This window comes from Homo sapiens, chromosome 6 (genome assembly GCF_000001405.40).
Source record: "Homo sapiens chromosome 6, GRCh38.p14 Primary Assembly".
NCBI lineage: Eukaryota > Metazoa > Chordata > Mammalia > Primates > Hominidae > Homo > Homo sapiens.
The window spans coordinates 99,796,043-99,868,131 of record NC_000006.12 but is presented as its reverse complement, the minus strand read 5'-3'; the positions used below and the strand labels follow the sequence as shown (position 1 = coordinate 99,868,131).

The following is a 72,089-nucleotide window of genomic DNA, read 5'->3' as shown; positions in this document are numbered from 1 at the left end:
TTTTCCTTTTTAATATAGCATAATGATATTTCTTTATTAATAATATATATTTCATCATTCCTTTTTAAATCTAAGCTTCTAAAATAATTGTATTATGAAAATGTCCCAGTATACACAAAAGCAGCGAGAATGGTACAATAAAACCCTCACTTAGCCTTCTGTCATATTTTTAAATTGTCAGAATTTTGTCACATTTGCTTCTCTATCTCCTCTTTTTTCTTCCTTGAATAATTAAGACAAATCCCAAGTATCATATATGCCTTCAATCTTTAGTATGAATCTCTCTTAAAAATAGACACTTCTTTTATAAACACAATATCATTATTACAGCTAACAATTCAATAACAATTATGTGTTATTATCTAATGCCTAGTCAATAATCATATTTCCCTGGATGTCTCCAAATATTTTGTATCATCGATTTGTTCAAATCAATATCAAAACAAATTGATTCAATTAAATGTAATTTAAAATTCATGAATTCAATTTAAAATCTAATTCCATTTTAAATCCATGAATTCATATGCATCTAATGGAAAAAGAGAAAGCCTACCAACAGAAACAATAAAGGGAGGGAAAGAAGGAAACAACATTTTTACCATATATTAAAGTAACTAGCCCACAAACACCTTAATCTGAAATTTGGCAACTAAAAGAAAACAGTTAAAAATATATTCTGCCTTTGATGAATAAACCATACTTCATTGTAAAAATAGCCCTATTTCATGAGAGGCGTTGTTTTTATACAGAAGAATTCCACCTAAGTGAAAGGAATGATAAGGTTAAAACATCTCCATTTTGCAACTCCTACTAAACCCAAAAAGGTGACGATCTTCAATGAATGGAACTCTTTTAGATAAAAGCTGATGAGGAACTTGACAGAAGAGGGCTCATCCTGTCATCACGTGCTCCCACTTGAACATGTGATACAAAACCAACATCACTAAAGGTTTGTCTGTGTGATTCCTGTCTTGAGGTTATGTGCTATAGTCTATCTTAGCTCTTTCAGGAGATTTTCAATTTTATGCCTATACTTCTATTTCTTATTATATAACATTATAAAGTTTCTGTTGACTCCCTACTATAAATTATTCCTCTTAATGGGGTATTTCCTTCCCATGTCTATCTCCTGCTTTGGCTAATTGTCATTTTCATTCTTCCAGTGAATACCTTGATGACATTAAGTAAAATGCTAAACTTTTTTTTGTAGGTAGTATCTACTGAACTCATCTAAGACCAAGAAATTAGCATAGTCACTTTTCATCTTCCTCTCATTGGGTGTATGTTGTCTTTTTTAAAGTTTTTACTTTTGCTTATTAATTTTCACAATATTTAACTTTTGCAATTGTATCTCTCACCATTGTTTAGCCTACATTTAAATGAATTCAACATATGTGAGCAATCCTTTTAACATTCTTCATTTATTGGGTGTCCTATTCTTGAGAAAAACTCAACTGATTTTCACCTTCATAAGTTGCTTAATTTGTCTAAATGCCTGAAAATGCTTTATTTATCCTTGAAATTCAATACCTTAATAAGGATATGTCTCCTTATTGATTTTCCTCAATCCATTTTTCCAAGCATAGGTTTGCATTTCCAGATTAAATTATTCAATTGTTCAAATTATCTTCTATGTCATCTTTGAACATACTGTCTGTTAGATTTGTTGGGGTTTTTAATTCAATGTTTGTTTGGCCTTGTCTACCACTCATATCTATTATTTTCTCAATCAGTGTCTTAATCTCTTTGTCTTTTTCCCTCTACATTCACTGCAATTGTCTTAAACCTTTCTTCTGGGTCATTCATCCAATTTTTAGCTATGCCTGTTCAGTTTCTTGCTCTTTTACTTCATTTTATTTATTAATTCAGCAATGGTATTAAATTGTTAGTACTTGATCTGTTTCCTTAGCTCAGCAAATCTCTTTTTTTCTCACAACTGCTGTTTTAGTATCTCATCTTTAAATTATTGTTCAATAACATGTTTGTATTTAGTAAGCTCTTCCATAGAGTAAAACATCCTTAGGAACATTTGTTCCTGAGTGTTCACTTCTGGATAGACTTTTCATCTGTGTTTTGCATTTGATATTTCAATACTTACTTGGTGAGGGGGATAAAGGGGCTGTTCTGCAGTATATTTGCATAGAAGCCAGGCATGATATTTTATCATCTTGCTTTTGAATAGGGAAGACAGCTTGGATTTAGTGTAGGTAATTCCTTGTGATTCCTTTCCACTTTTCTGATATCTGTGTGTTTTGTCCTGTAACTATTGTAGAGTTGGAGATCCTAAAGCTGAGAACTTGGATAAGGGAAAAGAATCACGGCTGTTGGCAGCTCTATTGCCATGCTGGCCTTTACCCTCTCCTCTGTTGCCTGGCCTAACATCTGTGTCCACAATTCCACCATTCTGTTTTACTGTATCTTCAGATGTACTTGGACTTCAGATGTTTACCCAAATGCACTATGAGGCCTGAACCAGGGAGTCAGCCATTCCCACTTCATCTCTCCCCGTCCAGGAGCTGCTGTGACTCCCCAAAGCAGAAAGTGCATAATATAGAACATGAAATGTGTTTCCAAGGTAGAAACATTTTACTTGACTCTCAGGGAGTCTTTTCCCCATCTCCTACATCCTCAGAAACCGAGTTATAACTTATATTTATTTGGTCTCTATTTGGCTAAATTTTAAATTTTTTATAATAAAAAATTAACACATTCAAAGATAGAGAAACTAGTATAAATAACCCCATGTACCTATCACCTGACTTTAGTAATTACTAATAAACACACGGCTGTTCTTTCTTCATCTATGTCCCCGTCTACCCACTCACTCCCACCCTCACCCCCGCCCCATCCCTCACACCAAGAAATAAAGTTAATCTCGACCTCAGATCATTTCATTTTTCAATCCATTGTTTATGATCCTGACATTCTTCTCCTGTCCAGCCAGTATGGTCTCCAATATGGTGAACTCAAGTGGCTATTGTCTCTCTAGTGGGTCATGGAAATGATTGAAAGGAATTCTGCCTTTGTGGAACGTTTTGCTTCCTTTGTGGAAGAAGGGCTTCTACACACTCCCTTCTGCCTGTTTTCAAGCTAGGGGTGTTAGTGAGGCTCTAGAATTTTGTTCATTTTTTTTCCTTATAATGTTTGGAGAAAGATGAGTTGGAAACTTCATGGAAGATTGCTAATTCTCAGAAACTCTGATCTTACTCTTTCACAGCCACCAGCCAGTTCCTCCTTTTTCCTGCCATTTGGTAAGGTTGCCAGATAAAATACAGGACACTCGTGCAATATTTGGGAAATAATTTTACCCCCAAAGTTGTCATTTGTCTGAAATTCATATTTTACTGGGCATTCTGTATTTTTATTTGCTAAATCTGGAAACCTTAGTTATTGGGGTGATTTTTCTGGTTTCATTTTTGTGTGTTTGCTTGGTTGATGGGTTGATGTACTTATGTATTATTTCAGTGGCTGAGTTTGCTGAAAGGAAGATTTTTGTGGTCAAGTTTTACTCTGCCATCTTAAACTAGAAAGTCTAACATTTCCTTAAACATTAAAATTACTCATTCAATATTTATATATGTGGAATTTCATTCCTTGCTTAATATGTCAAATACGCTTAGAAGAAGCATTTGCATAACTTTTGGGTATTTTTCTCTTTGCTAGAAATTTAATCAACGTTTAGGTATATCAAGCAAATCTAAATAAATAATGTCTCAGCTTGTAGCCAATGCATCAGCAACATAGTAGACAATTTTTAAGAATTTTGTTTCTATTTTTATTATTTTTGGTCAAATACATTCTTAAAGTTCCTCACCACCTAAAGTTTCATTTAGTCTAGGAGTCCCTTCCCATAGAATTCTCCAATTTGAGCTCAGAAATTTCTTCCTGTTACAGAGTGAGATCTTGACTAATAAATAATTATGGAAAGAGTAGTGGCAACGCTTCTTTGGGGCTGTTTATCTCAGTGTACATGGACTGCTAATGGACAAAGAACTCCCTATATGGTGTTGTACACTCTTTATTGTGTGTTGTAGAAGTTGTTAGTAGTCTTAGGTGGGCATTTAAACTAAATTGGCCCAATTAGACTGACAAGAAGAATTTTTATTCAGTGGTGGTCAATGATTTCCTCTCTTTCCTGCTATGTGAACTGGAGAGCCTTACTACCAACAGGCACCTTACAATCTGAAGAAAAGTCATTCTAAGGACAAAACAAGAGGAGAAAGAGCAGAAAGAACTACCATGAGACACAGCCAGAGGCCAGGTCAGCCAGCATGTGGGGCTTGTCTCTGAACTTCATGTTATGTAGATGAACAATTTCCTGAGAGTTTAAGCTTCCTTTGCCTTATGGTTTCTGCTACCTTTAGGCAGAGCATTCTATCTGATATAATTCCTCTTACATTTCTCCTCAAAATGTGACTTTATGTAACTTCCACTTGCGCAGTGGGCCACCACCAAGAACTCCATTGGGACGGGTGTGGCCCGGGAAAGCCCATCTGCAGGCTGCTCACAATCCTAAAAAGCTGGCATATCACCCACTGCACACCTCACCACCTCTCACCTCTGGCAGGAGACTTAGCTACATCCACAAAGTCCTATAAGCTGCCTCAGCCTCATTGTTCTCTGTCTGGGCACAACTGTCCTGGCTGTCTGGAAGAATGACAACCCCAACGTGGAAAATTCCTCACCCTGGAAAATTCACCTGCAATTTCTGGACTAAAGAGGCCTGCTGAGAGTCAGTCTCCAGTTGATCAAGGAAGTCTCACGGCTAGAATGTCCCCATTTGTTATCAAATGTAGCCGTCGTTTATGTAAGTACATTTTAATTTCTTGCAACCTTACTATGGTTGCTACTACTATTACTACTGATAATAATAACCTCTGTAATACAAAGAGCCAAGGCTTATCTTTACAGATGATAAATAAGAGGTGAAGATGCAGAGTCACACAAGTGGTGTTGAGAGGGTCTGTCTCAATCATATCAAAACCAAAGGCAAATCGTTTCATAAATACTGGAAAACATGGGGAAGGTTGCCTTTCCATCCCTGCAGTGGTGATCTCTCTACCTGACTTGTCAAGCCTTAGATCCCATTTCTTGCCCCTGCAGACAACCTGGCAGAGTGCCTTCTTGTCTACATGAAGGGTAAAATTCCCAGGAAAATGCTTTCATTTATCCAAAGTGTTAGAGCTGTCCAAAGCCTTACTTTGATATTTATATTCTGCTTAATTCATTAGCTAACCTCCAGCCTTCTTATCATGCCCCTTCATTCACCGACAGGTAGACAATGCCTGACCTACTTTGAGAGTCACATTCATCAGCCTTTTATATCCTCACTGACTGCAGAACTCTCATCAGGTCACCCACTAAGAAGGTCTTGCTATTAATAATAATTCATTCACTCAGCAAAACTGTTGAACAATTACTCTGTGCCTGGCAGGGTACCAGATACTGGAGTTACAAAATTAAACAAGGCATAGAATCTGCCCAGATGGAACATACATTCTTGAGAAAGCAAAAGGATAAAGGATAATTTAAAAGGCAATTACAACACAAGGTCAAAAGCATCCAGCCTTGCCTAAGAGAAAGAATAACTCTGTTACTTTTAAAACAAAGACAACACTGCTTAAACTAACATAAGACCTCACATACTCAGGCCCCAATCCCTACCTCTCCAGCTTCATTCCATACTGCAGCCAGCCCTCTTCAATTTCTCCATTTCAGTCTTGAATGGGTCCTACATTAGTGTCACCATCCCTCACCCCACAAACCCTTTGTACATAGGCCTGAAACCCTCTCTGCCTAGCCAACCTCTGTGCTTCCTTCAGAACTCAACAAAGGGATGCTTCCTTAAAGAAGATTTTCCTGGCTTCTACTTCATAATTTTAGTTGAGTAAAATTTTTTTGAGTGATTAGTTTTCTGTATCCTCCACTAAACTGTAAGCTCCAGGGATTAAATTTGTTTTTGCCTTTTGTTTTGTTTATTCCCTGTATTTAACCCAGTTTCCTTGTAGACAAAGTAGACAACTGATAAATATATATTGAATAAGTAAGATAATGAATTAATGGCAGATAGCTGATATCAAGTTGAAATCTGAAGGACCATAGGATATAGAACAGCAAAAAGAGGGGATGGGCAATCCTTCATTGTTGCATTGACCTCTTCTTTCTTTGCTAACTTTCTCACTTTAGCTGAGCAGAATTTGAAGAGGTAGCTTTCTTCAACCCAAACTTATAGAAGCCATCTGGGAAAAAAATGTTGAAGTTATACTGTCAGACCTGACCAAGACATGCTAACCAATAGCTGCAAAGTTTGGGGGGAAGAGGAGATGAATCCTTGCTAATAGTTGTAGCATTTCCCCTTTGTGCTGGTAGAAAGTCAGAACATGTCAACTCTGATCATTCTGATCATGCTTGGTTTGCATTTTTTAAAGTAAAACACTATCAGCTGCTTCTTAAAGTTTTTATCTCCAGTCTCTTTGGGAACATAATTTTGTTCACAGACTGCATCAGTGATGAATTTTGTGTGGCACATCCTGGAATCGTGGTTTATGGACAAAGAAAGTATGTTACTAAAGGCTCAAAGAAAAACCTGCACAGAATATCTCACGCTTCAGTCAGCTCATCTTTCTCCCAGTTATAGAAAAGTGAATGTTCCCTCCCTGTAAAAAAGCATACTACAAGCACTAAGACATCTCACTTTTGACATATAAATTTTGATACAGAGCCACCTCTCCACAACCACATTTTCTCCCCAAGACCTGCAAAACTAACAATCCAACTGTCACAATTGTGAGAAAGGATGAATTGATGTTGTAGGCCACTAGGTTTCAAGGTGGTTTGTTATATACAGCAATAGATGACTGACAAAAATGTTTGTTTGCTTGCTTGCTTTTCAAATTTCATTACATTTGTTAGAACCTCCAGAGCAATGTGAATGGTGACAGCAAGCAATTGGCAGTGTCCATCAGATTCTGAAATGTGTAAATTCTTAGACCCAGAAACCTGGAATCTATTTTACAAAAATACTTGCACATACGTATAAAGAGATGAGCATGAATATTTCTTCTTCATGATTTATGTAAATAAATAACTGGAAACAACCTAAATGATTAGTATGAGGAGATTGGCTAAATTATATACATATATGTATATTATACTTTATACTTATTGATGAAATATTAGAAATATTATCATTGAAGTCAAGAGGGAAAATGTGCCTGCTATCACCATTTAATATTACTTTAAAGATTCTAGCCAATGTAGTAACATTAAATAAATAAATTATATTTATAAACAACAAAAGGATAAGGCAAAACTGTCATTATTGCAAATGATATAATATTAAGAAAATCCAATGCAATCAACTGAAAAACTATTAGAAATGATAACGCATTTCAAAAGAATGGAAATCATAATGAACAGTCTCTCAGACCACAGCGCAAGCAAATTAAAACTCAGGAATAAGAAACTTACTCAAAATCTCACAACTACATGGAAACTGAACAACCTGCTCGACTATTGGGTACATAAGTAAATTAAGGCAGAAATAAACAAGTTCTTTGAAACCAATGAGAACAAAGACACAATGTATCAGAATCTCTGGGACACAGCTAAAGCAGTGTGTAGAGGGAAATTTATAGCACTAAATGCCAGCAGGAGAAAGTGGGAAAGATCTAAAATCAACACCCTAACATCACAATTAAAAGAACTAGAGAAGCAAGAGTAAACAAATTCAAAAGCTAGCAGAAGACAAGAAACAACTAAGATCAGAGAAGGAAGGAAGGAGATAGAGACATGAAAAACCTGTCAAAAAATCAATGAATCCAGGAGCTGGTTTTTTGAAAAAGTTAACAAAATAGATCGAATGCTAGTCCTGAATGGTATTGCCTAGGTTTTCTTCTAGGGTTTTTATGGTTTTAGGTCTTATGTTTAAGTCTTTAATCCATCTTTGAGTTAATTTTTGTATAAGGTGTAAGGAAGGGGTCCAGTTTCAGTTTTCTGCATATGGCTAGCCAGTTTTCCCAACACCATTTATTAAATAGGGAATCCTTTCCCCATTGCTTGTTTTTGTCAGGTTTGTCATAGATCAGATGGTTGTAGATGTGTGGTGTTATTTCTGAGGCCTCTGTTCTGTTCCATTGGTCTATATCTCTGTTTTGGTACCAGTACCATGGTGTTTTGGTTACTGTAGCCTTGTAGCATAGTTTAAAGTCAGGCTGCATGATGCCTCCAGCTTTTGTCTTTTTGCTTAGGATTGTCTTGGCTATGTGGGCTCTTTTTTGGTTCCATATGAAATTTAAAGTAGTTTTTTCTAATTCTCTGAAGAAACTCAATAGTAGCTTGACGGGAATATCATTGAATCTGTAAATTACTTTGGAGAGTATGGCCATTTTCACAATATTGATTGTTCCTATCCATGAGCATGGAATGTTTTTCCATTTGTTTGTGTCCTCTCATTTACTTGAGCAGTGGTTTGTAGTTCTCCTTGAAGAGGTCCTTCACATCCCTTGTAAGTTGGACTCCTAGGTATTTTATTCTCTTTGTATCAATTGTAAATGAAAGTTTACCCACGATTTGGCTCTCTATTATTGCTGTATAGGAATGCTTCTGATTTTTGCACATGATTTTGTATCCTGAGACTTTGCTGAAGTTGCTTATCAGCTTAAGGAGATTTGGGGCTGAGATGATTGGTTTTACTAAATATATAATCATGTCATCTGCAAACAGAGACAATTTGACTTCCTCTCTTCCTATTTGAATATCCTTTATTTCTTTCTCTTGTCTGATTTATTTGGCCAGAACTTCCAATACTACATTGAATAAGAGTGTTGAGAGAGGGCCTCCTTGTCTTGTGCCAGTTTTCAAAGGGAATGCTTCCAGCTTTTCGCCTTTCAGTATGATATGGATGTGGATTTTGATATGGGCTGTGGATTTTGAGCTATATTCCATCAATACCTAGTTTATTGAGAGTTTTTAGCATGAAGGGGTGTTGAATTTTATCGAAGGCCTTTCTGAGTCTATTGAGATAATCATGTGGTTTTTGTCATTGGTTCTGTTTATGAGATGGATTACATGTATTGATTTGTGTACTTTGAACCAGCTTTGCATCCCAGGGATGAAGCTGACTTGATCGTGGTGTATAAGCTTTTTGATGTACTACTGGATTTGGTTTGCCAGTATTTTATTGAGGATTTTTGCATCGATGTTCATCAGGGATATTGACCTGAAATTTTCTTTTTTTGTTGTGTCTCTGCCAGGTTTTGGTATCAGGATGATGCTGACCTCATAAAATGAGTTATGGATGAGTCCCTCTTTTTCTATTGTTTGGAATAGTTTCAGAAGAAATGATACCAACTCCTCTTTGTACCTCTGGTAGAATTCGGCCGTGAATCCATCTGGTCCTGGGCTTTTTTTGGTTGGTAGGCTATTAATTACTGCCTCAATTTCAGAACTTGTTATTGGTCTATTCAGGGATTCGATTTCTTCCTAGTTTAGTCTTGGGAGGGTGTATGTGTCCAGGTATATGTCCATTTCTTCTAGATTTTCTAGTTCATTTGCTTAGAGGTGTTTGTAGTATTCTCTGATGGTAGTTTGCATTTCTGTGGGATCAGTGGTGATATTCCCTTTATCATTTTTTATTGTGTCTATTTTATTCTTCTCTCTTTTCTTATTTATTACTCAGGCTAGTGGTCTATCTATTTTGTTATTCTTGTGAAAAAAAAACAGCTCCTGGATTCATTGATTTTTTGAAGGGTTTTTCATGTTTCTATCTCCTTCTGGTCTGCTCTGATCTTAGTTATTTCTTGTCTTCTGCTAGCTTTTGAATTTGTTTGCCCCTGCTTCTCTAGTTCTTTTAATTGTGATATTAGAATGTTGATTTTAGATCTTTCCCACTTTCTCCTGTGGGCATTTAGTGCTGTAAATTTCCCTCTACACATTGCTTTAGCTGTGTCCCAGAGATTCTGGTACATTGTGTCTTTGTTCTCATTGGTTTCAAAGAACATCTTTATTTCTGCCTTAATTTTCTTATTTACCCAATAGTCATTCAGGAGCAGGTTGTTCAGTTTCCATGTAGTTATGCAGTTTTCAGTGAGTTTCTTAATCCTGAGTTCTAATTTGTTTGTACTGTGGTCTGAGAGACTGTTATGATTTCCATTCTTTTGCATTTGTTGAGGGGTGTTTTACGTCCAATTATGTGGTCAATTTTAGAATAAGTGGTATGTGGTGCTGAGAAGAATGTATATTCTGTTGATTTGGGGTGGAGAGTTCTGTAGATGTCTCTTAGGTCTGCTTGGTCCAGAACTGAGTTCAAGTCCTGAATATCCTTTTTAATTTTCTGTCTCGTTGATCTGTCTAATACTGACAATGTGGTGTTAAAGTCTCCCACTATTATTGTGTGGAGTCTAAGTCTCTTTGCAGGTCTCTAAGAACTTCCTTTGTGAATCTGGGTGCTCTTGTATTGGGTGCATACATATTTAGGATAATTAGCTCTGCTTGTTGCATTGATTCCTTTACTATTATGTAACATACTTCTTTGTCTTTTTTGATTTTTGTTGGTTTAAAGTCTGTTTTATCAGAGACTAGGATTGCAACCCCGCTTTTTTGTTTTTGTTTTGTTTGGTTTTTGGTTTATGTTGTTATTTGTTTGTTTGTTTCTTTGTTTTTTTTTTTTTTTTACTTTCTATTTTCTTAGTGAATACTTCTCCATCCCTTTATTTTGAGCCTATTTGTGTCTCTGCACATGAGATGGGTTTCCTGAATACAGCACACCGATGGGTCTTGACACTTTATCCAATTTGCCAGTCTGTGTCTTTTAATTAGGGCATTTAGCCCATTTACATTTAAGGTTAATATTGTTATGTGTGAATTTGATCCTGTCATCATGATGCTAGCTGGTTATTTTGCACATTAATTGATGCAGTTTCTTCATAGTGTCATCAGTCTTTATATTTTGGTGTGTTTTTGCAGCAGCTGGTACCAGTTTTTCCTTTCCCTGTTTAGTGCTTCCTTCAGGAGCTCTTGTAAGGCAGTCCTCGTACTGACAAAAATCCCTCAGCATTTGCTTGTCTGTAAAGGGTTTTATTTCTCCTTCACTTACGAAGCTTAGTTTGGCTGGATATGAAGTTCTGGGTTGAAAATTCTTTCCTTTAAGAATGTTGAATATTGGCCCCCTCTCTCTTCTGGCTTGTAGGGTTTCTACAGAGAGATCCACTGTTAGTCTGATGGGCTTCCCTTTGTGGGTAACCTGACCTTTCTCTATGGCTGCCCTTAACATTTTTTCTTCATTTCAACCTTGGTGAATCTGATGATTACGTGTCTTGGGGTTGCTCTTCTTGAGGAGTATCTTAGTGGTGTTCTCCGTATCTCCTGAATTTGAATGTTGGCCTGTCTTGCTAGATTGGGGAAGTTCTCCTGGATAATATCCTAAAGTGTGTTTTCCAACTTGGTTCCATTCTCCCCGTCACTTTCAGGTACACCAATCGATCATGGGTTTAGTTTTTTCACATTGTCCTGTATTTCTTGGAGGCTTTGTTTGTTCCTTTTCATTCTTTTTTCTCTGATCTTGTCTTCACAGTTTATTTCATTAAGTTGATCTTCAGTCTCTGATATCCTTTCTTCTGCTTGATCAATTTGGCTATTGATGCTTGTGTATGCCTCACGAAGTCTTGTGCTGTGTTTTTCAGCTCCATCAGGTCATTTATGTTCTTCTCTAAACTGGTTATTCTAGTTAGCAGTTCCTGTAACCTTTTATCAACGTTCTTAGCTTCCCTGCATTCGGTTAGAACATGCTCCTTTAGCTCAGAGGAATTTGTTATTACCCACCTTCTGAAGCCTACTTCTGTCAATTCGTCAAACTCATTCTCCAGTTTTGTTCCCTTGCTGGCGAGGAGTTGTGATCCTTTGGAGGAGAAGAGGCATTCTGGTTTTTGGAATTTTCAGCATTTTTGCACTGGTTATTCCTCATTTTAGTGGATTTATCTACCTTTGATCTTTGATGCTGATGACCTTTGGATGGGGTTTTTCTGTGGGTGTCTTTATTGTTGATGTTGATGTTATTGCTTTCTGTTGTTAGTTTTCCTTCTAACAGTCAGGCCCCTCTTTTGCAGATCTGCTGGAGTTTGTTGGTGGTCCACTCCAGACCCTGTTTGCCTGGGTGTCACCAGCAGATGCTGCAGAACAGCAAGGATCGCTGCCTGCTCCTTCCTCTGGAAGCTTCGTCCCAGAGGGGCTGACTGGAACTCTTCCTATTCAGCCATCTTCCTGAATGCCAACAGAGGTCTTTTATTACTTCCAGATGCCATAAGAAGAGTGCTACATGCCTCACAGGGCCAACGTGAAGTGGGGATCCATCTGGGACATGAGCACACTTTCAGTGGTAGCAGGAGGCAGCGGGGTGTGAGAGGGAGTAGACTGATGATTACCAGAGGCTGGGAGGGGTAATGGGGAGTCTCATTTAGAATTTCTAGTTAAACCCCCCTCGCAGAGCTTGGTGTCCCTCTGCAGAACCTCCACTAAGTGATTGTCCAACCTCTAAACTCCCTTTAGAGCAAAGAACATCTACTGCCTTCCAGAGCAGTTGAGTGAAGGTGTATCTTCACACAGCTCAATATTAGATCAACCTTTACATTAAGTTGAAACCCCTTTTGTTATAAGCTTCTTCCTGGAAGAATAAGTGTCATGGGTCTTCAATATGTGAGTCTATGATATTAACGAAGAGACCCAATATGTCCACTAAATGTTTTCGTGCCCCAAGCCATTATTTCAGCTTAACTTTTCATGACATGCTTGAGTCCCTTCATCCTGCTGGTTGCTTCTCTCACTATCCCTTTTAAAATGTGACAACCATAATGGAATACAATAAGCTAGAAATAGCCAAGCAGACATGACTAACACTTACAAATGTAACTCCACATTGCAACGACTTTTTTACGTATCCAGATTATACCGTTGGTTCATACTGGAAGGCTTACTAATCTTCCTTTTTTGTTTGTCACATATGCTGCTGTTTAAGCTATTCTATCCTTGTGTAGTTAGCTATCTAAGTCTAGGACTTCACAAATGTCATGTTAAATATCTTGTTATTTCGATCAAGTCATTCTCCAAACTTGTTGAAATCCCTTTAGAATGCTATCCTCCAATATTCCATCCATTCTCTCTATATATCATCTGCAAACTTAATCATCGTGAGACATGGTCAACAAAGTCCTTTTAAAATGCTGAATTAGACCAGGATGTGGTGGCTCACACTTGTAATCACAGCACTATGGGAGGCTGAGACAGGAGGATCACTTGAGGCCATCAGTTGAAGTCTAGCGTGAGCAACATAGCCAGACCCCATCTCTGCAAAAAAAAAAAAAAAAATTATCTGGGCTTGGTGGAATATGTGTCTGTAGTCGCAGCTACTTGGAAGGCTAAGGCTGAAGGATTGTTTGAGCCCAGGACTTAGAGGCTGCAGTGAGCACCACTGCACTCCAGCCTGGGTGACAGAGCAAAGCACTGCCTCTTAAAAAAAATGCTGAATTACCAAGAGATAATATGGGGGCAAATTAAAAATGGGAAGTTTCACTGCTATTTTTATCATTTCTTGAAAGTCTATTTTCTACCTCAAACAACATAAATGTGCCTTTTTCTCAGGTTCTTAGTGCTCCTACAAGTCCATATCATGAAATTTTTCAGTTAGTCAAGGCTGGGCACAGTGGCTCGTGTCTGTAATCCTAACACTTTGGAGACTAAGGTGGGAGGATCACTTGAGCTAGGTAGTGTGAGACCAGCCTGGGCAACATAGTGAGACCTCTTCTCAAGAAAGAAAGAAAGAGAAAGAGAGAGAGAGAAGGAAGGAAGGAAGGAAGGAAGAAAGGGAAGGAAGGGGAGAAAAAAAGAAAGAAAAAGAAAAGAGAGAGAAAGAAAGAAGAGAAAGAAAAGGAAAGAAAGCAAGAAAGAAAGCAAGAAAGAAAGAAAGAAAGAAAGAAAGAAAGAAAGAAAGAAAGAAAGAAAGAAAGAAAGAAATTTTCAATTAGTTATGTGAGCATCCTTTCATCTCTTGTACAGTCAGGATTTCTAACCTTCTCTCTCTCTCTCTTTCTCCATGTTTATATTCTCTTTATCTCCAATTTTTTTTTTATTTTACTGACTGGTTTTCATTTTTGAGCATATTTTCCTCCTAAGTTGTCTTTGTAATTTAGTCATTTATTCATTTATGAAATATACATTGAGCAATTGCTATAAGCTCAGCAATATGGTAAGCAATAAGACCTCAAAAATTAAAAGATGCATTCTTCAAAATTTATTGTCTAATGGGAAAGCAGAGACTTAAACAACTGAAGCACAATGAGCTTTGTTCAATAAAGAAGAATATGCAATGTTTCACGGAATTGAGGTATACAAGGGCGTGATTATGTTGATGACCCAGTAAATTTAACCAAGCAAGGAAGGCAATGAGGGCCAAGCTGGGAGTGGAGGAGTGTGGGGGTGAGGGGCGTGGGTAAGGGAGGTGAGACACTGAAAAAGTAATGGGTTCATTTGCAGAAATGTTCTGGAGCTGACTCACACCTACTCAGGAGAGCCATATCTCGACCCAACACTGTCTTCAAAGCCTTCAGGTCAATAGTTGAAATTGGCCATGGCAGGAGTATTTACATGACAGAAATCAGCAAATGTTCCAAATTTGGGTGCTTTTATTTTTATCAGGATGCGGGTTGTTAAACATTTACCAGCACACCATAGAATCAATGGATGGGAGGAGATGTTATAATTGTTTAAAAGAATTGTTGGAGTTGGAGTCCTAGAGGGAATGAGCTGGAAAGACAGAAAAAAGTGTAGTAAGAGAATGAGATGCCAATGCTGAGATTTTAGCAACCAGTCCAAGGGAAGTTCCTGCTCTTTCCTGTGTATGTCCTTCCCACAGTCACCTTCACTTTGTCACATTTCTCTGAGCCTGGTTTGCTCCTCCCCATCTGCTCCAGGCTCTTTATGTCCCAGTTTCCTCCTAAGGGTATTTATTCCAATCTGTCCAAGAAATCAACTCCAGTCTGAACTAATAATCATCATCATTTTTAATACATTGAAGTTATGTTTTGCATTTGGGCAGAAATTGTCTAGCCACTTCTGCATGCAAGTCTGAGAAAACTGATTTCTATATAGGACTTTCTTCAGAGCCCTTTATTTGGCAGCTAGTGGCATAAGTGATCTGAATAGTACAGAGGAAGATGAGAGAGAAGATGAGCAGTGTGGCTTCTAAGTGGTTATACCACCACCAGTGTCTTAGCCCATTTTTGTGGCTAAAAAAAACACCGAAGCCTGGAAAATTTATAAAGAAAATAGGTTTATTTTGCTCGTGGTTCTACAGACTGTATAAGGAGCGCAAACATCTGCTTCTAATGAGGGCCTCAGGAATCTTCCACTCACAGCAGAAGGCAAGTGGAGCCAGTGTGTGCAGATCACATGGTTAGAGAGACAGTGAGAGAGAAAGAGAGAGAGGGAGCGAGAGAGATAGAGAGAAGGGAGATGCCAGGCTCCTTAAAAGAACCAGCTCTGGGAGGCAGAGAGAGGAAGGATTCTCAGGAGAACTAATGGAGTAAGAATTCACTCATTACCGCGAGGATGGCATCAAGCCCCCATGATCCAAACACCTCCAAGTAAGCCCCACCTCCAACATTGGGGATCAAATTTCAACATGAAGTTTGAAGGGTCACATATCTAAACTACAGCAATCAGTAAGATCAGTCCAGAGAGTGTGTACACAGTCAAAAATCGGCATCTCATCTCTGTTCATAATGTAAGTAAACTCATTACCTTTGGAGCATATCATCGGTTAAATTACTGTAAGTTAAAAGACATGCTGTGCGTAGAAGAATAAAAATGTCCAATATAATGCCTTGCACTCATGGTATCTGATATCATACTAACTTTCAGATGCTCACTTGTGCCCCTGGGCATTCATAAATATTTTCTGTTTATGAATATGTCAAGTATTCCCTTCTGTTGCTTTGATCATGTACAGCTGTTGAGTTAGGGCTAGTTGCAGAAAATGGCACTACAGGGTGAAAAGGACTGCATTCAGACTTTATCAACCATCTGGAGTGGTGAGCTTCTTTGATGTCCTAATATCTCTCTGATTTGATTTCTACAAAGTAGGAAAGTCCCTGGTAAAAGTACATTGACATAGATGTATTGACAGGGGCTCATATCTACAGAAACTTTTGTGCTTGCTGAGAAAGTTCAGTCTTTGTGACAGCAGCCATACTTATAGAAGTATCAAGTGCACCTCCGTTAGTCTATTCAACAAGGATTTACAGAACTGCTTTGCTCACTTAATTTTAGATCGCAAGTGCTGTTAATAGAATCTTCTTCACTGCACTTCATTCTTTATTTCAAATCACCTAGGAAACTTCTTTAGGAAGGTCCTGGGTGCGCAATCTAGAGTCTTCCTCAAGAAAAATGATGCTATCTGTTCATCCAAGAGATTCTGATTTCACCTAACAGGAATGAAGTGCCTATGAAGTGCCTATAGGGTAGTACATTTGACTCAAGCGATGATACCCACTCCCCATTCTTGAGACTACCTCATCAGAGGAACGAAATAAGAATTAAAATGATACATCAGTGAATGGTTTCATTCCTTTTCCTTAATAATGAAAATCTATCCACAGAAATCACCTCTTCTATTAAGAATTGCAATTAATTTCATACATGTAGATGGTGCCATTAAAGTTAAAATGCAATGATAAAATAGCTTTCTATATGTAATTTTAGTAAAGATGTCAATAATATGCCTTAATTTATCCCTGGCCCTGATGTTTCATGATATAATCTTACTTGCAAGATATTTCCATATGTTTTGAGCACTGTACATTAACAGTATAGATTTTTACAGACATGATACATATGTAATTACCTAGAATGATGTATCATTTTGGATGTTTTCTACCTCATATAATATGAATCCCAACTGAATTGGCTTAAATAAAAAGGAAAATCAACTTTCAACGTCATGTAATATAAATTCCAACTCAACTGGCTTAAATAAAAAGGAAAATCAATTGTCTCACATAACAGGTCCTAGGTTGGATAGCTCCAGAACTGGTTGATGCAAGTGACGTCATAAAACACACAGGTTCTTCTCATCTTTCTGCTTGGCATGCTTTGCTTGTCAGCTGTGTCTCTGCTCTTCCCTCATGATCACAAGATAACTGCTACTGTTCTAGTCATCAAGTCCACACAGAACAATATCTAGCAGACAAAGATCTATTCCTTCCTATTACCTTTCATGTGTCATTGGCCAGAACTGGGCCAAATGCCCTACCCTAATACAGTCACTGATAAGGGGAATGAAACTATCAAGATGAGCTTAGACTGTTACATATTTATCCTTGGGTAATATGGGGGAGGCTGTCTTGGAACACAAAATCAGGACCTCTCAGCAAGTAATAGGTTGCACTAAATCAGTAAGGCTCTTCAGTGATGAAGTTGCCCAAGATTCTATCCTCTGTTGCTTCTATTTTCACTCTACTCAGATTGCACGATTCTATATATTTTCCTGCTAATAACCAGTGACTCTCAAATTTATATCTCTAGCCCACAATTGTAGTCCTAGCTTTAGACTCAAAATTCAAAGTGCCAACTACTGCAGACTCTGCAAACTCAACGTATAAATAGAACTAGTTATCTTTTCTCCTACATGTGGTCGCATCCAATATTTTTGACGCAACTAATAAATTAACTATGCAACCAGTCTGCCAAACTAGATAATTCAATATCATTCCTAATTTATCTCTCTTCCTATCCTTATACATTGATTTTATTTCCAAATTGCTGATTCCATTTCCTAAGTGTTCCTGAAATAATGCATCTTCTGCATAGCCTCCAACTTGTTCTGTATGATTCAAGTTTCTCCCTATTCATTTCTACCTTTGTTGTCACTAGAATGATATTCAAACCAAGGAAAAAAGTCAATGACCTCCTTATAGGTTCTGTGAAATCCCAACTGCCTATAGGGGAAAAGGGGGAATCATCTTAAGGCCCTTTACAATCTATCCCCATTGGTGTAAACTCCTCTTCCAATCCTCCCAAGAAACATCCTCAAACTCCTGGCGGCTGAACTTTTTACGATTCCCTGGATTTGTCAAGCCTTTTATGAGCCTTGCTTTTATATGATATAGTTTTTACAATCTTTAATTCTCTCCCCCAGTTTCACTTGGGAAATTCTTGATCCTTCTTTAATACCAAATATTACCTCCTCCAAACAACTGATTGAAAAGTACGTGAAAAAGTATTTAACTCCAAAAATAATTTAAAAATTTGCAATAAAACAATATTGGCTCAAAAACAGTATGCTAAGTGAAAGAAGCAGGCACATAAGACTATATATAATATGATTCCATTTATATGAAATTTTAGAAATGGCAAAAGTACAGTGACAGAAAAGAGACGAGTAGTTTCGTGGAACCAGACACAAAGGGCAGGCTGTCTTCAAAAGGACACAAAGAAACTTTTGGGAGTAACAGGAATGTTTTAAGTCTGTGTTGGTTGTTACATGACTGTATGCATTCTCAAATGTACATTTTCTAGTCTGCACAAATAAATTAGGTGAGCTTTTTATATGAAATCAGACTTTAATAAAGATATTAAAAATACTTATGCACCCAAACTCTAAAGAAACACTTTAAAAATAATATTGAGGCTGGGCCCAGTGGCTCATGCTTGTAATCCCAGCACTTTGGGAGGCCAAGGCTGGAGGATCACCTGAGATCAGGAGTTTGAGACCAGCCTGACCTACATAGAGAAACCCCATCTCTACTGAAAATACAAAATTAGCCGGGTGTGGTAGCACATGCCTGTAATCCCAGCTACTCAGGAGGCTGAGTCAGGAGAATTGCTTGAAACTGGGAGGCAGAGGTCATGGTGAGCCAAGATCGTGCCATTGCACTCCAGCCTGGGCAACAAGAGAGAAACTCTGTCTCAAAAATAAAAATAAAAAATTAATTAATTAATAATAATAATATGGAACTAAAGGTTTTGCCTATTAATTGGCAAAGCTTGAAATTTATACTACCCAGTGTTGGTAAGAATTTATTAAAATGTGTATTCTCCTACATAACTGAGTGGGAGTGATAATTGATAGAGCCCTTTTGAAAAACAATTTGAAAATGTGTACAAGATACTTAGTTTTTTTTCATAACCTTTTAACATGGTTTTTTTATGTCTGCAGATTATTCAAAGGAAATAATCTAAAGCATACATAAAAGGTATATGCATAAATATGTTCCTTGAAATATTTATATCAGACCTCAGAAACAACTCAAATGTGGAAACAAAAGAAAATTGGTTAAGCAAATTATTAGAACTTTGTGTTTTTAAAATCATTTCCTTATCGACTTCCCAAGTCTCCCAGGCAGTTTCCCCAGTTTCCATGGTCCCACATCCTTGCATCCATGTCCCTGTGATGGTCCTGCTTACCTTGCATTGACTTATTTTCATTAGTGATTGTCCCCCCAAAGACTTTAACCTTTCAGCAGCAGGAGTGCATCATATTCATCCTAAAAACCCACTACCTAGCACAGTATCTGACACATAGTGGATGCTCAACTCAAATAAATAAATAACTTACTAGAAAACACTTGCTTGAGGTCCCCTAAAGATCCTCCAAAGTGATCCACAGAGCATGTGACTCTTTTTATAAGGGTAATAGTGGCCATTGTTTCATGTTGTTGTATGATTTTGGAGGCTTTGCATTGATCACCTGGACAGACAGCAAATTTAATATGGTCTTTGGGCTCTTTATTTTTAGCAATAGATATTTAATCATTCTAATACCTGTATCTGGTGGCTGCAAGCAAAATTTGTCTGCAAATGGGATTTAAAGATCAGTGTCTGTACGGCAACTTCAGTTGCATTACCATTATCATCCTTGGGGTCTAACAGAATTTTAATTCCAATCCAGCCAAACTGCCCCATAGGTATCCAACTTCAGTGTGCCTCCAGCTGCTGTTTTGCAACTGAATATTTCTCTCTGAATGTTAAAAGGAGAAAGAGTGCTCCCCAAACTCTATTGAGTTCCATGTAAATGACTTACCTGGTGACCATAACTCACAGCTTAAATTATCTCAAGCCTCAAATTATCTCAAGCGTCACTGGACAAAAAAATAATTTATTTTGATTACAAGTTTGTGTATCGTGCTTCTCAATTCCAAAGGGTTTTTTGAGGTCTTGGGCTATGTCTATTCCTCTATATGTAGCCCCAAGTACCTAATAAAATGTTTTGAACTTTGAAAGAATTCAGTAAATGCTTGTTATTATCTGATTGGCTGGTAATTGTTAAATGTGAGTAACATCTAAGGTAATTATAGGCCACATTTGTATAGTACTTTACCTTACTTAGCACATCCACATAAATACGTGAAATACAAACAGAAAGAAATGAGAATATACACCAACATTTCAGAGAAAAGGAGATAACAATGCAATGTTATATACATTTGGGTTACTCCTTATTAAGATTTATATATCTTCGTGTGAGAAAAAAGAGAAAATAAAAATGATAAATTTCAAGAGTTCCAAAAAAGAGAAAAATGTAATTTCCTTCCCATCTATACAAAAGGAATGCTATATCAAATTACAAAAGATTGTGAAAATTACATCTATGTGTTTCCTCAACACAAAATAAAATGAAAAGCCGTACACAGTGATAAGACAAAATGAATTTCATGATTCTGCCCAAACCCAAATTCATCACCCCATGAATGAAACTCCTGAATCTCCCCCACCAACCTTCTCTGCTCAGCTTCCCTGCACCGGTGATGTCACCACCACCTGGGCACCCATGCCAGGAGCTGTGGAGGCCTATGAAATAGCAGCTATGTGCATTATTGCCATGTCAGACAAGTGAGAAATTTTAAGATACTGAAACATATACAAAGCATTAATCTGATTAAGGTAGCTGACAACATGTGAATTAAGAGATGGAGAATAGACCGGATTGAAAACAAATTAAAAAAAAAAAACAAAAACCTCTTTTATACTACCCTTGACATGCCTTCCTTGCCAATTAACCATTTGGTGAAACGTCTTTTGGCAAACCAATTTCTGAGTAATTAATTTCAATGAACTCACTTTCAGCTAATTAACCTAGAGATATACACCCACTCTGAGCACCTGAACCTGAATCCAACCAATTCAGATTCTTTACACACCTAAAAAAGTTTCATTAACTTGACACTTTATGAAGACAGCAAAGGGGTACTTTGAAAATGTCTAAGTACACACTATGGAAGAATGCAATACAGTAGTGTACTAAAGAGTTCCCTTTAGCACATTTACACATATAACAAACCACACAACAGGAATTTGTACAACTCTTAGCCAGATAGCTGAGGAAAGTGTTCCTGCTTCATTCTTGTCCCAAGTTTCATTTCCTTTACCATTACAATTCTGCATTTCCCACTGATACTCTTTTGTTCCTGTGGGCTATGATTTGCAATGCTATGAGCACTTCTTTATGTATAGATATCTCAGCAATTATTATGAATAAGAATTCATATAAGAATTCTTGTCTATAAGAATTCATATATAAACATTGTCTCTGCACCTGCATCTGTTCAAAGTCAATACTTTAAGTTCAAAGTGGTTCTGTAGTCCTATATTTTCTGCTGCAGGGATCTATAAAACATCTGCTGCACCTCCTGATACTTCAAGATGCTGCCTCTGGGTGTGCTGAGCTGGACTCAGTACTCCCATTTTGTGGGTTCTCTGGTCTCTATTTTGCTTCAGTGCAAAAGTCGTAGAATTCTGGGTTGTTGAAAGGAAAGCGTAGCTTCTTGGCTGGGTTCTCTCCAGACTCTACAAAATGTCTGTTTTACTCTAGTAAACATTGTGTCTGCCTAGAACACCCCCAGGTGTCATAGAGACCCTATGCATAGGCTGCTATGAAGCTGAGGCCTTTGCATGATAATATGAAGCTTTGTAGTCTTACTTCAAATGGAATTTAACTTTTCCCCCCTGGAGCTATAAAGCAGGTGGTATCAGGTAGTAAAAAGAGTGTGATTGCATTTGAAGAAGAAAGAAAAGAAAATGCATAATTAATTTGTCTTATATAAGCCTTACTCAAAAAGCAGGATAATTGCAAATGTTATCTTCAGTGGCAGCATCTGGAATGTTATAAGTCCTAACGGCATTGTATTGATAATGCACTTGGGATTATTTATCTGGAAAAGTATTGCATGAAAACCAGAGCCCATCTTAAAGTAAAGTCTCATCATAAGTCAGGTGCTTTGTTACAAGAACATTTCAAATAAGAATGCTTGAAAAAATGTTATAGATAATAGTAGATACTTCTCAAAGCTACCTAACCACAGCACCAGCACCTCAGGAAAAAAAAAAAAAATCCTAACAGCCAGCCACCTGGAAGATCTGTAACATTCCCACAGATATCGTTGGCTGAGATGATTCTTCATGCTCTCAATATTTGAATGTAAGGATTGTATCGCACATCCCCCATGCTGTGTATCATTCCTGGCTGCTGGACACACTGTGAAGCACCCCGCCTTTCAACAAGAACCCTGTTTACAAGGAGCCCTGTGGAAGCCCCTATGCATTCTACGGCACTGTTCTAGTGAGGACCACCTAGAAATCCCAATTTTTAATCCCAATTTTTTAGAAAGAAACAATAAGATTTTTCAAAGGTGAGTGCATAACACTGTGAAGCATGCAGACCTTCAATAGAAACTAACCTCAAACACCATGGAATATTAATCCATTTTTAATGAAGCTGAAAGCAATGATGCTGATACAGTTGTATAAGCTCCACATGTGCATATTAATCCTAAATACACTTTTGGCTTTGTTTGGGAAGCAATTTCCACTTTCAAACTTTGGGAAATGTATCTGGACCCAAGGAGATATTTGCATTTAAATTACAGTACATGCTTTTCATATCAATTACACTATGGGGAAAAAAGACAATTCTGATCAGATGACCAAAATAAAATTGACACAATATTATTTATACAGTTTGCTTTCAAGACACATGGAGCAAAAGAAAAACAAAAGTTGCCAAGGCAGAATGTTTACTTTAATCACTGTTAAAGATAAAAATATTCAATGATACTTCTTGAAGCATAGTGAGGGAGACTTTATTCAGGACCAGCACGATAGGTATAGGGACCACTGCAATGGGTTCTTGTAGCTGGGAAGAGAGATTGGGCTCAACTCAGAATACAGCATGTACAAGTGGGAATTTACAGCTAAGGAACAGCATGAGGGTCAGTGGATGGAAAATTACTAAGAGAAAGCATCAGGGGTTAAGGGAATTCTGGCTAAACCAACCTAGCAGGATTCTTGCTGAAGCCAGTCCAGGGTGATTGGAACTGGGGGATGATTACCTGGGCAATGGTGGAGGATGAGAAACCTAGTCCGATGTCTAGATGGGAGGGGAGTGGTTTTGCCAAACTGACTTAGCAGGGTTCTTTGCTAAAAGTAGATTTTACCAGAAGCACACAGATAGGCCTAGGAGAAGGCTCAGAAGCCTAACTAAAGTTTGGCCCAGCAAAGAATCTTTGTCACCATGGAGACAGAATGTGCTGTGGAAACAGGATTACTTTTAACCCATTTCCAGAACTTGATCACCTGTTAACAAAAGACTTCCATGGAATGAATAAGCAGTGCTGACTACACTCTGTTAAAAAGCGAAGTTTTCCCTCCTCACTTCATTCCATCCCAGGGGAAGGAGCTCCATAGCACAACCTAGCACTCCCCTACTCCAAAAGTGGCCCCTGCCTACCTCTGCGACATTCCCTGCACCATCGTTCCATGACAAGCTTGTTCTCAGGCCTTACACTTGCTGAACCCTCTGCCAGGAACCCTCCATCAAATTTGCAGATTTTACAAAATCATGTCATTCAGCCTCTGCTGAAATGTTAGCTCCTCGAAAAGGCCTCAAAAAGGCCTTTCTCAGCCACCCTGAGACTTTCTCAAGTCTCCCCACATGACCCCCGCTATCATCATCTGCTCCTCACTGTGCTTCATTGTCACTTCACAACCCTAGGCTCTACCTGCAATTATGTTGTTTTTTTGTAACTTGTTCATTTCCTGTCTCCCCCTAAAATGCAACTTCACAAAAGCAGACACCTGGTGTTTTTTTTTATTATTGCTATATACCCTACACCTTTCACCCTTCTTAATTGCCATGGGAAGAAGGGAGGAAGGATGAATGCAAAGAGGGATGGGATGAAAGATGGGTGAAAGGATAAGGATAGAACAGATGGAAAAGTGGGTTTCTCTTCTAGTGGCTACTTCCCCATAAATACACTCTCTCTCCCATCTTTAAAAAACTAAAATCACCAACTTCCCTGAACTCTGTATTCCCTAAGTACACACCCCCGTTTCCTTCCTTCCATGGCCAAGCTCTCTAAGTAACAGCCTCCACTCATGCAAAACCTATTAACGCTTTTCTCCTATACTTTTCTATTTTAATAATTTGACTAGAAAAGTAACAAATGCTAACTATAACGACTTACCCTACATCTTCCTGAAGTTCTTGTTTTGTGTATATAAATAGAAACATAAATATACAGAGTCCTTAAAAGGAACAGGCCATGTTTATTATACTATAACTTCTCTTTTTCATTTCAGGAGGGTGTTGAGGATATCTTCTGAGACCAAATATACAGATTTCCCTGCTTTTTTAATAGCTGCATAATATTCCATAGCATGAGTGTACTATATTTTATTCAACCCTCTTGATCGACATTCATGCCGATTCCAGATTTTCACTATTATAACCATATTGCAATAAACCCACTGGTACATGTGTCTTCACTTACTCACACTTTTATTTATGTTGCACAGATTCCCTATTCAGCCTTAAACCTGCTACAGTAAATTTTTTGCCCACTCTTCCATATGGCAGATGTCCTATCCAAAACCCTGCCACTAACCCCTTCTTCCCTGGAGTTCTGATAGAAAAAGCAAACACATAGCAGTGATAGTCAAATGAGAACCAGAACTATTTTCTTCATTGAATAAGCACTCAATACCTGGGTTCTCTGATAAAAACCAAGTTAGTGAATTCAGCTTACGGTAGGAGGCTTAAAAGAGACTGTTAAAAACGTAATGATCTGAGGTTTTACCCTAGCTGCAAGCTAAGAAGTTTGTCTGCTACAGTTTCATGGATTCTGGCAGAAGATACAAGACTCTTGTATCCTGAATTTACTCTTTCACTGCATAGCAAACAGCATGAGCTTCATGGTTCCCCTTGTCCCCAAGTCCTATGGGGCAACATAAATCAGCCAGGTGGATGCTACTCACACAGTGGGTTGTGTCACAGCTGAGGAAACTCAAGCTTAGAGGACCCCAATCTTTCACAACAACTGCAAGCAAACCTGCCCAAACTTTGTCCCAGAGGAAGACATCTTTATTATACCAAACAACAAATAAACATTTCCTCTGCTCCAGAGGGAGACACTATCTTTATGTTCCAAGGCTTTCCAGCTTACAAAATCCTTGAATTATAGTCAGTGCTCCTCTCACAAAATGTTCAGACAAATGAGAGACCCATTTGTCTGAGGCTTCCTGCTCTCTTCCTCCAAATCCAAGATGACCACTTTAGAGGGACAAAAGCTGACCTGATTTATAAAGGGTCAAGGATAAAGAAATCAAAACAAAAAGATTGGAGAATAGCTGAATCTACTTCTAGAATACAGATTCTGATCAGATGTCCTTACTGCACTAGAGAAAGCAGTGACAAGAAGAAAAGCCTACCACCTAGATTCAGGAAACAGAATCCTAATCATGCCTATAGTGAATTAAATGGTAGCTCCCCAAAAGTTATATCTACTTCCTAATGTAGGAACTGCTGAGTGTTACCTTATTTGGAGAACAGGTTTTTGCAGATGTTATTAAGCTAAGTTGTAGCCTCCAGAATCAAGAAGAATACATTTCTATTATTTTAAGCTACCCAGTTTGTGGCCATTTGTTATGTCAGCCACAGGTAACTATCACAACATCCAACATATTTCTGAACCAACAATGTGACTATCTTTGCTCCCATCGCCTGGGCTTCTAGGATCCAGTAAAGACAGCGAGATAATCCTGCCAGTTTCAAATCTTCCAACCCCTGAATATCACACACACTCTCAATGGCTGCAATGCCTTTAATTGCCTTCTACCAATTCTCTTACTTCCATGTTGTGTCCCTTTTTCTTCAGTTGTTCTCAAAGTCAGTTCAGGAACACCTAGCTGACTTTTAAACTTTGAGAAAAAAAACTCAAATGCTTTGAGATTTTTTAAACCAGCTGTTGGCATATTTTTTCTTGGTGTGTGTAGAACTATTATTATTTGCTAAGTTCCAATGCCTTCCTTTCATTCTTCTCTGTAATCTTTGCTTTCTGGCCCAGGAGTTGTTGTTTTTTTCCTAATGTCTACTTCCAGATTCTGCCTGTTTCAATTACTTATAGAAAGTGAGATGAGATGAATGGGTTCCATATCTGCCACAACAAATCCTGCCAATCTTCCCCTTCCCTGAACAGACTAATTCCCACATAGAAGTAAACCATCCATCAGTCTCATTCCTAATCCATGTCTGAACTCAATGTTTTGGAATGCTGTCTGACTCCCATTAAATACTTATCATTGCATCTTTCTCCAAGAGTCCTATCACCATAAATTTCCCAATCATTTTCCGCTATGGCATGAGAGAACCTGCCTCTCCACCTGTACTAACCACACTTTAACACTCCCTTACTAATGACTGAAGTTGTTTATGCTTACTTTCCCAGGCTTCCAATATCAAATATTCCAAATCTTGTATAACCTCTAGAGGCTGTCCCAATTATCAAGGGTGAGCTCTCCCAGTTTTTCTTATTATTGACTCCCTCCCTATAGCTTTCAAGAGTGCCTTTCAATAGTTTCTTATATCTGAGCCCCCTCAGCAGGGAGTCCTCCTAGTTTATTCTCTAGAATCTTGCATCCTTTTTAGTTAAACCTCATTAAGCTCTAGTCCAGACTCACTGATATAAAGACAACAAGAACTCCTTGCTTAGTTCTAACATTAAGAACATTTTTATATGCACACAAACTTGGTCGTTGGAGCTTTCATCTGTGATTACCTTGCCCTCTAAGGTTGCAATCCTTCTTATGAGATGGTCGCTCTCTTCTTCACTGTTTTGCAATCAATGTACCTTTCTTCTGTCATCTTCCACTTTTTCTTGATGCAAGACTTAAAGTCATTTCTTTATAAGTGTACCATTGTCTCCACTGCCTCTGAATAAACTTGACTCTTGTAGACAATATTTTCAGCACAGATCTTTCAAATTTGCACCTCAACTCTATGGTTTGTAAACTTCTTTGAGATTTTTTTTCTATCACAACAATATGATATCTTTTCTTTATAATAAGGCTCCCCATTTCTCTCTCTCTCTCTTCATTAATAAAATTCCAATAACTCTCAATGATCAAATCCATTGTCTGAGTCCCTGAAATCCACAACCCAGATAGTATTCCAGTTCAGAGCCAATATGAAAACATATGAGGTGAAAAGGTGAGGTGACTCCAGAAGGTTTTGGACAGATCAAAATCCAAGTTCCTTTGGCCTGGGATTCATTTAAACTACAATAAAATGGAACAATCTGGGATAGGCAATCAGTGCTGCCTACCCATGCCTTGCTATCTATGCCTGTGCCTAAAGCTGAACTATTTCACATAACGATGTTTGCTCAGACACAAGGAATTCAGCTGTTTTGCAGTTAAAGGCCTGATGTTGCAGTCCTAACTGAGAAAAAGGATAAAGTAGCATATTAACTTTGGTATCAAATTTATTCTATTTCCAAATTCCTTCAAAAAAAGAGGGAAAAACAAGAGAAAAGAACAGGCTTGTGTATTAGTTGTACAGTCCTTCTTCCAAGTAATCAGCAGTACCTACAATGTCAAGGACCTCAACTGTGTCAAGAGCCCTGATCTCGTCCACCATTTGATCCCAAAGGCTCTTTCTTATGCATATGTCTAATTTGGCCCCATCCACTCTCGACGCCAGTTAATTAGATTAATTGGTAAATCTTGCCTATTTCACCTCCCAAACCCAAGGGTGAGATTTTATCTAATAAACAAAGCAACAAATTAATAAATATGTAATTGCAAATTGAAAATGCTGTGAAAGTAATGAGTAGAGAGTTTTGCAGAATAAAGGAAGAGGCTAAGACAAAGCCTCAGGAGGAAAGAGTTAAACTGAGAATAGAAGGACAGAATAGATCTATAGACTGAATCAATGTTTATCTCCTCTCTCCATTTATATTTGCACAATATTAGAAATCACATTTTAAAAATATTTTGAAATAGACTATTTTGCCAGTTGGCTTGATTTTTTTTCTTCTTGGCAATTCAAATTTTGTAGAATCACAAATAAAATTTAGAATTAAATTCATTTTACATATAAATTTTGTAGGTTTTATAATTATTAATTTAATTACACAGTACTTGAATTCAAAAGCTATCTTAAAAGCCCCAAATGCAATTGCTCTTAGCTGAAAAACATGTGCTCAACTATTTTGCCAGACATTCTTTAAGTAGGCATAATACATAAAGCATTATTCCCCTGTGAAATACGAGCAAAGGTTGAGGTTTAACATTACTTAAGAGATTGAAGATATTTATTAAATATGCATTAGCAAAATCAATGTTAGAAATTCTGTACTGTTTGCTATCCAAAAAAAACAGATTCACAAATATGTAAAAATAATATGTCTAATAGTTGGCTAGAAGGACTATGAAATTTAAAAACGCAAACAATATATTGCATTTTTTTTTTAAGATAGGGTCTGGCCCTCTGGCACTCAGGCTGGAATGCAGTGATGTGAAATTGGCTCACAGCAGCCTCAACCTCCTGGGCTCAAGTGATTCCCCCACCTCAGTCCCAAGTAGCTGGGGCTACAGATATGTGCCATGCGTGGCTAATTTGGGAGGTTTTTTGTTTTTGTTTTTGGTAATGACAATGAGAGTTTCGCCATGTTGCCCGGGCTGGTCTTGAGTTTCTGGGCTCAAGCAATCCTCCCACCTTGGCCTCCCAAAATGTTGGGATTACAGGCATGAGCCATCATGCCTGGCCAACATATTTCTTTAAGTTAAAAAAATATATATACTTTGCATGTAAAAGCTTTTCCTGATGAAAGATTGTATTAGTCACCATTTTCCAGAGAAATTGAACCAATAGAATATTTAGAGATACATAGAAAGAGATTTGTTATGAGGGATTGGCTCACACAATTGTAGAGACTGAGAAGTCCCATGCAGTGCTGCCTGCAAGCTGGAGGCCCAGGAAAGCAGATAGTGTAGTTCCAGCTCAAGCCTGAAGGCCTGACAAGGGGGAGCTAAGGTGGAAGTCCCAGTTAGAGCCCAAAGGTCCTAGAATCAAGAGTGCCAATGTCTGAGGGAAGAAGATGGACGTTCCAGCTCAAACAAAGAGCAAATTCGCTCTTCCTCCACCTTTTTGTTCTATTTAGGCCCTCAAGGGATTGGATGATGCCCTCTGCATTGATGAGGATGATCTTCTTTTTTTTAGTCTGCCAACTCAAATGCTAAACTCTTCCAGAACCTCCTTACAGACACACCCAATAATAATGTTTTACCTGCTATCCCTTAGCGCAGTCAAGTTGTCACATAAAATAAGCCATCACAGAGGTCATTTGGATGTACTAATTAAGTTAAAGATTTATAAAAAGGAAAGATATGGGTAGATTCTGTGAAAAAGGGCAGAAAATAAATTTTCTGTGTTTGCAGATAAGAACGTTGCTCAAGAATTTCACAAAGTTGGCCGTTGGAGCTCAGCAGCTTAGTCTTTTTGTCCCTATGTCTACTCGATACCAATTAAACAGTCCATTTCCATCAGTTAGTTAATTCCAAAAACAGAATAAATTACTGGTCAAAGGGTTTTTTTAGCTGTATACCCTTTGTTTAGAGGTGGAGTGGGAACAAAATAAAATAGAGGAAAGGAAGAAAATATATGCTCATGAATGTTGATAGCAGCTTTATTTATAATAGCCAAAAATTGGAAACAACACAAATCTTCATCAACAGGTGGCTGAATAAACAAATGGTGGCATATCCATACAATTGAATACTATTCAACCATAAAAAGGAATGACCTGTTGATACAGGCAATGACATAAATTAATCTCAAATTAATTATGCTGAGTGAAAGAATATGGACCCAAAAAAAGTACATACTATATGATTCCATTTTTATAAGATCTAGAGAATATAAACTAATCTATAGTGACAGAAGACAGAAAGTAGATCAGTGGTTGCCTGGAAGGTAAGAGTGACATGGGGGGTGCAAAGATTGGAGAGGGTAGAAAAGAGAGATGACAAAAGGGTATGAGGAATCTTTGGAAGGTAATGGATAGGTTGATATCTTTACTGTGATGATGGTTTAGTTGGTGTGCACATATGTTATAACTCATCAAATTGCACATTTTAAATATGTGTAGCTAATTGTACTTCCATCATTTTTCAATAAGGCTGTAAAACAAGACAAATTTTGAAGTAATAATCTAAGAAAAATTTTGTGAGCAATAAATTACATTGGGATGGAGAGTGGAGTCAGAGAGATTGGCTAGGAGGCTATTCTAAGAATTTAGACAGTTTTTCTAGGATAGAGCTAAAGTACTGGTAAGAGGAATTTTAGTTAACCAAGAAAATACCTACGAGAAAAAGTAAAAATTCTGAATTGCATATTTTTTCAAAACATCAATTTTGTACTTCAAAGTATTGACATTCGTTAGTTTAAGAAAATACCTCCATCCAAGATGTTGCTTGCTAGAGGTCTACTGAGAACCTGTTTAATGAAAAGATAAGACAAATGGGTAATTTTTTTTTTGTTTGCGGGGGATGGAGTCTCACTCTGTCACCCAGGCTGTAGTGCGGTGGCACAATCTCGGCTCACTGCAACCTCCACCTCCCAGATTCAAGCTATTCTCCTGCCTCAGCCTCCCGAGTAGCTGGGACTACAGGTGCGTGCCACCACGCCCGGCTAATTTTTTGTATATTTAGTACAGATGGGGTTTCACCGTGTTAGCCAGGATGCTCTCGATCTCCTGACCTTGTGATCCGCCCACCTTGGCCTCCCAAAGTGCTGGGATTACAGGCATGAGCCACCGCACCCAGCGCTGTGTAATTTTTATATTAGCCATTTACTTTTGATTTGTACATGGTTCACTTTCAAGGAGGAGGTAAGAGGAAGTTATGTCAATTATTGGTATGAAATGTAGGTATATAAACTTTTGAGGTAATTGACATTTATTTTCTTAATATTTAAAGTATTCATCACTTTTAATATTATTAGATTATACAATTTCATATAACAGTTTGCCTTATCTTTTTAAAAATTATCCCAAATTCCAAATTAGTAACTTCTTAAATATTTATATGTCACATACAAGTTTGGTAATGTGATTCATGCAAGTCAAATAAATGTACTACAAGCCTGGGCATGTTGGCTTACGCCTCAGCACTTTGGAAGGCCAAGGCAGGCCGATTGCTTGAGTGCAGGAGTTTAAGACTGGCCTGGGCAACAGGCAAAACCCCTTCTCCACAAAAATACAAAACTTAGTCTGGCATGGTGGCATGTACCTGTAGTCCCAGCTACTCAGGAAACAGGTGGGAGGATCGCTTGAGCTTGGGAAGCGGAAGTTGCAGTGAGCTGAGATAGCACCACTGCACTCCAACCTGGGTGACACAGGGAGAATCTGTCTCTAAATAAATAAATAAGGCCGAGCATGGTGGGTCATGCCTGTAATCCCAGCATTTTGGGAGGCTGAGGTGGGAGAATCATTTGAGGTCAGGAGTTCCAGAACAGCCTGGCCAACATGGTGAAACCCTGTCTCTACTAAAAATGCCAAAAAGGTGTGCCTCCCTGGTGGTCTAGTGGCTAGGATAAAAATACCAAAAAAAAAAAATGAGCCGGGCATGGTGGCACACACCTGTAATCCCAGCTACTCGAGAGGCTGAGGCACGAGAATCGCTTCAACCCAGGGGGCAGAGGTTGCAGTGAGGCGAGATCACGCCACTGCACTCCAGCCTGGGTGACAGAATGAGACCTTGTCTCAAAAATAAATAAATATATAAAAATAAAAATAAATAAATAAATGTACAATAAGAATATTTTCTGGAGTTTAATACCCTACGGTTTTACAGCCTAAAATAATGTGGGCTGTATTCATTGGCATAATATTTTGGGACAAATTAAGCGTTCCTACAAGTAGATTGAAAGCTATTTCTTGAGAAGGAAAGAACACCTCTGTGAACATTGTTTTGCAGACCTGGAGTCATCCAGGTAAGAATGAAGATTTCTCAGTGGAATGTACTCTATCTGATCATTTGGTTTACAAAATAAATGGATATTCTTCAATACACACTGTCTTAGTCCTTTTTCTGTGCTAAAACAGGATACCACAGACTGGGTAATTTATAGTGAACATAAATTTATTTGGCTCACAATTCTAGAGGGTGGTAAGTTTAAGAGTGTGCCACCAGCATCTGGTGAGGTCCTTCATGCTGTGTCATCCCATGGCAGAAGGGCAAGAAAAATGCATGAGACAGAAAGGGGGCCAAATTAATCGCTTTTATCAGGAACCCACTCCCTTGATAACTAACCCACTCTGGAGATAATGGCATAAAATCCATTCATGAGGGCAGAGCTCTCATGATCTAATCACCTCATGAAGTTCCCACCTCTCAACACTATTGCATTGGGGAATTAAGTTTCCAACAACAAACTTGAGCAGACACATTTAAACCACAGCAGTCACCTAGGAACACTAGTGCTCCAAAATCACCCTAGAAAGACGAACTTTTACTGTTTAATATCCAGCTCCTGTTCAAAGCCAGTGATATTCAAGGAAAAGAATCTAAGGGATTTTTTATCCATTTCTCTATAACTATCTTCATTACCACTTACATTACTGTTGAGCTCCACACATGGAGTCTCTAAATGTGTTCCCCACAAGAAACATTTTCAATCAACTACATCCTAATCCTATGCTCTCAATTTTTATCTGGGTAATACAATAAATGGCTATGTAAAAGAAATTTCTGAATTTGTTCCAATACTATTATAAAAGCTTTATGTTGTTCATTGTATTTTAAAAATATTACCTTCACTTTCCCTGTAAAAGGACCCATTTCTTTTAAATTTTACTGTCAGGAAGAAGTTTGTGTCTAAAAAAATATATGTAATCTATCCTGGTATTCTTTGTGATTTGCCTGATAGATCTCCCCTGGTTTCTTAAATCTTCTCATACCTCAGGTCTCACCTGGATATGAGCCACCTGGCTGGGCCCTTGAATATTCTAGACCAATCACTCCTCAAAATACCCTTTATAGACAGTTCTTAAGCCCCTTTTCTCCTCATATCACTTTCTTCTTCTTCTATTACTTTGCACTGGTTACCCCCAAAAAGTAGCCACCACCAACAAATGAGGAAAAATAATTGAAATGCATATTTAAAATTAAAAACAAAAGAAGACCATCCTGGATCAAGCTATCTCTGTTGGGTAGTTTTGTAAAAAGAGTCACAGTTTATTCATAGTCAGCATTCAGGTAAAAATTTCAAAGTAAATATTTGCATGTTATTATGCTACTACTTATCAGGAACAGGCCGCCTATTTATTTTGAATTGGAATCTATTACTATGTTTCCCCAAAAGTTGTCCCATTCAGAAAACTGCAACAGAAAACTGGAAAGAAAAAGAAAGAAAGAGTAAACATTTGACTGAATATTTTAACAATATTGACTCTGCTTTGGTCAGTAGAAATAAATTAATGTGTGAGTCTGCTACTGATACATTTTTAAATAGAAAAATCCGCTTTTTCTTATCCCCCCCCCACTCAATAGATATTGAATTACTTTTTTAGATCTCAGTTGGAAAGGACATTAAATTATAGCCTGCCCAAAAGTCCCAATGTCTCTTCCAAGCCCTGCTTGACCCACGTCAGAGCACCCAAACTTCAGAAGGGAATTGAGATTGGGGAGCCCTTTGGCTCACTGTGATGGCTAGTGTACCACTAGGACTCTTGTCATATTTAACGCAGGCCCTCACAATTAAAAGTATAGTCCTGGAAGAGGAGACCACAGTGCTTCGGCCCTGTGATCTCATGATGGTTAGAGAACTCGAAATAAATGCCAAAAACTCTATTTGCCAAAAGCATACTGACGAAAGGAGCAGTACCAACTCCTCCAATCTGTAGCTCCAAGAGATCAGCTGAAGGAGCATCTTCCATAGACATGGGAGAATTAGAGAGGTAAGTAACAGCCTCAGCAGCCCAGGAAGGTCCTAAAGCCCTCCTCCGTCTCTCACATCAACTTAGATCTCAAAACCTGTTAAATGTGTACTATATCATCTCTTTGAGCCTCTGTCCCAAAAGACTCACCTGCATGCACACTCACATACACATGTCCGTCATTTCATTTTTGGATGAAAACACTAATAGAGAAAGACAAGGTAGTGGAGCAGAATGGACTCTGAACTTAGAAAAAGAAAACTGGATTATTGTCCTGGTTCTGCCATTAATAAGCCATTGACGTTTTATGAGCCCCACTGTCCTCTTCCACACAAAAAAAGACTTAGGTGAAATGAATAATCTTCAAAATATTTTGAAGGCTAATATTCTAGAAACAGTGTATGATTACCCTGCCTATGAAGAAACAGACAGGGAGAAGAAAAAGGTGCAGAGTAGGACTAGGCACCTGCCTGCAGGGCCTGAGCCCCCGATTTACCTCTGGCTTCAGCTGCCTGCTAAATCAAAGCCAGTGCCCATTCAGAATCAGCAAGTGCCCTTAGAGCAACATCACTTTTTCTTTCTTTTTTCTTTTTTACTTCTTTCTTTCTTTTCATTCCTTTCTTTTCTTTCTTTCTTTTCATTCCTTTCTTGTCTTTCTTTCTTTCTTTTTCTTTCCTTTCTTTTCTTTCTTTCTTTCTCTTTCCTTTGTTTTTTTTTGGTTTTTGTTTTGTTTTTTTTTTGAGACAGGTTCTCACTGTCGCCCAGACTTGAGTGCAGTGATGCAATCACGGCTCAGAACAGCCTTGACCTCTCAGGTTCAAATGGTCCTCCCTCTTCAACTTCTAGCCAGAGTAACTGGGACCACAGACTCACATCACCAAGTTGGCCAGGCTAACTTATTATTTGTTTTGTAGAGACAGTGTCTTGCCATGTTGCCCAGGCTTATCTCAAACTCCTAGCCTCAAGTGATCCTCCAGCCTCAGCCTCCCGAAGTGCTGAGATTACAGGAATGAGCCACCACGCCCAGCCTATTTACTTCTTTGAATTCAAGCTTTTGCTCTCAGTTTCCCCTCAAATTTTTGCTATCTGAGCCATGAATTCAAATTGTATTTTTTATGTTTATCCAGCATTTTGCAGCATTTCATGGTTGAAGAATTTTTTGACTATTCCATTATATTGCCAGAATTGGAAGTTACTATTCACCCTTTTACAATACCCACTGATACAAATAATAAAATCATAGGAAACTATACTGCAGACAGCATCCATGAAAATCCATCCCTGTGGCACAGTATCCCAGATATCTGCAACATCAAGATTAAAAAAATAATAATTGTTTAAAATCAAGGGATTAATCAGAATACATCTGCTCCAGTACTTAAGTCCATAAAGGTTTAGTATTTAATGCTACTTACTATCTATCTGAGATATTTAATTTAAGCTATGGTGATAATCTAGAAGCAAAGAAACATATTTTCACAAAAAAAGTCTTAGAATATTATTTTAACAAAATCACAATATTAATTTCCTCATCTGAAAGCACAAGTGAGGCCGCAACGGTATTATATTCCAAGGGTGGAAATCAATCCTGCCTTGGCCAACACAATCCTTCTCATCCCAGGTTCATGGAAAATTGAATTGTCACTCTCTTATTAGTTAGCTGAGTGGGGAGGGCTCCCAGCACAGGGATCTATAATAATTCTGGGCTGAAGTACCTGGGTTAGGCATTGAGCCAAAGCAGGGCTTCCCTCTCCCTATTAAATATCGATATTATCATCAACCACAGCCTGAAGCAGCAAGAATTCCCAAGCACCTAAGTGTTTTTGCAGGCAAGGCGTGGTGGCTCATGCCTATAATCCCAGCACTTTGGAAGGTCAAGGCAGGAGGATCGCTTGAATCCAGGAGTTCGAGACCATCCTGGGTAACAAAGCAAGGACTCATCTCTGTAAAAAATACAAAAATTAGTCAGGTGGCTGGGCACGGTGGCTCATGCCTGTAATCCCAGCACTTTGGGAGGCCGAGGTGGGCAGATCACAAGGTCAGGAGATCGAGACTATCCTGGCTAACACGGTGAAACCCCATCTCTACTAAAAATACAAAAATTAGCCAGGCATGGTGGCATGCACCTGTAGTCCCAGCTACTCGGGAGGCTGAGACAGGAGAATCACTTGAATCCAGAAGGTGGAGGTTGCAGTGAACCGAGTTTGGGCCACTGCACTCCAGCCTGGGCAACAGGGCGAGACTCCTTCTAAAAAAAAAATTAGTCAGATGTGGTGGCACATGCCAGTAGTCCCAGCTGCTAAGAAGGCTGAGGTGGGAGGATAACTTGAGTCTGGGAGTTCAAGGATACAATGAGCCATGATTGAGCCACTGCACTCAGCCTGGGAGACAGAGGGAGACCCTGTCTCAAAAAATAAATTAAATAATTAATTAAATGTTTTTGAAAGAGGAAAAAGAGCAGGAATAGTTAGGGCCCAAGGGGTCCTTGGTCTGAAGGCAATAGGAAGAGAAGGTAAGGCTGAACAAGGACACATTCTCTTTCAACACAGCATGCCTCTGGTAAATATGACCCAGTCCAAGTCCTAAAATCTGGTCAGATTAGCACCCCCTTTGGGGAGTATGGAGGAATAGAAAAGAAGTTGTAGAAGGAAAGAAAGACCACTTACCATTCATATATACATATTTCTTTTTCAAATCTCATTGAAACAGAAAACTACTCTTCTGGCATTTCAGATAAAACATGCCATATTGCTAAATATATGCATATATTATTTTATATATGCACGTATGCATATATATTAAACTAATATATATAAATTATGTTCATATATGTATGTATGTATGTGTATATGTATATGTGTGTATGTGTGTGTATATATAAAGATTTATACCAAAGGCAACATTTTTCTAAATTGGATTGATTTCCGAATTGATAAGGATCTGTACGTACATCTCTTATACAAGTTTTGCTGAGGAAACATTTTAGTCCTATACCCATATAAACAAACTATCATTGTAGCTAAACATACAGAAATGGCCTTACTGTAGGCCTTGCCTTCAGGTTTTTCAATCAAAACTGAAATTGTCAGACATGGAGATCGTCAGAGCTCCATGTTAGGTCTTAGCATGCCAACAGCAGGCATCCTTCAGAGGTTAACATTTTGGTAATATTCATGAGTAACTGAAATTAAAATTAAAGGTTTTTTTGTCCTCACTAGGACATGGTAGAAAAGTGCTAAAATACAACTATTTGTATTGAATGAATAGTTTATTTACTTTTGAAACTAGATTAGCATCTGGACTGTGATAAATCCACTAATTACACATTAAAATAAGGCTCATTCACTTCTTCAAAATGGTTCTAAACTGCTTAGCACAATTTCCAATTGAACTTTGACCTTTGATCTTACATTGAATAGCATTGATGGATCAATGTCACATGAATTATTTTACATTAATGAAACACTGAACCAAGAAGGAGCAAGTAGAAATTATTTTTTCCAATGTCTATTGAGTAAGAAATCAAAAGGCTTATTAGCAGGTATTTTCAAATTTCACACATGAATGGTATCATTCAATACCTTTTTCTAAGAAGAAAAATAACCCACTTAGTGTTTTGTCTTGCCTTAAAGAATATCAAAATCAATTGCTTCCTAAATTGCCTCTCTCATGGAATGTTCACTTCTTTACAACAGCCCTTCAAGCATAGACCACTTCTTCAAATTACAATTGTATAGCTTTCCAACTTTTAAGTACATTTGGGTTTATCAAAATAAAGGGTCTCTCACAGGTGCACTGGAATTGTGCCTAGGAGGAAACAAACTTGAACAGAAATCATCAGACTGCACATATCGTCAACAAAATCCTAGAGGGCTAGTCATTAACAATTGGAGAAAACTGAAATTGAGGCAGCTACCTAGAAATTTAAGAAATTAGGATCAAGTTATTTCTTGCATCCACAGGTCTTAGCTGATGTTTTTGGAAAATAACTATTCAATGCCATTTATATTCCTTAATAAAGAAATATGAAACACCATGGTTATGGTGTTTGGAACTTTAATGACATAGCTACAAATTAAATAAAAATTCCCTTGGTATCACATATTTTGGTATATAATGTTTCAATTATATAAATTGTAAAAATGCTTCATTAGATTATAATAAAGGCAAACCTATTAGGTCTAATAAAATAATATATTTAATTCTCAATAACATTTCACAGGCTAGGTAAACCTTAATTTTTTTTTCTTTTTTTTTTTTATTATTACTATTATTATTATCTTTTTTTTTTAATTATACTTTAAGTTTTAGGGTACATGTGCACATTGTGCAGGTTAGTTACATATGTATACATGTGCCATGCTGGTGCGCTGCACCCACTAACTCGTCATCTAGCATTAGGTATATCTCCCAGTGCTATCCCTCCCCCCTCCCCCCTCCCCACCACAGTCCCCAGAGTGTGATATTCCCTTTCCTGTGTCCATGTGATCTCATTGTTCAATTCCCACCTATGAGTGAGAATATGCGGTGTTTGGTTTTTTGTTCTTGCGATAGTTTACTGAGAATGATGGTTTCCAGTTTCATCCATGTCCCTACAAAGGACATGAACTCATCATTTTTTATGGCTGCATAGTATTCCATGGTGTATATGTGCCACATTTTCTTAATCCAGTCTATCATTGTTGGACATTTGGGTTGGTTCCAAGTCTTTGCTATTGTGAATAATGCCACAATAAACATACATGTGCATGTGTCTTTATAGCAGCATGATTTATAGTCATTTGGGCATATACCCAGTAATGGGATGGCTGGGTCAAATGGTATTTCTAGTTCTAGATCCCTGAGGAATCGCCACACTGACTTCCACAATGGTTGAACTAGTTTACAGTCCCACCAACAGTGTAAAAGTGTTCCTATTTCTCCACATCCTCTCCAGCACCTGTTGTTTCCTGACTTTTTAATGATCACCATTCTAACTGGTGTGAGATGATATCTCATAGTGGTTTTGATTTGCATTTCTCTGATGGCCAGTGATGATGAGCATTTTTTCACCTGTTTTTTGGCTGCATAAATGTCTTCTTTTGAGAAGTGTCTGTTCATGTCCCTCACCCACTTTTTGATGGGGTTGTTTGTTTTTTTCTTGTAAATTTGTTTAAGTTCATTGTAGATTCTGGATATTAGCCCTTTGTCAGATGAGTAGGTTGCGAAAATTTTCTCCCATGTTGTAGGTTGCCTGTTCACTCTGATGGTAGTTTCTTTTCCTGTGCAGAAGCTCTTTAGTTTAATTAGATCCCATTTGTCAATTTTGGCTTTGGTTGCCATTGCTTTTGGTGTTTTGGACATGAAGTCCTTGCCCACGCCTATGTCCTGAATGGTAATGCCTAGGTTTTCTTCTAGGGTTTTTATGGTTTTAGGTCTAACGTTTAAATCTTTAATCCATCTTGAATTGATTTTTGTATAAGGTGTAAGGAAGGGATCCAGTTTCAGCTTTCTACATATGGCTAGCCAGTTTTCCCAGCACCATTTATTAAATAGGGAATCCTTTCCCCATTGCTTGTTTTTCTCAGGTTTGTCAAAGATCAGATAGTTGTAGGTATGTGGCGTTATTTCTGAGGGCTCTGTTCTGTTCCATTGATCTATATCTCTGTTTTGGTACCAGTACCATGCTGTTTTGGTTGCTGTAGCCTTGTAGTATAGTTTGAAGTCAGGTAGTGTGATGCCTCCAGCTTTGTTCTTTTGGCTTAGGATTGACTTGGTGATGCGGGCTCTTTTTTGGTTCCATATGAACTTTAAAGTAGTTTTTTCCAATTCTGTGAAAAAAGGCATTGGTAGCTTGATGGGGATGGCATTGAATCTGTAAATTATCTTGGGCAGTATGGCCATTTTCACGATATTGATTCTTCCTACCCATGAGCATGGAATATTCTTCCATTTGTTTGTATCCTCTTTTATTTCATTGAGCAGTGGTTTGTAGTTCTCCTTGAAGAGGTCCTTCACATCCCTTGTAAGTTGGATTCCTAGGTATTTTATTCTCTTTGAAGCAATTGTGAATGGGAGTTCACTCATGATTTGGCTCTCTGTTTGTCTGTTATTGGTGTATAAGAATGCTTGTGATTTTTGTACATTGATTTTGTATCCTGAGACTTTGCTGAAGTTGCTTATCAGCTTAAGGAGATTTTGGGCTGAGACGATGGGGTTTTCTAGATAGACAATCATGACATCTGCAAACAGGGACAATTTGACTTCCTCTTTTCCTAATTGAATACCCTTTATTTCCTTCTCCTGCCTGATTGCCCTGGCCAGAACTTCCAACACTATGTTGAATAGGAGCAGTGAGAGAGGGCATCCCTGTCTTGTGCCAGTTTTCAAAGGGAATGCTTCCAGTTTTTGCCCATTCAGTATGATATTGGCTGTGGGTTTGTCATAGATAGCTCTTATGATTTTGAAATACGTCCCATCAATACCTAATTTATTGAGAGTTTTTAGCATGAAAGGTTGTTGAATTTTGTCAAAGGCTTTTTCTGCATCTATTGAGATAATCATGTGGTTTTTGTCTTTGGCTCTGTTTATATGTTGGATTACATTTATTGATTTGCGTATATTGAACCAGCCTCGCATCCCAGGGATGAAGCCCACTTGATCATGGTGGATAAGCTTTTTGATGTGCTGCTGGATTCGGTTTGCCAGTATTTTATTGAGGATTTTTGCATCAATGTTCATCAAGGATATTGGTCTAAAATTCTCTTTTTTGGTTGTGTCTCTGCCCGGCTTTGGTATCAGAATGATGCTGGCCTCATAAAATGAGTTAGGGAGGATTCCCTCTTTTTCTATTGATTGGAATAGTTTCAGAAGGAATGGTACCAGTTCCTCCTTGTACCTCTGGTAGAATTCGGCTGTGAATCCCTCTGGTCCTGGACTCTTTTTGGTTGGTAAACTATTGATTATTGCCACAATTTCAGCTCCTGTTATTGGTCTATTCAGAGATTCAACTTCTTCCTGGGTTAGTCTTGGGAGAGTGTATATGTCGAGGAATGTATCCATTTCTTCTAGATTTTCTAGTTTATTTGCGTAGAGGTGTTTGTAGTATTCTCTGATGGTAGTTTGTATTTCTGTGGGATCGGTGGTGATATCCCCTTTATCATTTTTTATTGTGTCTATTTGATTCTTCTCTCTTTTTTTCTTTATTAGTCTTGCTAGCGGTCTATCAATTTTGTTGATCGTTTCAAAAAACCATTGATTTTCTGAAGGGTTTTTTGTGTCTCTATTTCCTTCAGTTCTGCTCTGATTTTAGTTATTTCTTGCCTTCTGCTAGCTTTTGAATGTGTTTGCTCTTGCTTTTCTAGTTCTTTTCATTGTGATGTTAGGGTGTCAATTTTGGATCTTTCCTGCTTTCTCTTGTGGGCATTTAGTGCTATAAATTTCCCTCTACACACTGCTTTAAATGTGTCCCAGAGATTCTAGTATGTTGTGTCTTTGTTCTTGTTGGTTTCAAAGAACATCTTTATTTCTGCCTTCATTTCGTTATGTACCCAGTAGTCATTCAGGAGCAGGTTGTTCAGTTTCCATGTAGTTGAGTGGTTTTGAGTGAGTTTCTTAATCCTGAGTTCTAGTTTGATTGCACTGTGGTCTGAGAGATAGCTTGTTATAATTTCTGTTCTTTTACATTTGCTGAGGAGAGCTTTACTTCCAACTATGTGGTCAGTTTTGGAATAGGTGTGGTGTGGTGCTGAAAAAAATGTATATTCTGTTGATTTGGGGTGGAGAGTTCTGTAGATGTCTATTAGGTCTGCTTGGTGCAGAGCTGAGTTCAATTCCTGGGTATCCTTGTTAACTTTCTGTCTCGTTGATCTGTCTAATGTTGATAGTGGGGTGTTAAAGTCTCCCATTATTAATGTGTGGGAGTCTAAGTCTCTTTGTAGGTCACTCAGGACTTGCTTTATGAATCTTGGTGCTCCTGTATTGGGTGCATATATATTTAGGATAGTTAGCTCCTCTTGTTGAACTGATCCCTTTACCATTATGTAATGGCCTTCTTTGTCTCTTTTGATCTTTGTTGGTTTAAAGTCTGTTTTATCATAGACTAGGATGGCAACCCCTGCCTTTTTTTGTTTTCCATTTGCTTGGTAGATCTTCCTCCATCCTTTTATTTTGAGCCTATGTGTGTCTCTGCACGTGAGATGGGTTTCCTGAATACAGCACACTGATGGGTCTTGACTCTTTATCCAACTTGCCAGTCTGTGTCTTTTAATTGGAGAATTTAGTCCATTTACATTTAAAGTTAATATTGTTATGTGTGAATTTGATCCTGTCATTATGATGTTAGCTGGTGATTTTGCTCGTTAGTTGATGCAGTTTCTTCCTAGTCTCGATGGTCTTTACATTTTGGCATGATTTTGCAGTGGCTGGTACCGGTTGTTCCTTTCCATGTTTAGCGCTTCCTTCAGGAGCTCTTTTAGGGCAGGCCTGGTGGTGACAAAATCTCTCAGCATTTGCTTGTCTGTAAAGTATTTTATTTCTCCTTCACTTATGAAGCTTAGTTTGGCTGGATATGAAATTCTGGGTTGAAAATTCTTTTCTTTAAGAATGTTGAATATTGGCCCCCACTCTCTTCTGGCTTGTAGGGTTTCTGCCGAGAGATCCGCTGTTAGTCTGATGGGCTTCCCTTTGAGGGTAACCCGACCTTTCTCTCTGGCTGCCCTTAACATTTTTTCCTTCATTTCAACTTTGGTGAATCTGACAATTATGTGTCTTGGAGTTGCTCTTCTCGAGGAGTATCTTTGTGGCGTTCTCTGTATTTCCTGAATCTGAATGTTGGCCTCCCTCGCTAGATTGGGGAAGTTCTCCTGGATAATATCCTGCAGAGTGTTTTCCAACTTGGTTCCATTCTCCCCATCACTTTCAGGTACACCAATCAGACGTAGATTTGGTCTTTTCACATAGTCCCATATTTCTTGGAGGCTTTGCTCATTTCTTTTTATTCTTTTTTCTCTAAACTTCCCTTCTCGCTTTATTTCATTCATTTCATCTTCCATTGCTGATACCCTTTCTTCCAGTTGATCGCATCGGCTCCTGAGGCTTCTGCATTCTTCACGTAGTTCTCGAGCCTTGGTTTTCAGCTCCATCAGCTCCTTTAAGCACTTCCCTGTATTGGTTATTCTAGTTATACATTCTTCTAAATTTTTTTCAAAGTTTTCAACTTCTTTGCCTTTGGTTTGAATGTCCTCCCGTAGCTCAGAGTAATTCGATCGTCTGAAGCCTTCCTCTCTCAGCTCGTCAAAATCATTCTCCATCCAGCTTTGTTCCGTTGCTGGTGAGGAACTGCGTTCCTTTGGAGGAGGAGAGGCGCTCTGCGTTTTAGAGTTTCCAGTTTTTCTGTTCTGTTTTTTCCCCATCTTTGTGGTTTTATCTACTTTTGGTCTTTGATGATGGTGATGTACAGATGGGTTTTCGGTGTGGATGTCCTTTCTGTTTGTTAGTTTTCCTTCTAACAGACAGGACCCTCAGCTGCAGGTCTGTTGGAATACCCTGCAGTGTGAGGTGTCAGTGTGCCCCTGCTGCGGGGTGCCTCCCAGTTAGGCTGCTCGGGAGTCAGGGGTCAGGGACCCACTTGAGGAGGCAGTCTGCCTGTTCTCAGATCTCCAGCTGCGTGCTGGGAGAACCACTGCTCTCTTCAAAGCTGTCAGACAGGGACATTTAAGTCTGCAGAGGTTACTGCTGTCTTTTTGTTTGTCTGTGCCCTGCCCCCAGAGGTGGAGCCTACAGAGGCAGGCAGGCCTCCTTGAGCTGTGGTGGGCTCCACCCAGTTTGAGCTTCCAGGCTGCTTTGTTTATCTAAGCAAGCCTGGGCAATGGCGGGCGCCCCTCCCCCAGCCTCGCTATCGCCTTGCAGTTTGATCTCAGACTGCTGTGCTAGCAATCAGCGAGATTCCGTGGGCGTAGGACCCTCCGAGCCAGGTGTGGGATATAGTCTCGTGGTGCGCCGTTTTTTAAGCCGGTCTGAAAAGCGCAATATTCGGGTGGGAGTGACCCGATTTTCCAGGTGCGTCCATCACCCCCTTCTTTGACTCGGAAAGGGAACTCCCTGACCCCTTGTGCTTCCCAGGTGAGGCAATGCCTCGCCCTGCTTCGGCTCGCGCACGGTGCGCGCACCCACTGGCCTGCGCCCACTGTCTGGCACTCCCTAGTGAGATGAACCCGGTACCTCAGATGGAAATGCGGAAATCACCCGTCTTCTGCGTCGCTCACGCTGGGAGCTGTAGACCGGAGCTGTTCCTATTCGCTAAACCTTAATTTTTTAAAAATTTGCTTTGTTTTGCTTTTTGTTTGTTTTGCTTTGCTTTGCTTATATCAATTCAATCTGGTTATCTCAAGCTTATCTAACTTTTCTAACTGAAAACCATTTTAGAAAATTTGAAAAATTGGACAAGGGGCTAATTATACCATAAATAGTCTTTAGTATGATAGATGAACTCTCCTAGACTGGGATGAAAAACTGAAGAACCACTGAACACATATAATACAATCTGAAGGACACGATTGTTCTTTCAGCAAATTAGACTCACCCAGAGGAAGAACCTCCCACTGAAAGGGCAAATGATGCATCCCATTTTCCTCACAATAAGTCTCTTGATAAGAGGCTTTGCAAACTGGAATTCTCAGCACCTGCCCCTACCTCGGCGATAGTGAGTGCCCAAAGCCTTTTTATAGGAAACTTTTCACAGAGTAAGAAACACTGCTCCTAATAACTTACAGACAGAATAAGAAAGAAACACTGCCCCTAATAACTTACAGACCACCACCTCTTCCTCATTTCACATTTCTGTGACCTACTTGAGCTGTCCTAGTCTTCCCTGAGGACGGGACAAGAAATGCCATAACCATTATTTCAAGAATGTTGCCTAAAACAAATACCAACATGAACCCCTGTCCAGCTCTTATGTGCATAAACCATCAGCAGATGGAGCCCTTTGCTAATTCAGCAATAGTTCTGGGTCCTCCTGCTTTGTTGGCCTGTATAAGAGTTGCATTCCGTTTTTGTGGATCACACTGAATTGCTGTCATTGTTAGGATTAGTACATCCTGTGTTTTGCATGGAAGCATCCAGGAACTATGTTTCTACAACTAAATGGCAGGAAAATTAAAATGAGTTTTCTCGGAATTAGAGATAATATTTGATGTATTGCCTTTGCGTTGTCCTCAGGTGTGTGAATACAGAGCTTTGATTCATTCCGTCTATAAACAGTAAGATCTACATGTGTTGCAAGAAATATCGTATCTGTTTGTTCTCTACAAATCAGACTACCATTGATTTGGCCACCATCTCATCAGACTGGAGGGGAATTTAGTAATAAATAGGGATTTTTTTTTTTTTTTTTTTTTTTTGGCGATGGAGTCTCTCTCTGTCTCCCAGGTTGGAGTACAGTGGCGTAATCTCGGCTCACTGCAAGCTCTGCCTCCTGGGTTCATGCCATTCTCCTGCCTCAGCCTCCCCAGTAGCTGGGACTACAGGCGCTCGCCACCACGCCTGGCTAATTTCTTCTGTATTTTTAGTAGAGACGGGGTTCCACTGTGTTAGCCAGGATGGTCTCCATCTCCGGACCTCGTGATCCGCCCGCCTCAGCCTCCCAAAGTGCTGGTATTACAGGAGTGAGCCACCGCGCCCGGCCTAAGTAGGGATTCTTCAACCCCCCAATCCAGGGTCTTGTAAAGGTTCTGGGGTATATGCAGTTTTGAAGGAAGAGAAAACATGGAAGGGAGGATATGCATCTTGTCATTGGTTACCTGCTTGGCTGAGTTATCAAGATGTATGTCGTCCCTACTGCTTCCAAACCAAGTGTGAGATACAGGAATTGTTTATGAAGCTAAAACCTCCCAAAGCCCATTGAGTCTTACTTCCCTAGAAAGGGTAACATGCAGCCATCCTCTCCGGGATGTAGCCAAAAGCATGGCCGAATTCCGTTTCTCTGGAAAGCATAGCCCTCTCTCTCTTCTCTCTTTTCAGCCCTGCAGAATCTTACTGTTTAGTCAGGTAAAAATGCTTCTCCCTTCTTATTTTTCTTAGAATAATAGTCATCAACCTTAGCCATGCATCAGAGTCTGTCAGGTTCATGACTACACCAAAGGTCATGTTGAGGTCTGGAGGGAGTGGGGAAAGGAGCAGAAAGAACACCCAGGCGACCGTAGACAGGTGAATGGCTTTATTAGCAGCCGCTCTCATCAACAGCTTTCTCATACTGTCTGCCCTGTCTCGGCTGCTTAGTCCTGCGGCCCCCACACACAGCTGAGTGGCCGGCTCTCCCTTGCCTTCAGGGTCAGACGCTTAACTCTTTCTCTCTGGCCACAAGCGAGCCAAACTGTGTCCTGGCTCCCCTCTGTTCATTTGCAAAGATGGACAGCTCTGGCTCTCTCACTTTCTCTGGGCACCAGTGCCTGCACAGTGTCAACAGGGCAATTATACCTTTTACAGACAATAGTGGCTAAGGGCCAAGTGGTGAGGTTCCCATGTTATGGCTACATAGCTGTAATAACAAGTGGAGTTATATGCCTGCCCTCTAAACTTGCTGAGTCGCGCAGGATGTAAACATCCTACCTCGGCCTATCCTTAACCAAAGCACAATCATGTTCCTTACAGAGTCACCTGGAGCGCTGTAAAAAAAAGAAAAAAAAATTCATATTCCCAATTACCAAACATACCAACCCCACTGGTGTGCAGTGTGGCTGGGACAATTACTTTATAAGACTCCAAAGGCTTCTAATGTGTAGCCAAGATGAAAACTTATCCCTTCTCTTAGCTATTCCCATGAAGACCTCCCTCTCCCCTCAGTGGGCTTGGTATTTACAAATGACAGCCAGACAGGAAAATGTATTTTCTTCTTTCTACCCTGAGAATGTGCTACTGCCTACTTGAATGGACAGAAGGGAAAATACTAGGAGTAAAAAAAAATTATCATCTGTACATTACATAATATGATCAGATTAAATTTTCTTTTTAAAAAATTTTATAGGTTTTCCATCACAAAATAAATTCAAGCTAATAAAACTTTTAAACAAAGAAGTGGTATAAAAGTGGTGGTGAATCTTGCCTAATTCTTTTGTATAATAGCAATCTCTCAAAATGATGTTATAGTTTTCTTTCACCTATTTATAGAGTAATAATAGAATATAGATATATTCCCTAAATTGAACTGAGCTTCTTGAAATAAATCCTGCATAATGATGTTAGTTTTTGTAATACAATGCTGGACCCAAGTTGCTAATGATTTACTCGGGATTCTTACATCTTTATTTATAAGTGACATTGATTTGGCAGCTGTATTGTGCTTCGCTACTGACATCAGGGTATGGGGATCTCAGAGGATGTACTAAGAATCTTTCCATCTTTTTCTCCATGCCCTAGTGCAGTTGACAAGGCATAGGAATTTCATGTTCCTTCAAGGATGGGTGGATCTTCAGCACTATAAAAATAAAGGATTAAATCTGATATTGGACTACCTTTTTCATTTTTTTCCAATGGTTTGTAGAACAAATAGAATTCTGTTTTATACTTCTTTAGTTAACATTCATAAAATTATAATTTTCTTAAAAAATTATACTCAATATAGATATTCAACTTGTTTTCATTTGAAACTGTATAAATAGTGTTTTTTTAAAACCCCTTTTCTGTCACGGTTACAGTTCTTTCTTATTCCTAACATACTCATTGGTGCAGTGGGAGAGCGTCTGGCTCTGAAAAGTGTGCAGTGTCCAGAGCTTCGAGGAGATCCTGATGTTGTGTCTGACTCTCACCAAGAGAACAGCTCTGGTGGCGGACAGAGTGGAATGGGTGCAGAGGGCCAGGCTGTGCTTCCACCCACAGCCAGGAGCAGGACACTGCACTTTCTGCACAGAATAAGTGGATCACGGAATAAGTAGTTAGCCAGAGTGAGACTGGAAAAGACCCTGTTCAAGAAGGCAACCTGGATTCAGTAGAAGCAAAAAAGTGTTCATTTGGAGGGTACATCCTCCTCTCAGGAATGGGGCAGCAGGAGGTTCCAGTGCCTCACAAGCAAAAGAGCATGTGGCAGAGCCAAAGGAGCACCTGCCATAGCTGAAGAACTGGACTCCAATTACACTGAGCAAGTAACACCTCCCCTTCCACTCACTTTGTCCAGCCCTAGAGGAGGCAGAGGGACATCCATCTGCTAATGGAAGAGTGAGGTAGAGAAAAAGTTAAGAAACCAGCTGTATTATGGTTCTTCAGAGAGACAGAACCAATCTTCAGAGAGACAGAGAGGCAGATAGATGTAGATGATATAAATAGACAGATGATAGATATAGATACAGGCCAGGCACAGTGGCTCATGCCTGTAAACCTAGCACTTTGGGAGGCGGAGGTGGGCAGATCACCTGAGGTCAGGAGTTTGAGACCAGCATGGGCAACATGGCGAAACCCCATCTCTACTAAAAATACAAAAATTAACCAAGCATGGTGGTAGGTGCCTGTAGTCCCAGCTGCTTGGGAGGCTGAGGCAGGAGAATCCCTTGAACCCAGAAGGCAGAGGTTGCAGTGAGCCAAGATTGTGCCACTGAACTCCAGCCTGGGCGACAGAGCAAGAATATGTCTCAAAAAAAAAAAAAAAGATATAGATATGGATATGTAGCTACAGAAGAGATGACTTATTAGGAGAACTGGCTCAGAGGATTGTGGAGACTGAGAAGTCCCATAATAGGCTGTCTGCAAGCTGCAGATCCTGGGTTGCCAGTAGCATGGCCTAGTCTAAGTTGGAAAGTCCTGGAAGCAGAGAAGCCTATAGTATAATTCTGTGAGAACCCTGCTGATATAAGTCCTGGAGTCCAAAGGCCAAAGAGCCTGGAGTTCTGATGTTCAGGGGCAGGAGAAGAAGGGTGTCCCAGCTCTAGGAGAAAGAGAGAGGGAATTTGCCTTTCCTCTGCCTTTTGTTCTATCTGGGCCCCAACTGATTAGAGCATGGTACACACCCACACTGAAAGTGGATCTTCCCCACTCAGTCCACCTACTCACATACCAATCTCCTATAGAAATGTCCTCACAGACACATCTATAAATAACTGGTTCCTTAATCTGGTCAAGTTGACACCAAAAATGAACCATCATGCCTGCCATCACCATGCTTTTTTCCCCAAAAAACTGTTCCAGGTTTCTGAACCTGAATCAGGCTTGAGTTGGGAAATGTGAGAAGCATCCCTATCAGAATGGACTAGACTTCCTAATATCTGAAAAGCTATGGAATCTGCCCAATACATTACCCAAAAAGAAGAGGAAGAGGAAGAGGAAGAGGAAGAAGAAGAAGAAGAAGAAGAAGAAGAAGAAGAAGAAGAAGAAGAAGAAGAAGAAGGGGGAGGGGGAGGGGGAGGGGGAGGGGGGAGGAAAAAGAAAGAAGGGGAGAGGGGTTCTATTTGTACTTCACCGAATTCAGCTTGTGCAATAGACCAGTTAAACAAGTATTAGAATATGAGTTTAGTGATTGAGAAACATAAAATATTTGACATTTTACTTTCACGGGAAGCCTTTGTGCAAATGAAATGCAGAGCATTGAGCTGAAACATTTATTGCTGAATGAAAACAATACCTACAGGCTCCTGCATGCATATGAGAATTAAGTAGATGAAAAATCTGGCATTTCAAACAAATGAGGAAGATATTAATTTTTTAGTAAAAGATTTTAGTCAATTGGACATCCACCCTGAATCTAATCATGAGGAAGCAACACACAAACCAATCTGAGGTACACAGAAGACAAACTAAGGAGCTTTTCTGCTTTAAACTAAAGAGATATAATTGGCCAGGCAATTACACCTATAAGTCCATCACTTTGAGATGCCAAGGCAGGAGGATTGCTTGAGGCCAGGAGTTTAAGACTAGCCTGGGCAACATAGTGAGACCCTGTCTCTACAAAATTTTTTTTAAAAGAGTGAAGTACAATTAAATGAAACAAGTAATCCTGCTGTGAATCCTAGACCAGAACTTTTTTCTTTTACTGTGAAAAACATAAGTAGGACAATTGTCCAAATTTGAATAAGATTTGTAGAACAGATAATAGCACTATATCAATGTTCGTTTCCTGATTTTGATTATTGTATTGTGGTTATATAAGAGATTGTCCTTGTTCTTAGGAAATAAGCATTAAAATATTTTAAGGGTATAAAGGAGATGTATTTCTGTAACTTGGCCTCAAAACAATTTGGAGAGAGAGAGAAAGAGAAAGAGAGAGAGAGAGACAGAGAGGAGAGAGAGAGTGTGTGTGTGTATGTGTGTGTGTGTGTGTTCAGAAAAAGAGAGTGACAGACCACGAGAGTGGGGCACACACAATTCAATCTCCTATATACTGTCTGTTCTACTTGTCCAAACTCTGTATTGTTGACTCATTTCACTCTCATGGTTACAACAATGTAAATGCTCAACAGTGTCTTGCTGACCTCTACACATGCCCCTTGATTTCCCAACTTAAACATTCATAATGTTAAGCCTACATATTCTTTCCTCAAATAAAATAGAGAGATAAACACAATGAAAAACCAAAGGACTGTAGATATTCTTTTAAGTTCACACTTGAGGAGTGCACAAATCTCTACTGCTTACGTGTGGACTGTGCAGTGTTTTCCTTCCAAGGAGCGCAGCATGGAAAGAGGGAAAAAGGAGTACTTTCACATTGTGAAGCCTACAAACACTACCTCAAGGCACGTGATCAAGGGTAACATTAACAGTACTAAGTCTTATAGGTAGAACGTACTCCAGATACGATTTAATGAAGGTTTTCCTCCCAAACACCCATAATTCCAGTCTAATTATGAGAAAAACATCAGAAAAATCTCCACTGAGGGACTTTTGACAAAATACCTAATTAGTTCTCCTCAAAACTGTCAAGGTCATCAAAAAGAAAAAAGTCTGAGAAACCATTACAGCCAAGAAGGAGCCCAAGAAGACTTGACTAAATGTAACATGATATGCTGGACGGCATCCCGGGACAGAAAAAGGGCATTAAGCAAAAACTAGCAAAATCTGAATAAAGTGTGGACTTTTGTTAACAATAATGTATCAGTCTTTGTTTATTAATTGTCCCAAATGTACCATATGAATATAAGACATTAATAATAGGGGAAATTGGGTGTGGAGTATATAGAAAATCTCTGTACTAACTTTGCAATTTTTTTGTAAATTTAAAACTGTTCTAAAATTTAAAAATTGGCTAAAAAGAAAAACAAAGGGAGCAATATCTTCATATATATGTAAATGCATATGTTATGCTTGTATGGGTTCTAATGGAGGGCAACACTGTTATTTTTAAATAACATGTGCAAGGTAAAAAAAATTCAAATATTAACAGAAGCTAAAAAATTAAAGCTAAAAATGGAAAGTAAAGAAATAGTAGGCGGGTGCAGTGGCTCACGCCTGTAATCCCAGCACTTTGGGAGGCCGAGGCAGGCGGATCACGAGGTCAGGAGATCGAGACCATCCTGGCTAACACAGTGAAACCCCGTTTCTAAAAAAATACAAAAAATTTGCTGGGGGTGATGGCATGTGCCTGTAGTCTCAGCTACTCGGGAGGCTGAGGCAGGAGAATCACTTGAACCCGGGAGGCAGTGTGCAGTGAGCCAAGATCACGCCACTGCACTCCAGCCTTGGCTACAGAGTGAGACTCTATCAAAAAAAAAAAAAAAGAAAGAGAAGAAAAAGAAAGAAAGAAAGCAAAAGAAAGAAAGAAAGAGAAAGGAAGGAAAGAAAGAGAAATTCTATGGTAAAGGAGTGAGACGTCATAAAGTTTATTTTAAAAAAATAAGGTTTTTTCATAAAAAGCACTCTACGCTATTTTAGAAAATTTGCAGTACTAGTGTATAAGAACATACCATACATACTATACAAATATACTAGTTTATAAGCACAAAGTCACATGTACTTTCTTTTTTTATTATTATTATACTTTAAGTTCTAGGGTACATGTGCACAATGTGCAGGTTTGTTACATGTGTATACATGTGCCATGTTGGTGTACTGCACCCATCAATTCGTCATTTATATTAGGTATATCTCCTAATGCTATCCCTCCCCCACCCCCCCACCCCACGACAGGCCCCGGTGTGTGATGTTCCCCTTCCTGTGTCCATGTGTTCTCATTGTTCAATTCCCACCTATGAGTAAGAACATGCAGTGTTTGGTTTTTTGTCCTTGCGATAGTTTGCTGAGAATGAGGTTTCCAGCTTCATCCATGCCCCTACAAAGGACATGAACTCATCCTTTTTTATGGCTGCATAGTATTCCATGGTGTATATGTGCCACATTTTCTTAATCCAGTCTATCATTGATGGACATTTGGGTTGGTTCCAAGTCTTTGCTACTGTGAATAGTGCCGCAATAAACATATGTGTGCACATGTCTTTATAGCAGCATGATTTATAATCCTTTGGGTATATACCCAGTAATGGGATGGCTGGGTCAAATGGTATTTCTGTTCTAGATCCTTGAGGAATAGCCACGCTGTCTTCCACAATGGTTGAACTACTTTATAGTCCCACCAACAGTATAAAAGTGTTCCTATTTCTCCACATCCTCTCCAGCACCTGTTGTTTCCTGACTTTTTAATGATCGCCATTCTAACTGCTGTGAGATGGTATCTCATTGTGGTTTTGATTTGCATTTCTCTGATGGCCAGTGATGATGAGCATTTTTTCATGTGTCTGTTGGCTGCATGAATGTCTTCTTTTGAGAAATGTCTGTTCTTTCAATTAAAAAGGTGAGGGGGAAAAAATCACCTATATTCCTAAGAATGAACTTTTAATATAACAACAATTTTTGCTTTTAGTTTATTCTCTTCTTTAAAAAGTATTTTTTCATGACAAAAGTAGTACCTGTTGTTTTAGAAAAAAATGTGAATGCAGGAATGTAGAAGAAAAAAAAATCACTCAAATTCCCAGAAAAGGTTGATTATTTTATCTTAAAAGTTACTTTGCATTGATTCCTGATTAGAAAAAACGTTTAGAAAATACAGAAAAGTACATAGTATGAAAAATAAAATCACCAATATTATCATGACCTTCTATGTGGCTCTGTCCCCTAACCCATATTTGGGTGTGTGTATGGGCAAGAATGGTGTTATGTGTGTCAAACTACAAATACACAGTGATCTAGGGAAATGCATATGATCAAAGGTTAAGTAAACAAAGCACAGTGCAATAATGCATTTACGGTTACAATCTCAACTATATAGGTGAAATTGTATGTCTTAAGATTATACTGACTATGCCCTTTGTAATATTCTTGATTCACTTAATTTTAACTCCTACTCATGTCATAAAATATTTTTCACTATTAAAAAAAAGTTGAAGGGAGCTTTTCATAAAATATGGAAGATTAAAACTAAAGTGGCATATCTTAACCCTCCCTTCCAGACTTTGGTCACCGAGGGCAGGACACCTCCAGAGCCAGACATCTCTCTGCTCAGCCGAGAAAAGGCTAAGGGGTTGGGTTGAACCCCAAGGCATCAACTGCCACTGTAGTTTCACCCTACACGAGAATTCAGTCCTTCTCCAGGGTTCCTTTGCCCTTCCCACAGTCCACCAGAGCAGGGCCACCCCGGCAGGTGCCTCCCTCCAAGCTCTGCATCAGAATGGAAGCTAACTTTTTATTGATGCATTTACTTCCAAGATCCACTCAGAAAAATAGGGGCTTGATTATTATAATCAGCTGCCGTGTTTGCTTAGGAAGACAAAGTTTAGATACTTCTAGGAATCAAAATATTTTATGTGGTCAGGTTATGATGACCAGTACAAAATTATCTGATTCACTTTTTTTTTTTTTCGAAAACAGCACCTTCTAAATCAAGCATATTCAATGTGACTTTTACTTTTTATCAAAAAAATACATTTTAGGATAATTTATCATGTATTACAATTGGACAGTTTTTCAGAAGTTTCTTTCTTTGCTTTGTTGTGTCATAAATATCTCAGTCCTGAATGGATTGCCTTGTACATTCCAGAAATTCATCAATATTTCTTCTCTTCTTGTGACACCCTTTCTGTTATCATTAGTCAGATCAACAGTCAGCCCGTTCTGGCAGCTATAACAAAATACATTACATTGAGTAATTTATAAACAAAAGAAATGTATTGCTCAAAGTTTCTGAAAGCTAGGAAATCTAAGATCAAGGCACCAGCAGATTTGGTGTCTGGTGAGAGTTGCCCTCTCACCTTATTGCAGCATCCTCACATGGTGGAAGTCAGGGCAAGCTCACCTGGGTCTCTTTTATAAGGGCACTCATCCCATTCATGACTGTGTTCATCCATTTTCACACTGCTATATAGAACTTCCAGAGACTTGGTAACTTATGGAAGAAAAAGGTTTAATTGATTCTCAGTTCCACATGGTGGGGGAGGCCTCAGGAAACTTACAATCATGGTGGAAGGTGAAGGGAATGTAAGGCATGTCTTACATGGCAGCAGGAGAGAAGGAAAGTGAGGAGAGAACTTCCAAACACTTTTAAACCACCAGATCTCATGAGAACTCCCTCACTATCACAAGAACAGCATGGGGGTAACCACCCTCATGATCCAATCACCCCCCCACCAGGTCCCTCTGTCCACACATGGAGATTACAATTTAAGATAAGATCTGGGTGGGACACACAGCCAAACCATTTCAATGGCCTAGTCACTTCCCAAAGACCATACCTCTTAATATAAACATATTGTGGGGTAGATTTCAACACATGAACTTTGGAGGGACATGGATATTCAGACCACAGTATCATTGCTGTGATGGGTTTATGTTTTAGTTGTGTATTTCTTCCATCACTTCAAAGGTAATTTGGGGGAAAGAAAAGGTAAATGCAGCCTCTGTCTGCTGATTTGAACTGGGAGTAGTTGATTTTCATTTTGAAAGAAACCTCTGGCAGTATTGAGGAGAATGAATTCGTGGAATGTAGGAACAGAGGCTGGAAAACAGTAGCTCCTGTGATCATCCAGATGAGACATGCTGGAAGCCAAAATTAGAGCCACATCAATGGGAAAGAAAGGAGGGATTAGATGGGATGTTGCTTTTGAGGAAGCTTACTGTGTTGGTGGAATAACAAAACACAACACAAAACACAACCTGAGTTTCTCAGGCTTTATCATGTAACGATCATGCAAAGTATAATATCTCAAACTTCACAGGTTTCTCATCCTGTTCAGACAAGACCACTGCCCACAGTAAAGTGTCCCTTCATTATTCCAGGAGTTGCCAAGGAGTGGTTTGCACATGCTCACAATGTGTCTATTCCTGCAGAACTCCACTGCTTCCATGAATACCTCCAAAGACAAAGTGAAGTCCTCACATACCACTTAGTGATTTGAAATAACACCCAAGCTGTAACCAAGTTCATGCCCTTGACAACTAAAGCTTTCTTCCTGGGTCAAGCTAAGCACTACTTTTTACTTAGAATAGGTTATCACCCAAGATAAACAGGAGTTCTTATGATAATAGATAATAACTCCTTTAAGAGAAAAAGGTTAGGGTTGTCCAAGGAAGTGGGAATTTTGCTTCCAGACTGCTTTTGGACTTGAGCTACAACATCCACTCTTTCCTGAGTCTCTAGCCTGCTGGTCAGCCCTAAAGATTTCAGAGTTGTCAGCCGCTCTGGTATGATCATATCTACCCCTAATTCCCACTGGATTTGCATGAACATAGCTAAATTGCATTTGAATTCAAACTGTGACCTCCCTCCTCACTCCCTGCCCATCATACCCAAAATAAACATTTTTAATAATACAAAGGAGCAATTTGTTAAGTTCTAAGAGAATAACACAGACAACAATGAATATACATATTCACAGATAAGATTACTAGTTAAGAAGAAATTGTCTGAAACAAAGAATCATAATTGATCCTTTAAAGTCTTTAAGTATTTAGAGACCTAGAGAGGTTAAAAGCAAGAGTTCCAGGAAAATGTATCAGCAAGAGGAAGGCTGTCAAGGCAGGAGCATGTTCACATATTCAGTGATTACATGCAAGGAATCATGCCAGGACCTGGGGATGTTCAGATGGTTAAGGTAAGTCTCTGCCTTGTGGTAGCTTTGTAAGTCTAGCTCAGATAACATCTATATAAAATCCTTACAACTGTTGAATATGGAAAATGCTATACTTGCCACAGTTAAGAGAGTGTTAATATTCAAACAGTTAAATATTCAAACAGAGGAAGAGGTGATAGAAAGTATTAGGGAGGAGGTAATATTTGAGCTGGGCCCAAAACGGGTAGCATTACGTCAGGCACAGAAGGCAAAAAGGGAAATCCAAGCAGAGGAAATAGCGCAAGCAAACATATAGGACATGTTCAAGAAATTATGCCCATTTCTTAGTTAGGCCAGGAATGTCATGGGAGATAGGACAGGAATGTTAGGGCAGGCTTCTTAGAGCAGGTAATTAGGCAGACATGAGCAAGGCAGGAGAGGCCCCACCCCCAGGAATGTCAGGCAACCATCAGGTGATGGTCAGGTGGCTGTTAAACAACCACTGTAAAATAATAATTGGTCATGACCAGCACCAGGGAAACAGAGTCTCCCAGTAGGTAGTAAACACCTGAAGCTGGTGATCAGCAGCTTCCTGATAAGATCTCAGGAGCTGGATGAGTGGGCTCAAGCATGTACGCTAAGAGGCAAAATGGCAGCATTTAACCAGTACATGACCCTCCTTTAGGAACACTAGACTGGTAAGAAAAAAACACCTAAAGTGTGCTGTACAGCTTCAGTAAGCACACTGTGCATGTGGCCCCTCCCAAGTGCTGGCAGGCCACTGCACATGCAGACAGCTCGCTCCAAGGGAAGAATCAAGGGAGAAGAAACATAAACCCTGGAACCATGCCAATGTACAAAACCCCAAGTCAAGGGCCAGACAGGACACTTGCATCTCTTAAGTCACCTTCTTGACCCTCTTCCAAGTGTACTTTACTTCCTTTTGTTCCTGCTCTAAAACTTTTTGATAAACTCACTCCTGCTCTAAAATTTGCTTAGGTCTCTCTCTCTACCTGAAACCTACTTCTGCTCCTCAGCCAAATTATTTCCTCCAAGGAGGCAAGGGTCAGGTTTGCGGCAGACCTGTCAGATTCGCCACTGGTAACAGGCTCGGGCTGTGGAAGAACTTTAATCCCAGAAGTTTGGATTTTATTCTTCAGGCAGTGAGAATTCCCTGAAGAGCAAGCAATGGGGTCTGAGTAGAAGTTTTATGAAAATAAATCTGAAAACAGCATATGGTACAGAAAGCAAGAGTGGGGAACAAATTTATCTATAGATACAGGATGAGCTAGAAATCTAGCTGCAAAAGCTTATAGTAGAAAAATGGAAGGTTGTGAAAGACAGCACAAATGAACAGACAGGAGGCAACGTATGTGAGAGATGTTGCACAATAGAATAAACCAGGATGCAACAAGTGGTTGAGGTGACAGGTAAGAGATACAGACAAGTTAAAGAGGATGGCTTGATTTCTAGCTGGATGATGAGGTTGGTGATACAATTAACAGAAATAATCTCAGAGGGGAGGGAAGAAGATAATATGAACAAGTCATGTTCAGGGACTCAAATGTAAAACATCCTAGAATGGGCTTCTCAATAAAAGCTTCAGGAGATTTAGGAACACCCAAAGGGAATGAATACACACACACACACACACACACACACACACACACACACACACGCACACACACACAAAATCTGTCATCAAACTCTCAATCACATCTGAACTTTCCCCCAGCTTTTTAGCTTGGTTCTATTCTTCTAAATGGATAGAGCCTTTATATTGAGGAGTGAGTGGTTAGAAGTAAATTTGAAAAATTTGATGGCCTGTGAAGGAACTTAAAATCTAGATGAGGGGTCTTGCAGAAAAATGGGGGAAGTGGCATTTTTTAAATTGAGGCAAGAAACAATGAAAGTGATGTTTTAGCAGATTGATTTGAAATAAAAAGCAGAACTATTTGAAGAAAGAGACCAGAAATAGAAAGACCAGGTAAGAAGGCATTAGGACAATCCAGGTAATGAGCGAGCCCTGGGGAGAACAGAGAAAAACAACCTGGAAACAATCAAGGCAGATGTACAAGGACTGAGTGACCAGTTGAACATGGGAGTGAAGAGAAAGGTAAGCCTGACCTTGGTGATTGTGGTGCTGTTTGCAGAAACATGGACTTTAGGGAGAGACCGTTCTTACTGAAGAGCTATGCTACATGTGCTCAGTTGAAAGCAGTGCTGGGATGTGCAAGCAAACATGTTCAGGTCATCAAAGGAGTTAAAGAGTTATGCCCAGGAAAGAGTTCAGAACCAGAGACAAATTCAGGCATCATCAGCACCAATAAAACCCTAAAAGAGCAGTCGTGAGAATATGATCGTTGAAAAAAAAAAAAAAAAAAGCTAAACCTTGAATCAGAATAAAAAGAAAACTATCAGAACATATAAATTGAAACAAAATGGTAGAAACAATCTAGGTTTTGGTCCATGACCTTTCACTAAATAAAGACCACAATCTTGGGATCCATTCAGTGCTAACAACCTCATTTTAGAGAGGAAAATAACATGCCTAAGCTAGTATGAAAACAGCACAAAGGCACATTTTTTTTTTTATTGATGTCTTGGAACCTTGGAAAAAGCACAACTCATCTGAAAGCCTTGACTCTCTGTAAACAGTAGTGTGTCCCTTTGGAGTTGGGTGTGCCTCTGAATTACACACATTTCCCTCAAGCTGGGCATACACTGTCACTATCCATAGCTCTACCAGGAAGAAAGAATGGTTTGAAGTGATCAAAAGACAAGGGGCAAGCCTGCTTTTGCCCCTTGCCTCTCAGCCTTCCCTTCCTAACCCCATACCTCCCATCCTCTCTCTGCGGTGTCCATTCTAGCACCATTGTCCATCCGTGTTATCTGACAATCCGTAACAGCCCCCACTCCAACCCAGCTGTCAGGAAACAACAAACCCAGTTTACCAAGCACCTGAAAGAGAGCACACTTCAGAAATTCCTAGAGAAGATGGGTAGAGAGGCACAGGAGTCATTTAAGGCTGCTGCAGCCATAACCCACATTTACCAACAGAACTGGTAGAAATGAAAGTCAAACTTGCTTTGTCCTTAGTCCATGGATTCTTTCTAAATATAGAACCTGCTGTAGAAACAAGGGATTGGGGAAGAGAGGGAGGGAAGGACTCAGAGATCGAGAGTGCTTGGGAAAAAGAGGGAAAAAAACTACTTTCATTTTTCCTGTGAAAAATAGAAGACACGTGGCAGATAGAATTCTCATCCAATTCATTGATCTTAGCTCTTCAGAGATTCTTTCAGAAGTAATTAGAAGCTTTTTTCTTGTCCAACAATTCTGTACTCAAGGAGAGCCATTTCCTAAGTGAAATAAGCTTATTTTTTGAAGAAGCTTATTTAGCATTTTTAGATAACTTTAGGTTGAAGAAGCCTATTGGACAAGATGTTCTATTTTAAATCCCATGAGGAAACATAACTGTTTGTTTGAAGATGGCTTGTTTGTTGTTTTCTATATAAAATTGGGCAAGAGGCTCTTTAAATTTTTTATAAATACATAAATAAAACATGGATTTCATGTCCTTTGGAAAGCAACATTTGTATATTTATATGGAGTTTCACTAAATATGAAACAAAAGTCTGCTATTTCTAAGGCATTTACATTCATGGATATTGTATTATTATATATTCATATACAATACAATTCACAGAAATACAAATTGCTGAAATCTTGTTGGGAGTGAATTCCATTTTAAATTCTAAGTACATGTTATGCTAACCTAGCATCTCACCAGTAGTCACCTACCACTAGATGGGAAGCACTGGAGAAGCAGAACAGCCACATACTCTAAAAGTATGAAAGAAATGGCAAAGTCAGTCTGGTATTGGTCCGTGCATTAGCCAGGGCCATCAGGAGACAAAAACACACCAGAAAGTTTAGTTGGGAGAATTTAACATAAAGAATAGTTAGCCAGGTATTGGAGAATTGGAAATGAAAAGGGGGCCATACTGAGGTATCACAGAGATAGTAACTACAATGAGTAGCTACCACCCCAAGGACTGTGGGAACAAAGGGAATGGAATGGAATTAAGAAAATGTAGAAGCTTGAAGGAGGGACCCTCAAGGAGCTGGCATGCAGATCTCTGAGGAGGGAAAGCTGGCATTTCGGGGCAGGAGAGGGTGGGGACAGGTGTTTAGGCTGGTTCTGAAAGTACTGCTGTAATGGAACAACCGTCAAGGCCAGTATGAAGAACCATCACTGTGGTGACACTGAAAGGAACAGGAAGAAACAGGTCCCTACTTTCAGACTCTTTGAGTGGCCCCCTGTGCCAGTATGTAACAGAGGCTAGCACAGGAGAAAAGTTTGCAGGGATTCAGCCCAGCATCATAAAGCGGAATATAAAAGAGTGGGGTTAAAAGTACAGTAGCAATAAACCAGTGTGGTCCACATTTTAAAAGGGTCTCATATGATTAACATTGTTTCCTCTGCTTACAGAGAGAGTCTCTAATGCAATTGTCTTATTTCACCAAAACAAGTGCACCCTCCTCTGCAAAAGCAGCACAGGAAAGGGAATAAAGGAAAATGAGATAATTGGCCTTACTGGAAATAGAAGAGGTGTCCTGGTATTGGATCAGATATAAAGCGCAACATTGTGCTCATCTTTAACATCCTCCTTAGGCTTTTCAGTATAATTTTGTGTCTCAGGTTAGGAAAAGCCCAGTATTTTAGATTTTCATTGGCATTTGGCTATTTATAAAAACTAGTTTTCAAGGTACAGAAAAAGAATGTTCCTTGTTCTCAAGAATGACCACTATCACCCCATATTTTTTTGTAACTACTTGTTGATGAAAAGACGTAGATATTGTTGACTGGGCTGCAGCCATCAGTGACAGCTCCTACCTAGTTATTCCTACAGGTAGAATTTTTTGTTACCCAAGAGGATGAAAGTTCTAAAACCCTGACATGTTATCCCAAACCTACTCACAAAAACTTATAATGAATAAAGTTCCTTTAAAAAACTTTGTCTATTGTATATAATGGCATCAAAAGATACTACTAATATTTTAAGTGAGAAAAAAGCAACATGTACAATACAATCTCATTTTTGTGCAAATACATATAGAAAAAAGGGTCAGAAGGAAATATACCAAAATCTCTCTAGTGCTTATACCAATGTGTGGGATTATATTTACTTTTACTTTTATCATGTCTTATTTATATTTTGTATGTAACAACATAATAATAATATTAATAGCTATTATTTGTGAAGTGTAGTGCTGCTGCTGAGACTGCTTGGGTCTTAGTAGCACCATTTTACATGGAAGGAAATGAAAACATGAACAGTAATTTGCCCTGACTCCTTTAGCAGGTGGGAACAGAAGGGGATCCCAACCCCAGTCTGTCAGCCTCACAAGTCTGGAGAGGGAAATAGTTATTTTTAAAAACTGATTATAGTCAAACCTTTAGTTAAATGCAATAGACTGTTTTCTTTATTTACTACTTTTTAATGAATGTACATTGATTCAAAATTATTAGGTTTCCTACTAATTTATCCAGTCTGGCTCCTGTAAATTTCCACATTAGACTATATTAGATATATTTACCTTATGTTAAACCCTGAAAGTAGGCTTTCTTTATGCTTGGAAGCTATTTTCAAAGCCAGCTTGTGCTGCTAATGAAGCTGATAGCTGGAGAGACGTTTGTTTCGTTCTACCAAGAATTCCCTGATTCCCGCTGAGATGCTGAACACAGTCTAAGGCAGAAGACAGCTGAGGATCAAAGGATAAATCTTTATAATCTAATCTATAATAATTGACTTGTTAAGAAATTATCTCACAACTCAGAATATTAAATTGATTATAATAAACATCTGCAACTTTCCCACCACCTCTCCTCTCAATTCAGCCCTCTGTCCAGGTTGTACGGGGTTCATGAATTTTTATTTTAATGATACATGTGCTAAGGGCTTTTAACCTGGTCAGAAGCATATAAATTAACATGAATTGGTTCAAAACAAAAACACTGGCTTTTTTATAGCCTTCTTCATTAACTCCTGACTAGTTCAAGTTAATAACATAATACAAAATACATCTACAGTTCTTTGCAGACATCAAATAGATTGGGGAAAAATAGTAAATTAGCATGCCTAAAGAGTCTCATATCTAGCCATACAGAAATGAATAGAAGCAGTTTGAAAATAAGAAGAAAGCAATAACTAGGAAATGAAACTCTGAACATTCTCTGTGCTCATTCTCAATGAGAATTGATGGGAATGAATACTGCACCGTACTTTAGCCCCAGTTAATAGATGAACCTGCTTTCATCTCACTGTTAGAGGGACAGTGACTTCTTTTTTCTGATTCACTAGTGGCATGAAAATGTCTAACTGCATTTTACCTCTTTATCTTTTCAAGAGCTTAAATAAAATGCTCCATTGGCTGAGGCCTCTTTGCAACATTAAGGTATACTCCTTAAGAAATTGTTTAAGAAACTCTTTGAAAATCTTGATTTACATTTGAAGGAAGAAACTAAGCCATAGCAAAGTTTGTTAATGGTAATCACTAGCCAGCTATTCGTGAAAGAGATGTGATCTAGCCATCATTCGTTGCTGATTTACACTAGATCTGAGACTCAACTGCAGCTGTCCTCCAGCTCAAAGGATGAACCTTTACCCTTTCTGTAGATGAGAATATGTTTCCCTATTATGCTGATTCAGAGGGTTTAAGTCTAACTTAAGGCTTTACTCACATCATGGACTGTACAATAAATGTATAATCTTGTTGTGCTATTGAGAATAGGTGGAAATTTTGATTCAATGAATATTCTTGGATGCCCATGTTGTTCAGGGATTTATGAGGATGTCACAGGATATTGTAAAGAGAAATAAGACTTGCTCCCTGATCTCAAAGGTTTATAATCTAATTAGGAAGACACATGTATGCAGCTACAATTCCAGCAACATACGATCTATGAACTACCAACAGAGAAGGAAGCACAAAGCTAGCTGAGAAATTCATGTGGAAGAGATGTTTAAGTTTAGTCCTGAAGCATGGGTAGAAAGTAGAGAATAAATAATAAAGTAGGGAAATCTGTACAGAGGAAGGGATTCAAAGAAGGGGGTTCCATAGCAAGAGCAGTGTAGCAAGAACATACTGACAAGTTCAAGGGAACATGGGTAGTTTAGCTGAGCATAGGCGGCATGAAGAGATAGAAATGGAGGTAAAGATAGAACTGCAGCATACGGCTCTGATGAAGTCCTAGGAGTACAAGTTTCTGAACCTTGTTTCTCTTATCTTTAAAAATGAAGATAGTAAGATTTACCAAATTAAGCTTTCTTACAGCTTAAAGAAACGTGTGTGAAATCACTTTATAATACCTTTATAGCATGTAATGTATGATTACAATTAATCTACACAGGGCTCAAGTTATTCAATAAGAGATTGCAAGCTGATGGCCCACTGACTGTTTTGTTTGGCATGTAAATAGGAGAATTTCAAATAAAAATCTGCACTTTCAGCTTCTCTTGAATAATGCCAAAATCTGCTCCACTGGTCCCACAAACTCACATGGCAACAATGGGCTCAAGTAAGTAGCAGCTGGTCCTTAGCAAGATCATGCACTCTCCCATTTACAATGCAACAGTCCCTATTGACCAGGCCAAGAAGCCCTATGCACCCAGCCAATAGGAGAGAAAGAGAGTTTGGAGAAGTCACACCAACTTCATCGGCCTTCTCTAAGAAGTTAACACCCATCAGTTCCACTCTATGCCATTACCAAGAAATCAGTCACATGAAAATATTCTGATGCAAGAGAAAGTGGGTACATTAGTCCTTGTATGGACCACCAGAGTCAATTATATAATACCAATAAGGAGGCTAACTTGGTGAACAGCTGACCTTATATGCCACACCTGACTGTTGGACATTAGGGGATTTTTTCCAGTTTCATCTATATTCATAGATAAAAATAGAGTTCTATAAATATAACACTCTTTTACTATTTTTATTCAAGGCAGCTATTCAAGCCAAAATGATTTGAGGAATAAGGCCATAGTTGTTTTATTTTATGCATTTATGATCTCACTAAAGCAAAGTTTAAAAATATGTACAATCCCCTTTAACAACTCTATTTCATGACTAAGTAACTTCAATCACAATTTTTTCCATAGGTTTTAATCCAGACTTTGCCCTTAAATATACCAATTTTGTTACCAGCTAGTAAGTGGGAATTGCTATTCTGTGGGCCAGGCCTTTATAAAACGAAAAGCAGTTTCAAAGACCATTTGACACTCTCATCCCAGTCAGATTTATCAACTTGACATTTGTTAAAGACCTACCAAAAACCTGTCACATGGTCAATTTATTTTTTAACTTATTTTTATTATGCATAATAACTATAGCACTGTCTAAATACTGTGGTTAGAAAAGCAAAATAAAATCAATTACTTTTGTCATTGCTCCTTTTGTCACTTATGCCCACATGCTGGTTGTAATGATAACAGAAGAATGTTACTAGATCAATCACATTTTAATAAATAATTTTAAGATTTCATAATAGTGAGTCTTTACTGAGATAAATATTTGTGTCCTTAAAGGCAATTTTCTGAATAACAAGGAGACTAATGTATCTAACTGTGGTAATTTGGATCTTAAAGCCATGTTAAGTTTTCAGACTAAAAATTATTTTAAACTTCAGGTTGTGGAAGGGATAATACCAGCTCTTAAAAATCTTTTTGCACTTAATTGTTTACTTATTTTTTATTTTATTTTTTTACAGATGTGCGGGGTGGGGGGTCTCACTATGTTACTCAGGCCGGTCTCAAACACCTGGCCTCAAGTGATTCTCCCACCCCAGTCTTCAGAGTATCATTGCACTTAATTATGCCTAGCAGTCAAAGGAGCCCAGTTAAAGCACTTAATCTTTAAACTTTACCATTGCATTTAAATCCAGGCAATACTAGCCCAGGAACTATTCCAAGAGTTTTCTGTAGGGAACAGATTGTTCTACCTCTTTATCCCTGAGAAAATGGAAATTATTTCTGGCTGACTCAACAAAGGCATGATCAGTATTTCATGCTGAACTACCTGATTCAGATACAGTAGGTCTTTGAATAAGATTATTTGGTTTAACATCATTTCATTCTAACGCTGATGGAACAAGAAAAATCAATTCCTGGCCAGGCCAATGTCTGTGTGGAGTTTACACATTTTCCCCATGTCTTCATGGGCTTACCTCCAAGTACTCCGGTTCCCTCCCACATTCCAAAGATCTATACCTGCGGCTCATTGGTGTGTCTCCACGGTCCCAGTCTGAACGAGTGTGGCATGTGTGTGAGTGCACCCCGCCATGGGAGAGCGCCCTCTCCAGGGCAAGTTTCCCCCTTGCATTTATGCTGCTGAAATAGGCTTGGGCCACCCGCGACTCTGACTGGAATAAGCGGGTAAATAATTATCTTGTTTTTGTTACTCTTTTAGCTCACATTTATTTCAATGTTTAATATTAGAAGTGTTTTAGTCATTATTTAGAAGTTTGGTGATATTTCTGTGACCATAAATAGGCCATAGGAATGTAACTCTTGTTTTCATTAATTTAGCCTATGGCAAAATTGGTTTCATTATAAGTTGTTTCGCTGAAAGTCCCAGTTTTCAACAACCTATGAATGACATTAAGTAAAGATTTACTGTAGATGATTTGTAATCTGTGAAGATGCATTGATCATCCTTGATAGTTGGTCAAAAATCTAATTCTTGGCTTCAGTCTTGGCTTCAGATTTTGGAAGTTTAAAAAGCCAAATGGCCACTTGAGCATCATTTCAGTTAACCCTGAATTTGTGCCTGGTGAATGATCATAAGATGACATAGGTCAATATGTCTAGTCAGCATGACAACATCAGTAATTGCTGCAAGTCACGCCATTCTGATTTATAATTATTGTCTATATATTTACTTTCAAGTATAGATAAGTCTTCTAGAGATTAAAGTAAAAATCTCTTTATGTGCTTTATATGTCAAAATTATATCAGGGAGTTGACTTCCAAGTGTATATTTATTACTGGAAAACTCCTGAAATAATTAATGATAATTGAGTAGGCTGTTAATTTTAGAACTATTAAGAGCTTTCAAATATTAAAACTGATAAGGAAATTTATTATAGTTTAAACATTAACAGAGTTTGTTAAATAAATAATTTAGCAAGATATAAAGATAATTTAGGCTGGGCATGGTGGTTCACACCTGTGATTCCAACTCTTTGGGAGTCTGAGGAGGGAGAATCACTTGAGACCAGGAGTTCAAGGCCAGCCTATACAACACAGGGAGACCCCGTCTCTACAAAAAATAATAATAATAATAATAATTTTTTAAAAATTAGCCAGGTGTAGTGGTGCATGCCTGTAATCCTAGCTACTTGAGAGGCTGAGATGGGAATCTCTCTTGAGCCCAGAAGTTCAAGGCTACAGTGAGTTATGGTTGTGTCATTGCACTCCAGCATGGGCGACAGAGCGAGACCCCAACTCTAAAAAAAAAACAATGCCTGAAGAGTCTCTATGAGTTATAATCTAATTGTTTGGTATATAAGCATGAATAGCCTGCTTCTTAGGATTGTTAGGAAAGGGAGAAAGATGCTTAAAGGGAATGTAGAAGGATACCAAAGACAAATTAAGTCCATCTTATAATTTTACCTACAGCCAGTCCTGGTAAAGTTTTGCATGAGTTGATGAAGTTACCCTATTCTTGGAATTAAAAATATTTGTTTTTAATGACCAATAATGAATCTGTAGACATTGGCTCATTTTATCAACTGTCCCAAGAGAAATTGAAAGACTGCCATGGCAATGATCCCTAAAATCTACTGGAGGTATGAAGCTAAACTAAAGACCTTGCTAAACATATGGTGATTCTTCAAGGCAATCCAGATTCCAAATATTCTGTCATTCCCATGGACAAGTTCTCTTTCTGATTCTGAAAGTATGATTCCTGTGACCAAAAGGTAGGGAAAGGCTAAAGCTGGATTGAGACTTTTTCAGATTTATGGTCATTATCTGGGAGAAATATGGTGCAGCCATTTCTACACTCTGTGAAGTTTCAAGAGATGCAGAAAGGACACTTTCTCCATGAAATTAGTTGGTTTTAAGGGTTTCCTTGATGAGGCAAAATGCAATAAATTTCTTAAATATAATGCATGCTAAGTATAAAAAATAAAAGGATAATTAAGACCCTGTCCCTATCCATAGCCTAAAGGATTTATGAAACTTTCTGATTCAGCTCAACACCTCATGATCTTTAAATTGTGTAGACTAAGCCCGGTAACAAACAATCCCCAAATCTCAATGGCTTAGACAATTGATTTCTTTCTTATGTCACAGTTCACACTGTTGTCCAACAGGAAACCTGCCATGTGGTGATTCAGGGACTCGGGCTGCTTCCCTCTGGTGGTTTCAGCACTTTCTTCTAGCATCTTAAAGTCATCCCCTAGATCCTCAGCGTCTAACTAGAAGACAAGGGAAGAGGGAAATGTGGAGGATCTCATGAAATGTATAGGAGCCAAGCAGGCCTACAAGGAGTGTACATCACTCCTGCTCACATTCCATTTGCCAGAACTCAGTTCCACAGTCCCACTTACCTACAGGGAAGGCTGAAAATGCAGTTTATCTAAATGCCCAAAAGGAAAAAGAAATAGGTTTGATGAACAACATAGCATTGTTTCAGCCACATTCAACACTTGAAAATCCATACTTTGTACTTTCCAGATTAAATTAGACACTAAATGGCCAGGCGCGGTGGCTCATGCCTGTAATCCCAGCACTTTGGGAGGCCGAGGCGGGCGGATCACAAGGTCAGGAGATCGAGACCATCCTGGCTAACACGGTGAAACCCCGTCTCTACTAAAAATACAAAAAAATTAGCCAGGCGTGGTGGCTGGTGCCTGTAGTCCCAGCTACTCGGGAGGCTGAGGCAGGAGAATGGCGTGAACCCGGGAGGCGGAGCTTGCAGTGAGCCAATATCGCACCACTGCACTCCAGCCTGGGCAACAAAGCAAGACTCTGTCTCAAAAAATAAAATAAAATAAAATAAAATAAAATAAAATAAAATAAAATAAAATAAAATAAGACACTAAACTAATCAAGCATACCATCTTGAAATAAATATTTTTCTAAAATATTTTTCTAAAAATTCCTGTTACAATGAATTACTATTCTCCAATTTTTACTACCTCCAGTAGATTATACCTCTACTTTCTTTGCCACGTGCCTCCTACTGTGGGCAGCCTATTCTTCCACAATCCATCAACAATGGGTTTAACCATGTGACTTTTTTAAGCCAATGAATGCAGGCAGACAAGAGCAGAGGCTTTAAATCTGTTTACCTGGTTTGGTTTGCTCTCTTGCCATCCTGGGATCCATCATGATGAGGGCAAACCCCAAGTTGTTGCTGCCCCTTCCACCTGGACCTCAGAAAGAAAACACAGGTAACACACCTGAACTTGAAGTCCAGCTTGGCCCAGCCAAGCCAAACCTAGATCAACCAATCCTCATCCAAACGGCAGACCCATGATCATGGATACAAAGATTTATTATTGAGATTGTGAGGTTATTACATGGCAAAAATGAAATATTATCATTCCCATGTTTACATACATTATAACCCAATGCAGCAGGTTCGATAATAGTTGGTTGTCTCACTGAAAGTTTTTGAAAGCAAAGAATTATTCTTCTTTATCCAGTTACTAAAATTCAAAATGATGGGTTTTGTGACCCTCGGTGAGAAAATAGACTGTCCTTTAAAGTAAAATTTTATTTTCTCAACAAGTATCCAAGATTTGACATAGGAAATACAGGCTGAGCATCCATAATCTGAAAATCCAATATCCAAAATTCTCTGAAATCCAAAATTTTTGAGCACTAATATGACTCTCAAAGGAAATGCTCATTGGAGCATCTCAGATTTGGGGTTTTTGGATTAGGGATGCTCAACCAATAAATAATGCAAATATTATAAAATCCAAAATCAAAACAATTTCTGATCCCAATCATTTTGGATAAGGAATACTCAACTTGTAATATAAATGATTTATTAACAAATGTTTCAAAATTTAAATATCTAAATGATTGTTATCTTTCAAAGATCTGGGAAGTTTACATGCTTGTTCCAACTACACTACCATTACTAAAAACATTTTCCATTTTTTGTTGTCATTGCCATTACTTTTAGGGATGCGATATATTTATTATCTCATTTTCAGATAAAATAGATCTATTTTCAGATGAAAAAATGAGATAATAAATGTGTCACATCTCTAAAAGTAATGTCAATGATGAGAAATGGAAAATGTTTTTAGCAATGGTAATGTTTTTAGTAATGGTAGTAAGGCAGAGAGAGGTTATATAATTTGGCCAAGCCACTGGGAAAGAATCAAGATTTGAATACAGATAGCTTGATAAAAGATCTGATATTCTTGACCACAACACTATACTTTTTCAATAAAAACTCCTAATGCAAAATTTCCCACTTGGGTAAGTTTCATTTCAGGTCATAATAGAGTAATTGGGACATTTACCCTCACGCCCTAAACAACTTTGAAAACAGACAAAATGTATGAAACAATGGACATGGGACACTGGGCAAAAGACAACACCCAACAGTGATCCCAGAAAGAAAGAAAACATATGAGGTTAACCAAAGAATTGCCACAGCTCACTGCCTACAGGGCTTCCCGACCGCAGCTCAGGACGAGGCTCCCAAACAGAGCCCGGCCGTCTCCCTGAGCTGAGAAGATGGAGTGCAAACTTCGGGGAAGCCGAAGTGTCTAGAATTTGTGGGGCTGTGTACTAGAGAGAAGAGAGCTCTGGGATTATCAGAGGGTCTCCCTGGGATCTCCTCAGAGGGTTCCACTAGAATCTTCAACTAAGTAGTGATCAGTGCATGTGTGTGTGAAGAAACTCCCAAAAGCCAAGACACAACCACTCAAAAGGAAGAGGCAGAACGATTCCCCAAGATCTCACAGGGCTGGAAATATTTACATCTCCCCTACCCCAGCCAGAGTGGAAAGACCTCCTAAGACACGAGCATCAAGTATTCCTCCAACAGGTATTACCTCAGTAGTGGCGCCAAAATATGCCCTGATGAAACGCTGTTCTAAAAACCCTACATGCAGGCTTCAAAGGATCCAATTGTTTCCAAGTAACTTAACTGCATCTCAGAACAAAGGTCAAAAATATTTTAAGTAATGCAAAAAACTTCAGCATGCAAAAACATAAGATTCACAATGTCTGATATCCACTTAAAATTGCCCACATATATGCAAAATCACTCAAATCCAATAAAATGACCATGAAAATCAGTAGTTCCTAAAGGAAAATTACCCAGAATACTCTGAAGATTTTCCAAAGAAGAAATGAAATTAGAGATCACATCTGAGGCAAAGGTGAGTTAGCAGGAGCAAAGGGTTCTTTCTTGGGTCTTGAGGCCTGAACATGTCACAGGAGAGGAGAGGAGAAGAACATAAATCCTTTCATGTATGGGTAAAAATTATCAAGAGCTTATAGCATCTCTGTCACTAAGAATATAAAATATTTAGCTTTCCTCCCAGCCTTTTTCACTAAAAAATTCTCTAAAGGAAAGATTTTAAACTATGTAAGACATTGATTTCCACTCACTTTTAGCCTATCTTTGCTTTCATTTACTACCAGTGTGACATAGAAGGAAAAGCTCATTATTAAATCCAAAAAGACTTTGCATCTGTGAACATTTTTAAAAGAACACTGTGAAATCTCCAGAATACTTAGTATATGCAGTGGACTGAATGTTTGTGTATACTCTAAAAATTTATATGTTGAAATTCTAACCCCCAATGTGATAGCATTAAGGTTGGGGCCCTTAGAAAGTGATTCGGTCATGTGAGTGAAGACCTCATGGTAGGATCAGTGCCTTTACACCCAGAGAGCTCTGTCCTTCTTTCAACCATGTGGGGATACAAGAAGTTGGCAGTCTGCAAGCCAGAAGAGGGCTAATCAGAACCCAGCTGTGTTGGGACCTTGATCTCAGACTTCCAACCTCTAGAACTATGAGACATAAATTTCTGTTGTTTATAAGCCACTCAGTCTATGGTGCTCTTGACTGAAACAGTACAGCTAGACACAACAAACAAGATGGAGGCTGAGACAGAATCAATCACAACTGAGACAGTAACATTTTATATCAAATCATTCATACAGTGTTTAAGAAAACTCTCAGAGATGGGTTTACAAGCATAGATTAAAAGGTTGATAAACTTCAGCAGTATGCTTTACTGGGGAATTTGTTCAGTAGATATGCCAAAAGTCATTGGCTCTAATGAAATTAGAGATCACATCTGAGGCACAAGGGTCCAAAATATTATATCACCCCCGTTAGCTTTTGAGGACAGAAATTGTTTGGCTGACTTTATTCTAATCCTGCTGCCTGTTTATGTTATATTAGTATCTAAAACTTCAACTTATGTTGCTTTTATTTTACATCATCTGCAATCATAGAATGAAAGTAATTATTACTCCCTGAGGCTCAGTTATTTGCTAACATTTCATAGTAGTTTTGTATAGTTCAAATAATAAATCCTTCACAAAAATTATCAAGCCTTATCTCTCCAGCTATTTGAAGTGATTGCTCCTAAACTACATAATGTTTAGCTATTGACAACACCTGGAAGTGAAACAAGAAGGGGCAGGTTGTCCTGTCAGCAAAACACAGAGATGTTGATTGGAGTGAATGAATGAGTCTATTCTATTTTTTCTTATACAAGCATTGATAGCGCTACACAGAAACCGATTTTGCTCTTATGGAAGCTTACTGAGGGAACTGAGCAGAA

At 38.7% G+C, this 72,089-nt stretch overlaps 3 annotated features.

Moving 5' to 3' along the window:
- Nucleotides 43,727-44,297: an enhancer, noted in NCBI's record as "H3K27ac-H3K4me1 hESC enhancer chr6:100271711-100272281 (GRCh37/hg19 assembly coordinates)". NCBI's record gives its function as "activates a minimal SCP1, AML or CMV promoter by ChIP-STARR-seq in primed H9 embryonic stem cells {active_cell/tissue: H9 hESC(primed)}" and the evidence as "EXISTENCE:reporter gene assay evidence [ECO:0000049][PMID:30033119]".
- Nucleotides 44,023-44,142: an enhancer, noted in NCBI's record as "active region_24864". NCBI's record gives its function as "activates an Ori minimal core promoter by ATAC-STARR-seq in GM12878 lymphoblastoid cells {active_cell/tissue: GM12878}" and the evidence as "EXISTENCE:reporter gene assay evidence [ECO:0000049][PMID:35858748]".
- Nucleotides 46,605-46,899: a silencer, noted in NCBI's record as "tiled region #7231; K562 Repressive non-DNase unmatched - State 21:Repr". NCBI's record gives its function as "represses a minimal TATA promoter and a strong SV40 promoter by Sharpr-MPRA in K562 cells {active_cell/tissue: K562}" and the evidence as "EXISTENCE:reporter gene assay evidence [ECO:0000049][PMID:27701403]".